The 72,089-nt window shown below is 35.7% G+C and overlaps 2 protein-coding genes across 5 annotated transcripts; one reads left to right on the top strand and one right to left on the bottom strand.

The window, feature by feature from the left end:
- Positions 1-23,484: 23,484 nt before the first annotated feature.
- LOC112769373 (uncharacterized) lies at positions 23,485-30,810 on the top strand. Of its 4 annotated transcripts, none has more exons than XM_029294997.2 (5): positions 23,490-24,037; positions 26,294-26,431; positions 28,920-29,899; positions 30,051-30,185; positions 30,350-30,810. In XM_029294997.2, exons 3-5 carry the CDS (start codon positions 29,750-29,752, stop codon positions 30,623-30,625), a joined length of 561 nt encoding a protein of 186 aa, XP_029150830.1. In that variant the 5' UTR covers positions 23,490-24,037; positions 26,294-26,431; positions 28,920-29,749; the 3' UTR covers positions 30,626-30,810. The 4 variants fall into 4 exon arrangements, with proteins under 4 accessions (XP_072080036.1, XP_029150830.1, XP_072080035.1 ...); XM_072223934.1 differs by having other exon boundaries at positions 30,326-30,810; XM_072223935.1 differs by lacking the exon at positions 26,294-26,431 and having other exon boundaries at positions 23,485-24,037.
- Positions 30,811-30,846: 36 nt separating this feature from the next.
- LOC112769371 (nicotinate N-methyltransferase 1) lies at positions 30,847-38,692 on the bottom strand. Its single transcript, XM_025813879.3, has 4 exons — positions 38,177-38,692; positions 37,444-37,780; positions 34,185-34,249; positions 30,847-31,328 (listed from the first exon to the last, which is right to left on the bottom strand). Exons 1-4 carry the CDS (start codon positions 38,546-38,548, stop codon positions 31,029-31,031), a joined length of 1,074 nt encoding a protein of 357 aa, XP_025669664.1. The 5' UTR covers positions 38,549-38,692; the 3' UTR covers positions 30,847-31,028.
- Between the last annotated feature and the right edge of the window lie 33,397 nt (positions 38,693-72,089).

The following is a 72,089-nucleotide window of genomic DNA, read 5'->3' as shown; positions in this document are numbered from 1 at the left end:
GTTTATAATAATAAAAGGAATATATATAAACGTATATTTATTCATTTTTTTATTATTATTATTATTATTATTATTATATATATATTCTCTTTTAAAATGTATATATATAAATAATAACAATAGTTTGAAACGTCATCTAGAGAACACACAAGAGTACTCGTATTCTTTTTCTTTTTTGTTATTTTATTTATTCATTTATCCAACTCCGCCTATGTTACACTTGTGGTACATAGCCGGCAAGCCCGGATAAAGGAGGAGGGTTGTGTTAGGTCTTCGGCAACCAACATAAAATTATAGCCGAACCTCCATGACATGAATCAAATACATTATTGCGCTAAAGCTAGGTCGTTGCCCGGAAGCAACGCGCCGTATGGCTCGAGTACGGTGTCAAAGCAAGAGCTGCTGCATCGGTGCCCGGATGTAGTGTTAAATGAGCAAGGGTTCTCGCGTTTTCGTGAACGGACGAGGGTAAATAAGCTAGTTCACAAAGTAAAAGGTAAAGGTCGAAGTGACAGAAAGTTGAGATTTGGGACATGGAACATAGGCACTCTAACAGGAAAATTCATGGAGGTGGTGGACACCATGACAAGGAGGAAGATTAACATTATGTGCCTACAAGAAACGAAATGGGTTGGTGCAAAGGCTAGGGAGTTGGATACTTCTGGTTTCAAACTTTGGTATACAGGAAAGGTGAAGAATAGGAATGGGGTTGGAATAATTGTGGATAAGCAGTGGAAGAATGACGTAGTGGATGTCAAGAGGGTGGGAGACCGGATCATCTCTATCAAACTTGTAGTGGAGGGAGGTGCTTTCCATGTGATTAGCGCCTATGCACCGCAGGTGGGTTCGGACGAACAACACAAGATAATGTTTTGGGAGGATCTAGAGAGTTTAGTTCAAGGCATACCTTTGGGAGATAAGATTTTCTTAGGAGGAGATTTAAATGGCCATGTTGGGAGAGAAGTAACTGGATATGGGAGTATTCACGGAGGCCATGGTTTCGGGGTGATCAATGCCGAGGGTAAAACTATTTTGGACTTTTCCTCAACCTTTGATCTTCTCATCGCAAATACATGTTTTAAAAAGAGAGACGAACATCTTATAACCTATAAGAGTGGCATGACAAGCTCTCAAATCGACTTCTTCTTGTTGAGGAGAGTCGACCGGAAATTTTGCATTAACTGTAAAATTATCCCGGGAGAGAGTTTGACAACACAACATAGGGTGCTCGTCATGGATTTTCACGTTGAGCAAAAGTTGAGGAAAAGACATCATACGAAGAACCCAAGGACGAGGTGGTGGCGGATGAAAGGTGAGAAACAAAGAAGCTTCCTAAGACGGGTAGGAGAAGAGGCAAAGTGGGATGGGAATGGAAGCGCGGAAGAGATGTGGAGGGGGATGGCAGAAGTTATTAGAAGAACAGCAAAAGAAAGTTTTGGTGAATCTAAAGGAATAGGACCAAGAGACAAGGAGTCCTGGTGGTGGAATGCGAGTATACAAGAAAAGATAAATATAAAAAGGGAATGCTTTAAAGAGTGGTCTTTATGCCGCAATGCAGATAATTGGGAAAAATATAAGGCGGCTAAGAAAGAGACAAAAGTGGCTGTAAGTGAAGCAAAAACAAGAGCATATGAGGGTCTCTACCAGTCTTTGGGCACGAAAGAAGGAGAAAAAGGTATATATAGAATCGCAAAGAGCCGGAAAAGAAGAACGAGAGATTTGGATCAGGTTAAGTGCATAAAGGATAAGGATGGAGAGGTGTTGGCTCAAGAGGAGAAGATTAATGAAAGGTGGAAGAGCTACTTCTACGAGTTATTTAATGAGGGACAGAAGACTCTTCCGAGCCTTGGTCGATTATGCACAAGGGAAGAAGATCAAAACTTTGACTATTATCGAAGGATTCGAGACTTCGAAGTAAAAGAGGCTCTAAAGCAGATGAAAAATGGCAGGGCAGTAGGACCTGATAATATCCCAATTGAGGTTTGGAAGGGTCTTGGAGAAAAAGGCATCAACTGGTTAACCAAGCTTTTTAATGAGATTTTAAGGTCAAAGAAGATGCCTGATGAGTGGAGAAAGAGCACCTTGGTACCTATCTACAAGAATAAGGGGGATATACAAAGTTGCGGAAACTATAGAGGGATTAAGCTTATGAGTCATACTATGAAGTTATAGGAAAGGGTGATAGAATGGAGGTTGAGAAAAGAGACACAAGTAACAAAGAACCAATTTGGATTTATGCCAGGAAGATCTACCACTGAAGCGATATACCTATTAAGAAGGATGATGGAGAGGTATCGTAGTAATAAAAGGGATCTACATATGGTGTTTATTGATTTAGAAAAAGCGTATGATAGGGTACCAAGGGAGGTCTTATGGAAGGTTTTAGAAAAGAGGAGAGTAAAGATAGCATATATTCGGGCAATAAAAGACATGTATGATGGGGCCACAACTAGTGTGAAGACTCAAGGTGGTGTGACAGAAGAATTCCCTATTGGTATAGGATTACACCAGGGATCATCCTTAAGTCCATACCTTTTCACATTAATCTTGGAAGTACTCACAGAGCACATCCAAGAGCCTGTGCCATGGTGCATGCTTTTTGCTGATGATATCGTCCTTATGGGGGAGTCAAGGATAGACCTAAATAAGAAGTTGGAGTTATGGAGAGAAGCTCTAGAAGTGTATGGTCTGCGCATAAGCCGTAGCAAGACGGAATATATGGAATGTAAGTTCAGTCTGAGAAGGGAAAACCCCAATATAGAGGTGAAGATTGGAGAAAACACCCTATGAAAAGTTAAAAGTTTTAAGTATCTTGGGTGCATCATACAGGATAATGGAGAGATTGAACAGGATGTAAATCATAGGATCCAAGCAGGTTGGTCAAAATGGCGGAGTGCATCTGGTTTTATATGCGACAAAAAAATACCTTTAAAACTTAAAGGTAAATTCTATTGCACCGCTATAAGACCGGCTATGCTGTATGGTACGGAGTGTTGGGCGGCTAAAGGGGAGCACGAACATAAGCTGAGTGTGGCAGAGATGAAGATGTTGAGATGGATGAGTGGTCATACGCGATTGGATAAAATAAGGAATGAAGATATAAGGGAGAGAGTTTGAGTAGCACCCATTGTGGAAAAGATGGTTGAATCGCGTCTCAGGTGGTTTGGACATGTGAGAAGAAGACCGATAGAACATCCAGTCAGGAGGGTGGATGAGATGGAAGATGGACAAAGGGCAAAAAGCAGAGGAAGACCTAAGAAGACCATCCATGAGGTGGTCAAACGAGACCTACATGTAAACGGTCTCTCTGTAGACATGATACATGACAGAGCACAATGGCGTCGTTTGATTCATGTAGCCGACCCCACTTAGTGGGACAAGGCTTTATTGTTGTTTGTATTTATTCATTTATCCATTTATTTAATTATTTTTATTTTGACTAAACAAAAATAAAGCAGCCCACCCAATATCTTATTATCTTGTAATACTTGTAAGGAAGAGGATACGTTAGTGTTTGACTACCTAAAAGCTTCTTTTTTAACTCTGTATCTTCCATTCTTCCAAATTTCATCTACTATGGTGGATTTTCTCCATCCACAAGGGTTCAACTATACCTAACTCTTCTAATATTTTAAGTAAGATTTCACTATTAACTTCATTTTTGTCTTTCTTTTTTTCATTGTTGATTTAGAGGAATCCTAACCCTATGCAAAAATTTCCTTGTGTTATCTATGAGTACTAGAATCTTATTCTGAAGAGCATTTTCTTTAATTCTTTTACATTCTTTGAATCAAATTATGATTTGATTGTTGAACCCTTATTCTTATGTTGCTATCTTTTTTCTATTTTCAAGTATGAAAAAGGAGACAGGAAAAAAAAAGAAAAATATTTCTATCAATTTTGCTTTCAAAAACAGGATAAAAGAGATAGTTTATTTTCTTGGCACAAACATGTTGAAATTTCATCCCCCTTTTCTTGGTAATATATATTATTATATCTACAAATATAACCTGATATTCCCTAATTAAAAATTGTGCGGCCCCAGAACCTGTTCACGATGTATTGAAGATCAAGGTCTTGAATTTTTTCAAATTTGCTTTCCGCTGGGTCAACTATCTTCTAATTCTCGAGGTCTTGCTGAAGGAGATGCTTTACCAGACTTCTTTGTGTATATATTTTTCAGCTTCTTTCTAATAGTAAGTGAGCTTGTTTTGACCCTTCACTAATATGATGTATTTTAATTTAACTAAACTTTTTCTAATGTAAGTAGAAACAATTGCAATCTTGTGGCCATATTAATTAGAAATAATTTAGCTTTTGCATCATTTTTGCCATTGGATTTTTAATGAAGAATGCAATTCGCGGATCCCTGGCAATGCTCTGAAGCAACGTTACACAAATGCAATAGAAAACAAAGGGATTTGCTTAGATTATATACACATTCTCCTTTCTTTTAGCAATGATCAATATAGTAAATAATGAATTTTCCATATATTTTATTTATGGATTTTTTTTATTTTTATTACCTTTATAGCTTGTTTGTTAATCGTTGACAACCTTGGCACCCAATACTTGAATCTTTTTAATCTGTATTTTTATGGCAACCTCAAGCCACCATCTGTCAACAAGTCCTCTTTCTTCATCTAAAGTGGCCATTTGTGATAAGTCTGTTGTCAAAAACGGTAAAGATTTTGCTCTTGAACCAGAGGCCTCAAAATAAAAAATATGGAAATCTTATGTGCTACTCCCTTTAACCATTGATGGTGTAGACTCAGCTTTCGTCGGCCCTATTATCTCTCCCAAAGTCGTAAACAAGATAAAAAATTCTTTTCCTGGTCACCCTCGAAGAAAACCTGTTACTTTTCAAGATTTCATTCCTATTGGATACTTCGACTCCAATGACAGGCTATTCAGAAATCCCCCAAAGACCAACATTGAAGGTTACCATGCTTGGTTAGGTAGGGTTGAAACTGAGAAGATGACCTTGTGAAAAGAGATTGAGATATATGACCTAATTCAGCTTAATAAAAACTCTTATACTGTTAATTCAGGACTAATGGGAGGTGCATTGTATTTCTGGGATAAGACTTCTCATACTTTTTACACCCCATACGGTATGATTACTCCTACTCTTCTAGATATAGCTGCAATAACTGGCCTACCTCCCTTGGGAGAGAAAATTTTAACTACTACCTAGTCAACCACTGGAGTTGAGTATGCCATTGATATCTCTTCCACCACCTACCAGAGCTTCATTCTTAATAACAAAGGTCAAGATAGAAAACCTGTTTCTGATAATGAGCATATAGCCTTCCTTCTCTATTGGTTGAGCGGCATTGTTTTCTATACCCGGAGTATTCAAGTTGAAGTCACTTATCTTCCATTGGCCATTATGTTAGCTGAAGGTAAGAGGCTGTGTTTAGCCAAATTGTTCCTGGCTCGACTATATCTCACTCTAGATTGGATCACGGTCCTTATGAGGGAGAAGAAGAGAATCACTAATGTTGATGGTCCCATTTGATTTTTTCAATTGCGGCTGTCTGCTATTTTTTATCACTCTAGATTCTGTGATTGCAGGACACCATCTGCTCAACTTAATTTTTGCTGATAAGTTAATGGCCTCACATGATAAGATGAAACACTTCTTCTGTGCTTTCTATTACTTGCCAGAGAAAGACCACAACATCAATCTGACTCCTTTTGCTAATTGTTAAACTGGTTCTGAATGGTTGACGCGATCTCTTACCCCAGCCAAGATTACACAAAAAAAAATTATCATTATTTGATCATAGTTCTTGACTCTCTAATTACTTTTTGCTGGATTCCCAGGTGAAGATGACCTAAGAACAGCGGTCTATATGCCAAATGCCGTTTCTAGGCAATTTGGGTTAGCTCAGGCCATTTCGTCTTCTTACCATCTTCAGGAGTCACAATCTTTGCACGTCAAAGCTACTTCACTAGAAGATCTGTTGCACGTTCAGAAAGATAATGCTTCGCAGAGAAATAAATTCCACATATTCCCTTTTAAACCTTGTCTATTGACCACATATTCATGCTTTCCTTGGTGAAAAACTTATTACTCTTCCATTAAAGTTATTTTCAGTACCTGTTGTCAAAAGATGATCACTGCTTTCGTAATGCAACAAGTGAGGAGAGCATCAATCGTCAAAAAAGATAATTAAAATTAAATCATTTGCCCATTTTAATTTCAAAACTTATGTTCCTCTCTGTGTTGTTGTTATTAATGTTATTTTCTTCATGTATAATGCCTTCTGAAAATGGCACATGTTTTGATTTTTTTTTTGTTACAGAGAAAAAATCCACTTCACTTGCTGCCAATCCTCCTTTAAGAAAGACTTCTGGTAGGCTTGTAGGAAAAAAGAAACCCAATTTTAATTACTCAAGTCGCCGGGTAAAGAGAATACTTGAACCAATTGCAGTGTCAACATCTTCAAATAATAATGACAAGGATGACATATCAAATACAATCGATGGCAACCTTGACGGATTGGAAGTCTCTCAGAAAAATGAAGAGAAAAACGAAAGCAACTCGTCTAGTGAAAAAGCAGTGAGTAAATCCTCTTCGGAAGATAATGATATCGATGCCCTTACCCTCAGTGGTTAACTTGCTTCTCAGGTATTTCTATATATTCTCACATCCTCCATATTAAAAATAACATTATCCGGAAGAACTTGAATGATGATGATGTCTCTCCTGCTAATTTTTAATCTCAATAATTACCTTTGTCCTCAATTCAATTCTTGCATTAGGTCACTGTGGCTCCTAACATTTCTTTGATTGTGCCTAGCACTAAAAATTTGATGGCTGCCATATCTGACAAGCCTACACCTAAAGCTAATGCTAATAAGGTATGACATCATTTAGCCTGATCATTAGTATTTCTTTCTTGTTTTTTTTATATGTTGAAACCTTCTTTTGTGTTTTTTGTTTAGCTTCAAAATTCTGAAATATCCCCGAGTGAGCGGTCAGAAAAATAAATACAAATCACTTCCATTCATGCTCAGACCCCTAATGTAGTGAATGATTTGTTGGATGACTTAGAAAGTCTGAATGAAGCATATGCATGTAGTATGGATACACAGAAGGCCATAGTTGAGTCTTGTTCGACCATCCCAAGTCACCTTCCAACAGAGCAACTCCATACTACACCTCCCACAACCAAGACTGCCGACAAATCCATCCTACTTCCATTGGCCCAACAACTCGGTGTCGTTCTATCCAAACCTGTTTTGACACTTGCCACCAATCCGCGCTTTAAGGCTCAGCTTTCTGATATTCTTCAAACTTTTTCAATTACACCACATCCTGAGACTATTGATCCTTTGTTGGCTCGTTTGCGAAAAGTTTATGAGAAACTTTATGCCAAATTTTCAGATTCTCAAGCAGCTATCTCATCATATCAACAATCAACTGAAGCTCTTTCTAAGTTGAAACAAGACACGTCCTCTTTTGAGATTTCCAAAACTACCCTGGCTACCCATATTGCAAAAGCTAAAAGTCGGGCTTGTAAGTTATCTGAGGAGATTTGATACTTGGAATAACAGCTGACTGTCAAGAGAGAAGCAAAAAATAGGTTGGATGCTGCTTTGATAAAAAATGAGGGTCAATTTACTAAAGCAAGCAGCATGCTTGACAATAGCAATGCATCTTTACAGTCACTTGAAGAGAAGATGCTTTCCTCACATAAAGCTGTAAAAGAAGCCAGGAACTTCCAAACCACTCACCAAATTGAAGTTACTCGCTTGAAGGAGATCTTTGAAGCTTAGTCTTGTATTTCTTATGTGAACCTCTGTCATTTTAATATGTTCCTGCAATCTTTACTTTTTAAACTTTTAGAGTTTTGTTTATTACTTCCTTTTGTATACACTCTATCCTTATTTTGGAGACTGGTCAACACTTGCTATTTTTTGGGAAGTTATTACATTACTTCACACTAAACCAATTATTAATATCACAGTTACCATTTTTGTATTTCATTTGGGATGACCTCCATATTTGTCCATGTCAGGTTGCACTGGTCCATGCCATCTTGTGTGCATTTGCCTCAAGTTCTGTCAAATTAAATCAAATATGCATTTATTGACATGCCTCTAGCTTCATATAGGTTTATTATTCACTAAACTTTTAATTCTATATGTTGGCATGTACTATACTGCACTCACAAAATGATAAGTTATTTTATGTATTGACTCTTATTTTAAATTAATGCTTTGGACACATATTTGTCTCATAATCTTAATGCTTTACACTATCAATGGGACTTGCAATCCAGAGAAATCACAAGGATATGTTAGCTTTTACAAACTAAATTGTAAATATTAGTTAGTTCTTTATTTTTTTCTTTGACACTTCAATTGGATATTTTCGTATCCTTAAATATGTGAAATGTTTATCTCATGTATGCCTGGCCTATATATTTTTAAATATTTGCCATTTATTGAAGAAATTCTTCTTCCTGATCCGATTTCAATAATCTTATAGGCATTTTTAGAATAAATCTTGTCAACTGCATAAGGTCCTTCCCAAGTTGGAGACCACTTACCATAAGTTTTTGACTTTTTTTCTATAGGCAAAATTATTTTCCATACTAAATCTCCAACTGCAAATGTCTTTGCTTTAACACGGCAGTTGTATGATTTTGACATAATCTCTTTTTGTCGAATCACCTTCTCTAAAGCTCTCAACCTTTCGTCATCTAGTTCATTGAGCTCATCATACAAAGAATTCCAATAATCTACTACTGGTATCTCATCTTGTCTAGCCACCCTTATACTTTGTAGATTAATATCAATTGGCAACACCGCATCATGACCGTAAAATAACTTATACAGGGTGATTCTAGTAGAACCTCTTCGAGAATTTCGGTAAGCCCAAAGAACTCGACTGAGAGTTTGGTGCCAATTTATTGACTTCCTTCCAATGTGTTTTTTAATTAATGCAATCAAAATTTTATTCGCTGCCTCCACTTGTCCATTGGCTTGGGCATAATACGATGTAGAAGAAAGTATTTTTATATCCCTAGACTTGCCATATTCAATTACCTTTTTCTTAATAAACATGGTTCCTTGATCAATGGTAATAGACTGAGGGATTCCAAATCTATGCACAATATGCTCCTCAATAAAATCAATTATTTCATTGTGAGTCACCTCCCTTAAAGGGATAGCCTCTACCCATTTAGAAAAATAATCAACACTAACCAAAATGAACTTATGACCTTTAGAAGAAGGTGGGTGAATTTGACCGATCAGATCTAAAGCCCAACCTCTAAACGACCATGGCTTAACTGTAACATGCAATTTTGATGCTGGAATATGTTGAAGGCTTCCATGTTTTTGGCATCCTTCACAGGACATAGCATAATTTATACAATCTCTGAATAGTTGGCCAATACAATCTTCTCCTATTTATCACCCATTTCATTTTTTCCTGACTGATGGGTACCACAAATTCCCTGGTACATTTCAGCAAGAGCCAAATACGCTTCTTTATCTCCCAAACATGTTAAGAGGTTTCCATCAACATATTTTTTAAACAAGATATTATTCATTAGAAGATAACTTTGAACTTTATATTTAAGTTTTCTATCGACACTGAGACTTGGATTTTCTAGATATTCCACAATTGGTACTCTCCAATCTTCTGGGTCTAGTTTTTCTAATGACAACACTTCTCTTTCTCTCAAAGGCATAAATATGTCCTTTATCCTTACCAATTTTTCCAGTGTTGGGGGCTTGATCTTATATCTTGAAGTAATTTGAGCTAATTCATTTGCTTCTTGATTTAACTCCCTTGGAACATACCTTAAAATGACATTGTCAAACTCGCTCAACAACTTTGTAGCTACATTGAAATACGTTCTTAAATTTTCACTAACACACCTATACTCAAGTGATACTTGACGGACCACAAGCTGTGAATCTCCAAAAATTTTCACATTTTTAACTCTACTTTCTAATAATAACTCTAGTCCCATTATTAACGCTTTATACTCTGCCTCATTGTTGGAACATGAATAATTCAATTCAAAGAGGAATTTACTTGGCTCGCCGCTTGGAGAAATAATCAAAATTCCTATACCAACACCACCCTTATGGCATGAACTGTCAAAATATAATTTTCAAGGGACTAAACCAACAAAACCCAGTAAACTCTCATCAATGTCAATACAAGGATGGTCAACCAGAAAATCAGCTAGAACCTGACCTTTAACGGCTCTTGCAGGAACAAAATGTTAAACAAATTCCGTTAAGGCCAACATCTATTTTCCTAGTCTACCATGTAATATTGGAGAAAACAACATATATTTAAGAACATCAAACTTAGGAATTACATAAACATTCCTAGGAATTAAATAGTACTTAAGTTTTAAATAAGAAAAATATAAAGCTAAACAAAGTTTCTCAATTGGAGAATAACGGCTCTCAACATCATTTAGCACACGACTTAGGTAATAAAATCACTCTTTCGTTGCCATTCTCATCTTCTTGAGCCAGCATTCTACCAATTGTTACTTCAGAAGCTGACACGTAATGTTTTAGAGGTGCTCCGTACCCTAGAGGTGTCATAATAGGAGGATTAGTCAAGTACTGCTTGATGTTGTCAAAAGCTTCTTGATGCTCTGTTTTTCATTGGAACTCTTCCTCTTTTTTCAACTTGATCAGAGGTGCAAAAACCTTAGTTTTTCCTGACAGATTGGAAATGAACCTTTTAAGGTAATTGACCTTCCCTAAAAATGCTTGCAGTTGTTTTTTGTTAGCTGGAGGAGGGGCCTCTAAGATAGCCTTTGCCTTATTTTTGTCAATTTCAATCCCTCTTTTCTGCACCAAGAAACCAAGAAAATTTCCTGCACTCACACCAAAAGCACATTTTAAGGGATTCATTTTCAATTTATGCTTTTTCATTCTTTCAAATGCTTTTTTAAAATTTTCTAGATGCTCTTTTTTAGCATTTGATTTGACAACCACATCGTCAACATAAATTTCCATAAATTTTCTAATAAAGTCATGAAATATTTTATTCATCACCCTTTGATAAGTTGCATCAGCATTTTTGAGCCCAAATGGCATCACAACCCATTCAAAAGTTCATAAAGCACCTGGACACCTAAATGCAGTTTTTGACACATCTTCCTCAACTATGTATATTTGATTATAACATGAATATCCATCCATAAAACTTAACATTTCATGACCAGCAATAGAATCTATCAACATATCAGCTATAGGCATTGGATATTCATCTTTTCGTGTTGCAGAATTTAGATCTCTAAAATCAATGCAAATCCTTAATTTTTCATTCTTTTTCATGACAGGAACAATATTAGAAATCCAGTTGACATACCTTGCTGTTCTTATAAACTTAGCCTTAAGAAGTCTTTCAATCTCTTCTTTAATCTTCTGCACGACTTCAGGAGCAAATCTCCTTGGTGGCTGCTTGATAGGTTTGATATTGGCTTTTAATGGCAATTGATGTTCTACTAATTCATGATTCAAGCCTGGCATCTCTGCATAATCCCATGCAAAATAGTCGCAATATTCCTTCAAAATCTCTACCATTTCTTTTTTGAAATCATCAGGCAACATCTTGCTCACAAATGTTGGTTTAGGACAATCACCATTACTAATATCTACTTCCTCCAAGGGATCCTGCACCTCAATCTTTTTTACAGTGTCAATGTTATTTTTTTCAAAACCTAAAGGACCATCATCATATATACAATCATAAGGTACACTGTCAATACACCCTTCTCTGTCTGCCATATAGGCTGACAGCCAAGCCAGTTGGCTTGTCAAACTCATCATCTAAGTTTCTCTTGAGGCCATATCCGCCCCGACCTTAGGGACCAAAATAAAATCATTCATATCTATTTTTCACATCCCAATACTTTTAGGATTAAATGCCTTGATGTCAACCGTAAGTGGCTTGACTCCAGGATTATACATCCTGAACTCCACATGCATCTCATCATAGTAACATGTACTATTATCAGCAGGAACTTCTTCCACTCCTCCATCTTCATTCCAGAAAATCAACTTTTGATGTAGAGTGGATGGAATAACACCCATTCCATGAATCCAATCACGTCCCAAAAGCAAGTTAAAACCAGCCTTAGAAGGAACAACAACAAATAGAGTTAGCCTATTGACATAACCAACCTCAATTGACAGCAGAACCACACCTCTAACAGAAGAAGTCCTTCCATTAAAATTTGTTACCCCAATGCTACTTTTAATCATATCTCTTTTAGTATTTTCAAGCCTTCCCATCATTCTTTCAGGCATGAGATTGACAGCAGCTTCCCCGTCGACCAAAATCTTATTGATTATCCTTCCATCAACACAAGCCTTGATATGCAGTGGACGCAAGTGTTCCTTGTCATTTTCAGTAGGCTTCTCAAACAATCCTCCACCACACATATTGTCATCTAGCAATAAGCATTCGCTTCCAGGAAAGACACCATAGCAATCACCTTCTAATGATTCCACTTCCCAGACTTGACTATACTCCTCAGGTAGTATTGACACCACAGCTATAGGTTGCTTAACACCAAATATTGCTTCTAAGCTGTCATCAAAACCAGTGTCAAAATTATCAGTAATTAAATCTTCATCATTTTCTCCCTTGTTTTCAACTATTACCTTCTTTCCAGTAAGATTTTTTTTTAAATTTTTATTGCATTTAGGGTCATTAGAAGAATTGCCTATTTCTGCAGACTTGGCCATGGTTGGCAAATGAGGTATCCCTTGTATGGGTCCAAAGGAACATACTCAGGTATCCCTTGTATGGTTTGCTCAAAAGTTGTAAAAGGAGAATACTTTAGAATATTTTGACAATTTAACCAAGGAGAATAATTAGGAACCTGCTGCATGTTAGGATTATAACAAGAATAAATTGGCTTTGAGGGAATAGGCACATTTTTTAGAATATATATACTACCTCCATCTTATGCATGATTCATGTTCCATAACTGAGATTCATAGGCTTAAAAGGTCAAGGCTTTACCCATTTGTTTTTTCCTCTTGAAAAAGTAGTAGGTTGATTCTGCATATTTCTCACATTCTGGACCCATTTATTATTTGAAATTTTGGTGGGAGGAACTCTTGTCTTTTGAGAAAATCCATCAGTTTTTTCATCAATCATGACTACAGTCTTCATCTTCTGGTTGACGGGTTGTATCCTAGTGTAGTTGACACACTTGTTCAAAGGAGCCTGCCTGTCCAACTTTTGTTTTCCCTCGACTATTTTCCAGTTTAGCTTGTTAGTTTCATTTTCTTTTTCAGCAATCTTCTTTCTCAACTCAGCCTTTTCCTTCTCTTCAACTTTGTACTTTTCAAATTCTTTTGCAGCTTCCTTGTCAAAAACAGCACTGCACTTTGGGCACATAGCGATGGTGCTGTCAGATTCTTTAATTCTCAACAAAAAATCTAACAGATCCTCACTAGGATGAGGATAAACTGGCTTCTTGTCTTGCTAAAAAATCCTCAGGCCTTTATTTTCATCTTGCGCACTAACCATTGTGGTGTCAATTTCTACCATGTTGACTGACAAATTGAATGGCTCAACATAATTTGAATCAGCAGTAAATGATTCGGCGTCTATCTTTATAGTAGTTTTATCCTCAAACTTCAACCTTCCTTCTTCAATGGCTTTTTATATCAAATCCCTGAAATAGATGCAATTATTAGTGGTGTGTGAAAATGCCTGATGAAACTTACAAAATTTCTTATTCTTTATTTCATCAGCTAAAGGCATCTTTTTTCCTTCTGGTAAAATAAGCTACTTATCTTTTAATAAAACCTCAAATATTTAATCTGCCTTGGAAATATCAAAAGAATAAGTCTTATTTTCAATTTTGGAATATGAATAAACTTTTTCTTTTCCTTTAACAGGCTTTAACAATTTGCATACATAAGGAGGACCCCCATGTAATTTGGCAATATAAACCTCCTTCTCATCTGAATTACTACTATCAGAAAAACAATCAACATATGCAACCTTTTTAGATCCTTTTTTAAAATATTCTTTTTCTTTCTTAATTTGCTCTATTTGTCTTACTCTCTCAGCTAATTGGGAAAGATCTAAAGTATGTTGATTAACAAGTTTCTTCTTAACTCCAAATTCTAACCCATTAGTAGCCATTTTTACAACTTCAGATTCTGGAATCGGAGTAAAACATTTATTTCTCATGTTTCTAAACCGTGCTAAATAAGTGTCAGTGGATTTTTCCTCTGCACGTCTGACAGAGAATAAATCCATAAGACTAGCTTTCAATTCACCTCGAAAAAATTGATCATGAAAATTTCTTTCTAACTGCTCCCAAGAATGAACAGAATTTGGTCTGAAGTTGGAGAACCATGTAAATGCATTTTTTGTCAAAGAAGAAGGAAAATATCTCATCTTGAGATATTCATTAGAAGCTGCTTCCCCAATTTCAACAGTATTCGTGCAATATACTTTACTGTAGACTCATTTTCTTCTCCAAAAAATTTTGTAAGGGATTTTGGAATTTTTCAACCTCTTGGAAGCTCTGCTTGTTGAACACATTCAGAAAAAGCAGACATAAAATATAGTCTATTTAAGCAACCAACATTAAATTCTAAACGGTTTAAAACTTGTTCGACATTTCTTGCTAGATTATAATGCCCCCCTAAGTTGTTTTGCCTAAGTCTTTCTAACATATCATCAGCATTTTGACCATGTCTAGGCATATGAACGTCATAATTAGGAATTGCTCTACCATTTTGGTTGACGATATCAAGCCCTAAACCATGGTTATTATTTTCTTCTAAATTTATCACAGTAGCAATTCTATTGATTTGCCTATTTAATTGCTCAATTCTAGTGTTTGTATTTTCTAAAAGAGAATTTAAAACTTTCACCATTTGATGAGTTAATATGTTTACTAGATCATGGTGGCTTTCATCCATCTGTTGTCTAATATTTGCTAAAGATCCAATGGTTTGACTAGATTGATTAATAGGCATTGCTTTTGACATATCAGGAAACACATGCCTGGAGTTTTCTACCCTAGTAACAGTGGGTGTAGTAGGATTATATGTGCTGTTATTTCCGGTGTTAATAGCATGTGAAAAATTTTGTTGTGACGTATATGAACCTGACACCCCAGAAATAGGTACATTTGACATGTCATATGCATTCTGGTAAAGAGGATTTTGAAAAGTTGAGTAGAGAGGCGCAAGCAATCTACCCCGGTGACAAGCCATAAGGCGGCGACCCCACGGTATTTATGTGAGTTGCATTTAACCCTGGATGGGCATGGCCAACGCCATCATGCCTCACTGACAGCAAGGCAAGCTCTGCGTTTGACATCACGGGAGAATTTCCGGACTCATTTTCTCTAGTCTCATCGCTGGAAGTAGAAGAAGATGCTGCAGATGTATTTGACATGTCAACTGACGTTGATTTCTTGGTTTTTGGAAACAAAATCTTCCCACTGAGTAACAATATGCAAATTAAAAACTTCTGATTTTTTTCTTTTAACAAACTACAATCTATTGACAATGTCCCACTGGGGGTGCCAATTTATTTTACTCAAATTTTTGTTAATATTTAAAAGAAAATGTGGGTAAATCAATGTCGCAATTGTATCGTCAATAAGAATTAAGAAGGATTGAGAGTAAGAAATAAACAAAGAAACGCAAGGTGTCGGAGGCAAAGTAAATTGCAGAAATTAAAACAAACGAGAAATTAAAGAGAAGAAGAAGAAAGAGACATAAACGTAAAAGAGAAGAACAAGCAAAAGTAGAGAAATTTTATTAATAAAAACTGGAAAGAAATAAATTACAAGTGTTTAAGTTTAGAGGAATTACTTAAGATTCCCAATTTTACTCTGTGATGCCAAGGGGTTGAGAGCGTTTTAGGTTTCTAAGTCTTTTTCAAGAAGAACTGAACTCCCTACAATGTGTTCCTAAAACTCTATTTATAGACTAACCTAATATCAGCTGACAGTTACCTTTTGTACACCACTTGCAAAAAATTTGAATTGCCCCGTAAATGTTCCCGCACTTTTTGCTTAATATCAATTTCAAAAATCAAATAAATAATCAAACTGTCAAATGACCTAATTTAATTAAAAAATATAAATATTATATATAGAGACATCACCATATATCTAATTATTTCTTTTTATAATTTTTTTATAAAAATTATATTTTGTCTAACACCATTATTCAGATTTACTCTACAAAACATGGTCTTAATCACACCAAAATATAACCAGATTTACTCTATACTTACAAAATTTACATTGAACCATGATTGAATAAAAGCTACAATAGAAGACGAGCATTCTTTAATCTATCTTCCTAAAGACGAAAAATCAAACACACTTTCTCTTTAGTTCTTCCTCCAAGTTTAAAGATGGATCATAAAGGAAGAAACCCATTCTCTTTCTGAGCTGACGATGAATCTATCAAGGTAATACATTTTGGCAGATAACTATTGTCACGAAAAGTGAAATGTCTCAAAGGCGAAGCAGAAAATTCAATCGAATACAATACTGTTCATTGTTGCGTGTATAACGATCCGCATTTTCAAAAAATCTAAACATAAATAAGTTATAATTTATTTTATTAATTGAAACTCCTTATTTTTAGAAACTAATTTACAAAGAATAATTAAATTGATTTTATGATTATTAAAATTTAACTTAATTATGATTTATTTCATTAATTTAAACTATTTCTTAAAAATAATTTAATTCAGTAAAATAAAAATTATTTTTATAATTATTATTATCATTTGAATTTGGATAAATTAAAGTTATTATATAATTTTTTATAATAAGATATTTTACTTAATTGATTTTATGACAACTAGAGTTTAAATTAATCAGGATTTTTATATAATTTTTATTATAATAAGATACTTCAAAAAAGGATAAAATTATTATTATTATTATTATTATTATTATTATTATTATTATTATTTTACCCGCTTTGATTAAAATGAAGTTTAGTTAATATTATTACTATTATCGAGTTTAAAATCTGTCGATATGAGTAAATATCGGTACTCTTCGGTGAACTTAGTTTTGCTAATGTTTCATTGTATATCTTTCATTATTATGTTACTAATGTCATTTATATTAGTAACTCATATATATATATATATATATTCCTTATTAACTTATTACTAGTTACCAATCCTAGTGATTGGATTTATATATATTAGTAAAAAGATGTGATAGAATATTTTGAATATTCTATATTTATATTTAATGATTATATATATATATATATATATATATATATATATATATATTATTAGTTGTGTTTTAATATATCCAGTTTTCGTAGCTATTCTTAAGATATTTATAATTTGAATTGCTAACTCAGCAACCTTAACACGTGACACCCAACCCCTCGTTAAACACATCATCACTTACCATTAATCATCATTACCAATCAGTCGTGCATGCTTCATTGTTTGGGGGGGGAGGAGGGAGGGGGGAGGGGGTGAACTCCATGAAACCGTGAATTTTGGCGTTCGATTTCTTGTGATCCGTAACTCTAATAAAAAATCTAATCTGATTAGAGTGTTTATATCTTCCTACTCTATTCACGTTGACGTCTCTTTTGTTCGGGAGAAGTCGCCAGAGGGAGCTACTAAACCTTCCATACTCGCAGTTGTAAGGAGCATCGCCGTCGAGTTGCCACAAGAAGAGTCAGACGAGATAGAGAGAGGATGCGATGGAGAAGAGAGGAAGGTGTGGTGGTTTCCTTCACCGCCGTTGCAGCTACCGAAGCCGTCAGGAGTTGCCGCCGTTACTGTTTGAGGCTGACCGGAAGAGTGGAGGTGATAGTGGCACTGCTGCGTGTGACAACAAATGGTTGCGTTGTCGCCGAAACTCTCTGCCGCTATTGCTGGACAAGAGAAATAAGGTTTTTAGACACGTTTGGTTTTATGAGTTTGACTATTTGAGGTAGGGACTCTTTTCTTAAACTTATTTTACTTTCAAGAATTGTTACAAGTCGATATTAATGCAAAAGATATTTTTTTATGATTTTTGTAAGCCTTAAGAATTGAAATGAGTTGTTTTGGATGAATGAAATTATTTGCTTGATTGAATTATTGATTTGGTTGGGTTGGTGTGCGGTCGTTGATAATAAATTGATTTGTAAAATTGATTTGGTTGAATATTATGAAAAGTGGTTTTCTTGGTTTTGTTGATTTATTGGAAATGATTTGAGATATGAAAATAATTTGATTTCAGAAGCGGTTTGATTTTAGAATTGCTGTGATTTTAAAATGTTTTAATACTGGAAATGGCTGAGAATAGGTTGATAGATGGTTTGGTTGGGACCCTTGAAAGTTGGCAGAAGTTCGAGTTTTAGAGGAAATGCTGTCGAAATTTCTATAAAAATTGGAGATTTGATTTGAAGTGTTATTTAAAAAACAGTTTGGATTCAAGAATTATATTATTTGATTTCAAATTATTAAGAAAAGAAATGAAGTATGTTTTGGAGTTTTATTTATTAAGAAAAAGTATTATGTTTTGAATTTGATTTATTTAAGGAAAGAATTATGTTTTGAGACTATTGAGAAATTTTGATAAAATGATTATGAATTGAGTTTGATTATGATTTTGAACATTATTAAAATGTGATTGGCAAGGACGGTGGTCTTATCCCGCTTGCGTGTTTAAGATTGAAATGCGAGTATGGTAGATGTTGTGAGGACGATGGTTTTGTCCTGTTCATGGATTTGGCAAGTTGAGGATGAGGGATTCCCTCTCTTGTCGTATGGATGTGTGGAAGGTGGAAAGACATTCTCTTTCGTATTATTTCCCTCCACATCTTTCTCTGGTTGTAAGGTGGAAAGATACACTCCTTCGATGTGAAAATGTACTCTCCTTCGTAATTCGTCTAGGAGAAGGTGGAAAGACACTCTCCTTCGTTTGTGTTCCTCCTAAGGATGCGCAACCTAAAGATAATGTCTGGGTTAGCTACCAGATGTGTTGGGTTCTGACACGTGAGTTCACAGCTAGTAGGACAGGCATGCATCATACTGCATTTATTTGCTTTGTCTGGGTGTGCTTAAATATTTTAGTTTGCCTATCTGATAATTTTTGTCTAATTGTTATTTGTTGTACTTGCTGTAATTGCTCTTTGATTGTGTTTGCCTTGCATTATTTGTGCCTGTGATTGATTCTGTTTTGGGATTGAATTTTGATGGTGATTTGTTTTGAATTTGGACTGGAGGCTGAGTTGATTTGATTTAGGCCGAAGGCCGTGATTGGTTGGATCAGTGGTAAGTTTTGGTTAAACTGATTTCTTAGTAAGCAGTGAAATGTGTGGAATGTTATTTTGCGTGAAATTTTTATAAGAAAAATATGAATTTTAAATTTGGATAATGAACGGTTGATTACTGCGGTTGTTTTTCTAACAATTCTTAAACCCTTTGCTGAAAGCCACTGACCTCAAATACGAAGATAATAGGTATTGGTAATGGTGGCAACACTGAAGAAGCTTGATTGAAGCAATACTCTGAAAAATATGGTTAGCCCAGAACTTTGAAGTTTTTGAAAATAAAGACACCTCAAGTTCAAAAATAGTGTGAACTGCTTCTAACGCCATGGAAGAACTCTCTCAAGCTGCCCTGAGATAGTTTCCCCTGGTTCTTCTCATCTCAATGTTTTCTCTTTCTTTTCTTTTAGATGTTACATGTTATATGTTTGGCATTTGTCACTTTTTTTTTTTGTTTTGTTGTCCTTTTGAGGATCCACGTCGTTATTAACCAGTTAATAAAAAATTCTTACCTTTGTGAAAAAAGAGAATAACAACTAATTTTGATTTTCATTCCTTGTCGTTCTAAGGAACAGTAGAATACCGATTGAATTGTATAGCTATTGAAATCCGGTGAAATAAGTTGTTTCCTTCATTTAAACAAATTTTTTTTATAAAACTCCTTCTTTCTACTCTTATATGATGAGTGTCATCCCTTCTTTTAGACTTTTTTCATGTAATTCTTTTTTTTTATTTAATAATTGATTGTCTAATTATATCTATTCTTTTAATGAATATTTGTTTTTTATTTATATATAAAAGTAGCGGTTCTTTAATGTAGTCGAATAACTGTTGTGCCCTCTCAAAAAATAGAAAGAACTTAAAAAAATTTATTATTTTCTAATTTTAAAAATAAAAAATATTTATATTATAGTAATTTGACTTTTATTTTAAATATTAAATTTTTTTTATATTATAATTTTAAATGAACTAATTAATTTAAAAAATTTTATTAAGTAGAATGATTTTACGATTTAAATAATTTTATTATAATTTTATTTTATTTTATTTTTCTTTTATTTATTGATTCATATATGGCTTTAATAATGTGTGATGTGTACCTTATATACCCTGCCAATTTTTTGCGAGTTGCAAGGGTGACAAAGGACGGACTCTATAGGTCATGGGTGACAATACCAAACATGACATTTATAGAGTTGGTCAGTTGGAAAAGAGAGATTGAGAGACTGAAAAACAAAAAAAAAATCTTACTATTGTGTTTAATTTAAAATATATATAGTTTGATTTAAGGTGTAGGACACGGATTCGATGAACCGCATCTCTGTGTTACTGAAACTCCTAAAAAGTGATTTTGCTCACTGGTAAGCTAGATTGAGTAAAATAAAATATTTTATTTTAATAGGGTTTTTTTGTTATAATTTTTAAGAGAGGAATGTTTTCATAATTTTCTTTATCTTTTATCTTTTTATTTTATTCACTTTAATTGTAGTCTCCAATTCCATGTTAACTCAGAACTTTCTTCGTCTCCATGCTCTCTAACTCCTATCCAATAGCGGATCTAAGGAGGCTTAAGGTGATTATGGTCCCCTATTTAAAAAAAAAAAAAAGTAGTATTATTAGTTTATTATTATTATTATATATATATATATTAATTATAGATTAAATATATTTTAATATATTACACACTAAAAAAATATATGTTAGTAATTTAATATGTATAAATTATAATGTGTATTATAACATATTAATAATAAATAAAAAATAAATTTAAAAAACAATAAAAATTTATAAATATATAAATAATTGAAATATATAGGTTTAGATTAATGTAAAAAATTAATAACTATAAAAAAAATTTATTTTAATTTTTTCTATGACAACAATAATAATTGAATAGACTTTTTAAATAATAAAAATTATTATAATAAAATAAAAAAATAAATTTTTAGTAGATTATATGATTGTATATATTGAAAAAGAGAATGCTTCAAAATTTATTCTAAATAGAAAATTGATAATTTTAGTTATATGAAATATCGCAAAACAAATTTAAAAATACTAAAACTTAAAAGTATATAATTAAATATTAATTTTTATATAATATAATTATTAATTTTAACTTATATACTATAAATTATATTTTATTAATTTTTTATTATATTATATTTTAATTTATTTTATATTTAATTTGGTCCTCTTATCAAATTTTTGGATACGCCACCGCTCCTACCAGCTCCTCCCACTGTCGTCTTCCATGCTGGACTTCTAGAAACTAATACTGAATCTCCCTCATCACCATTACCACCACAATATCCCTTCCCCTCTTCATTCCCTCGACAACTTCTCCGAAATTATTGCTTCTGGGGTTCAAATCCAAGGCTCCCCGTGAAGAGAAACAGCTCCACTCGGAAGTCATCAAGCTTGGCCTTCAATCTGATCGCCATGTGCACACCTCAATTATTGCTATGTATGCTAAAGTTGGTGAATTGGGTGATGCAAGAATGGTGTTTGATGAAAGTCCTCTAAGAGATTATGTTTCTTTTACGGTTGTATGTCTTGGAGGTGAAGGATTGTGCTGGTGAGGAGGGGTCGTGCGCATTGGCGACGAAGATAGTCGCAAAGAAGCCATCCTGCCCAGCAGCGTTACACTCGTGCCAATTTCGCTGTTGTTCCTTCCCCACTCTGGCCTGATGCCTCCTCCCCTTCTCCGGTGTTCATCGATCTCTGCCTCCTGTGCAAAATAATACATAAAAAAAATACCTTGTCCAAAAACTTTTAATCAGTTTTGAATTAATTTAAACATTTGATTTTTTAATTTTTTGATATAATACTACAAAATATTTCAAATTTAATAATAATAACCATCACAAAATTATTATTTATAAAGTTGTCCCATTAGCACAAAAATCGCATAAATCATTAAGTAGCCAATCACATAAAACTAAATTTATAAGGATATTTATCGTTGGATTAAAAAACATATAAAGTCCAAAAGTTTCTCATTAAAAACGCTGCAAGCCAAATAATTTTGGCGTTTCGGTGCCACAAGCCCACCAAATCCGTGCCCTAAAGTGTATATAAATTTAGGTACATACTATACTATTTATATATACTTGCCTAACTTATTAAAAAGAGATAAAAATTAATATTTAAATTAAAAAATATAAAAATAAATAATTTTTTAATATTTAAAACTTACCATAAAAAATAAATTCGACAATTTTATCATTAAAATTATAAGTACCACAGAATTTGTCATAAATTTAATTATATTTCACTATTTTCTTTTGTTTGTGGTAAACATGGATACAGAAAGAAAGAAATTTCCTAATTTGCTTTTGTAGCCAATAAAATAAAGATTAAATTACACAGTTAGTCTTTATACTTTTAGTGAAATTATAAATTAGTTTTTACACTTTAAAAATTTATAATTAAATTCCTAAGGAGAATTAAAATTTGTAATTTAGTTTCTGCTATTTAAAAAATATTTGATTTAACAGAATATTCTTAGCATATTTTTTATTTTAAACATGTGAACTGCATATATTTGACAATATGGAGCAATTTGCAATTTTAGTGAAAGTATGAGAATCAACAGTGTAATTTAACCATTTGAAAATGACCAGAAACCTTCTAGGCTATCCGAACCCACCCCACCCTTCTCCAGCTCTCTCACTCACACTTTCTCAATTTCCAAAACGACACCCCAATTCCAGCGCTCTCTATAACACCCCAATTTTTCATAGAATTATTCTCAAAAATTCTGTGATGATAAAATTCGATAAATATCAGAAAATCATCTCATCATAAAATAATAAAATAGATTTAGGCTTAATAAGTAAAAAAAATAAATATGCCATAAAAAATAAAAACGTAAAATTAAAAACAGTACCAAACAGACTCCACCCTTTCATAAACAAACTAATTTTTCCTTCCTCCATTATAAAGCCATGGTTTTCTTTTTTTCCTTTTACCATATCTTTAATTATTCATTTGAATTAATTAAAGAAGAGCTTAGATACATCATTATAGCACATGATGGCACCTTTCTTCTCTCCTTGAACCGAATCAATTTCTTGTTTTTCAACTGAACTGATTTTCTTGTAACCAAACCATTAAGCTTTAACCATAGTTACACCCCTTGGGTTAATACCTAATGATCACTAACAGAGCATGTGTTGCTCCCTCCTTATATCAATCAACGTATCATCTTCACACCACCTCACTCCATTCTTCTTCTAATTATCAGACCTTTACTCTTAGTTCTCTACACTTCAACGCAAAACAAAAAGAAAGAATGCAAGAGAGGGAGCTGGCCGAGAGAGAGTAACGGAGTGGGAAGTGAAGTTGCTTCACTTTGATGATCTTCTCTAAACGAGTTATCAAAAACAAGAAAGGGCAAGCGAAAAGAGGTACCAACCGAATCCAGAAGACAGAAGCACTATTCTTCATCATTCTGATTCTTCGAAGCCTCCTTGCTGGGTGAAAACCAGCAACTCTTTCCCTTCTTCTTCTTCAAATTCAAAGAAAGAAATTCTTCCCCTTGTTCTATTTCTGCCATTCTAAATTCAATTTCTGCTAGTACAGTTATAACCGTAAGTAAAGGAGAAGTGAGAACTCTTCTCTTGCTCAAGCCTGATTCAGCCATTTGTCCTTGGGAGGAGTGACCGAATCTTCACTTTCGTGTGTCTAGGGTTCCTAATTCAAGGAAGAAGCAGAAATAAAATTTTGAACTTCAAAAGAGGTAAGGGTTAGAATGTCTAGAAGGATATGTTTGTGACTGATTGATGGTGCTGTTGGTGAATTGTGGGTTTGATAATGTTACTTGAGGTTTTATGTTGCTATGTGCAGAATTTACTTGAAGGCTAAAGGCCATGTTTTATGATTGAATTAGTTGGTAGTATGAGCTGTTGTGCTTGAGATGGATTTGGTTATAACTAAATCCACTTGAATGATGATGAATGATGATTTATTATGTGATTGAATGATAAAAAATGCATGTGAAAATTCTATTTTTAACATGATGCAGAAAAATGAATGTTCACTTATGTATAAGCACTTGAAAACTTGGAAAATATTGACTCTGGATTGTTAGGGCCGTGCTAATCACTCTAGCAACTTTGGTTAGTCACAAGAAAGATGGAATTATGGTTTTAGAGGAATTTTAGGCTTAAATATAAGATTTGGTATTTGAGGTTGTTGGAATTACTTGATGCAGAATTTCTGCATATTTGGTAGTGACTTAAAATAAATTCTGGGAACAGTCCAGACCACCATTTTGGATGAAATTATTTTTCTGTGAAACCTCGGTGTGTCTTGAATGTTCCATAAAAATTTCAAGGAATTTGGTCAAGTGGTTTAAAAGATATTAATTTTTGAAAAAAGTAGCTACTGCAGAATTTTTTTGGTTTTCTGGTTCTGCAGTGTCAATTTCAAACCACCGGAACTTTTGTTTTACTTAATATTTTAAGTTGCTTCTAAAGGAATTTTAAAGATCTGTAAGCTTTTTAAATTAGTACAAATTTCATGTCCATATCTATTTTTTAGCGTTAGTTATGTCTCTTGGAATCTAGGCTGTTTGCAAGAATTTCAGAACCAATTTAAAGAAAAAGAGCAGCCCTTCCAATTGACATTTAATTAACCAAACAAGGTGATATGAACCTGAAACTTGTTGATTCTGAAACCTAGGGGTGTTGAGTGTAATCTCACCAAAATTTAGAAGCAACGGATTAGAATTGAAATTATTATGGATTTTATAAAAACACTGCTATTTGTTGTTTTTCTGAATCCTTATAAGTGCAGTAGCAGAATTTTAAAACTTTGTATAAAATTCAATTCTAATCTAAATGCAGTAAAACTAACTCAAATTAAAGATTAGGATCTCTAGAATGACCTTACCAAGAGAGATAGTCCGTGCATAAGTTCTTTAGAAAAATATGATTCTTACTTCTTTAGAAACTTAAGTTTGATACGAACGCATGGACATAAAGTTTGCACGAATCTAAGTCTGTTTGTTATATTAATTATTAGATATAAGACTGGTCGCCAAAATGGTACTAGGCTAAACAAGTCAGGAAATGAACCAGAATGTAAGTTATTCCTAAGAAAGTTTAAAGTTAAGCGGTGAAGTGGAGGTATGTTTAGTTACATGGTGATGCGGAGGTATGTTTAGTTAAACGGTGATGCGGAGGTATGTTTAGTTACATGGTGATGCGGAGGCACAATGAAAAGAAAGAAAATGAGAACTAAGGAATGAAAAGGGTAATTATTCATGAGAATTGTATGTTTGAATGGGCCTTTGTACCAAATTGCTAATGCGAGAGTGCTCGCCTAACTGATAGCCTAAGGTTGCTAATGCGGGAATGTTCGCCTAACTGATAGCACTGTTTTTTATTGTGATGCACATTGAAATGTTATTATGAAGAGGCCTAACTGACATGGGTAACCGTGATGCCAATGTATCCTAATTGACATGGGTTCGTCCATGATAATATTGATGTGTCTGACTGACACAGCAAGAAACCATATTCGGGGTTCACTCTTAGTAATGTCGGGTTGCGGGTAGACAACCGACGCATGAACTCATGGCCTGCGCTAGGAACAGACATGCATCATAAATTGTTTGTGCATTTGATTGTGATTGTTTACTGTTCATTCTTTCTGCTACATGCTATCTGCTTCTTGTTAATTTTCTATTCTCTGATTCTTATTTGTGTTTCAAAGTTGTATAATTACAATTTCTCCAAAACTTAGATTAAGATAGTAAAACTAGGAATAATAGCCATAGAGAATAGCATAAGGAGCGGCATTAACCCAAACGGAAGATGCCAAGATAGAGTTATGTCAGAGCCGCGGTACGGAAGTAGCCGAGAGACTTAGCGAGCGAGTTGTTATGATAGAGCCGAAACTCTAGGTTTCACGAGAGAGATGTGTTTTCACGATGTCACCTTACTGGGAACCATATAGGTTCTCACCCCTTCCTTTTCTTTTTCCCCCACAGATGGAAGATCCATACTTGGTTGCCGCAATCGGAGTCATATTTAGAGAAGCTCCGGAGGAGCATATGATTCCAAACCCTACAGGAGGTGCTCGAGACTAGTCCTGAGATGATGTTCCGCAGACTTGCGCTTCAGCAGTGGTATGATATAGGATAGACGGTCTTTGTTTTCTTATAATCTTCTTTCCCTCACTTTTGTAGCTTTTCTATATGAACCAGGTATCTAGGAAGTTGTCAGTTGTAAATACGTCTATATATATATGTCAAGTTTGTGTGAACTAACTTGCGATGTATATATGCATGAGAGTTTCTGTAATCTTGTTGCCAATTTAATGTTGCTGTTAGTTTGGTATTTATTTTATGTTGTATATCTCTGATGATGCTTTTAGTTGCTGCTAACAGGTTTATTAAGAAAAGCATATGATAAAAATAGCTAACATATACGATTTTGTTAGTACGAAAGGCTCATATGTAGATATTATCGAGTCTAGAGTTTTATAATATTACTAGGAAGTGACACCTAATGACTGGCAGTGTTCCGGACCTGAAAATTGGGTCGTTACACTCTCCGTCTCTCACCTCAGTTCACTATCGCCGCGCCGGATCCACCGTATTTGTGCTCACGAGTTGGGTCTCGCCTCCTTCCTCCATATCGCCTCTCTCATCTGGCGACTTTTTCTTCTCTTTCAATTCCAACACTGAACACTGATAAATAGAAGTGAACATTTTCAATCCCAAACATGCTCAAAGCGAACAATTCAATGTCTAAGAAGAAAATAGCAACAAATCAACATAAAAATAACAGCTCAATTTATCAGTAGATCTGGCGCAACGACGGAGGTGAGAGGCACGGCGATGGTGAGCTGAGGTGAGAGACAGAGAGCGCTGGGTTGGGGTGCTATTTTGGAAAGTGGGAAAGTGAGAGTAAGAGAATTGGGGAGGGTCGGGGTGAGTTTTGATAGCCTAGGGAGTTTTTGGTCATTTTCAAATGGGTGAATTACACGGTTGGTCTCCATACTTTCACTAAAATTGCAAATTAGTTCTTATTGTCAAACATGTACAGCTCACATGTTTAAAATAGAGAATATATTGAGAATATTCTGTTAAATCAAACGCTTTTTGAATGGTATAGATTAAATTGCAAATTTTAATTCTCTTTAAAAAGCCAATTATAAACTTTTAAAGTTTAAAGACTAATTTACAATTTCACTTAAAAGTATAGAAGCCGAGACCAACCGTGTAATTTACCCTTAAATAAAATCAGTAAATCACAACTATAAAAGCCCGTCCCCTTTCCCATTCTTCCCTGTATCGAAGACGAGGTCTCACTTCTGGCACTGCTTCCTCTCTCGCAAGTACCTCCCTCACCTGGTTCCCGTCACTCTTTGCACTGCCTCCTCCCTTGCCATTCGGAACCGCTTCATTCGCCGTCCTGCTTCTGCTTCTACAGATTTTCTTCTCTCCTTCTCGCGAATTTGCTGGTTTTGTTCTTTTTTTTTTAAAAAAAAAAATTGTTAAAATCATCTTGCATTCACCATTCCCTGTTCTTCCTTGTGCTAAATCGTGTGATTTTCTCCTTGATTGAATTGTTAACATCGTTGAGAATTGCATGAGGAAAACGTGTTTGATTTTGGAATGTGAAATGCCAAATCACAAAATTATTCAATATATTTGGTTTTAATCTGAAATGCTAAATGGACTCTCCCAATCATTTTGGAACGTTAGCGGAAATTGATGAATTTATTAAAACCAGTTTCAGTTTGTATGCAGCACACTCCTCCTTTTTTGGTATAAACTGAAATGACAATATAGGAATCTTAATTTGAATTTTCAAGCATTTTCTTTTCGAATTTGGACTGATTAATACAAGTCCAATCCTAGCGTAGTTATGATTAAAGTTGAATTAGGGCATTTGAGAAAAGAAATATTATTAAGGTTTCAGTCTTCGTCAAAATTTTAATCCCTGTATCCCCTGTTTTTTGGACTGTCTGGTAATCAAACACAATAATGAATTTTAGTCTTCCATTCTTAATTTCCAAACACAATACTGGCAACCTCAAAATAAGCACAACCTTGTAGATTTGTTTTATTTGATTTGTGTTTGTACTTTGTAGTGTCTAAAATAGTGTTTGTATTTAGTTTTTCCTATTGAACTATACTATAAATTAATGTATTGAGATCCTTCCTTAAAAAAATCTTCTATTTTTTAGCCTTTCCTATATGATATTGTCCATATCTATATGGCTATAATTTTGTTTATAAGAAATAAATATTTATATAAAAACATTGACAAATAACTTTTATGCAAATTTTCTTTCTCTAAGAATTTTTATTACATAAATTTTCTTTCTCTAAGACAAAATGTTAGAATATATCTTTCCCATGCTTGTGTATATATTACCAAAAAATTTTTTATTTTATTATCTTTATATTTGTTTAGAAACAAAAATACTCATTCTAGACTCTAGAGTAGTTAGAATCTTTGATTTACTATTTCATGCTTTTATGTGTTTAATTTACTCTTCTAATTTTATATAAAATCTAGCTTTTCTCTACTTAATTTATACACTGCCTTAAGGACGGACAGTACTACAATTAGGTAATAACTGAATACTTGAATGAATTGTAGAAAGTTATCACAAATCATGGATAGTGGCTCTAGCACGCATGAGCATGACCCTGTAAAGAGGCAAAAAGAGAACAATGAAGGAGAAGACAGAATTAGCGAGCTACCTGAGTGTATTATAAGTAGGATATTGTCTCTTCTCCCAACCGAAGAAGCAGTTCGAACAAGTGTGCTGTCAAAGGAATGGATAAACCATTGGAGATCAATCACTAGTTTGCATTTAGATGACATTGACATGGTTTATGGCAGAACCAAGCATATTGAACATGAATGCTTTGAAAGATTTATATATAGATCACTTCTGCTTACCAACTCTCCAAGATTGGACAACTTCTCCCTCTCTATCCATGGCCACCATGATGTCTAACCTTAATGATTGGATTTATGGCGCGTTGAATAAGTTTCCGAAAAAGCTCTGTATTAAGTCAGAGAGGAAACTCTCCTTTTCGTTTTCCACCGCTCATTCCCTCTTCACTTCTCAGAGTTTACAAGAATTAGAGATATATATGAGTTATTGTTCTGCTAATATCATAGTTCCCACAAGCCGTGTTCATTTGGGACAGCTCAAATTTCTGACTTTGCATGAAGTTGAATTTAGTTGCTCTGATAAGGATCCAGAGCTTAGCCTTCCGTTGCTTTGAAGGCTCAAGACAGTAAACTGCATTTGGTTAGGTGTGAGGTGTGTCACTTTCAATGTTCCTCTGCTTGAAACTATTGACATAACACAACACACTAACAGTTCTAGGCTAGAAGGGAATTGTGAGATCAAGTTTCGTGCTTTGCACTTGAAAGAATTTTGTTTACGCGACTATGTTTACCGTTCAAGGTATACCATGATAGATCCATCATCTGCTCAGAATGCTTCTGCTACTCTAATTTTGCCTCCATATGAGAGAAGAGTTTCTTCGACAATGCAATACGGTGCTCTTGTGCTTCTCAAGCAATTTAGTCAAGTTAGATACCTCAAATTTGGCGGGCTGGATGTAAGCTTCCTTTTTAGACCCTTCTGAACATCACATAGTGTTGAGTTTTCTTCATGTTATGATTTTCTTCATAAGTTTGTTATCAGCATATTAGTTCCTTCTTGTAACATAATACTATGTAAATTGGATTGGCTTCTTATTTGTGATGCAGGTTTTGGCACAACAAGTAGTGATTCTTCTACCTGAATTTGGAATGCTACGCCATCTTGAACTTGATTCAATTACTGGCGAATTTTTGTTAGCTTTACTTTTAAAGACTCCAATTCTCAACACACTAGTTGTCGAGGTTTGCAACTGTTAAACTCTGCCTCTAATGCAATTATGGAGAAAATAACATATTAAAGATGTTACCCTTGTACTTATGATTTAGAAACTTGTACATGGATTTTAATTTGTTATTTTGTTTGATGATATGTTGATTACTAGAGACTAAAATATGAATATTACAAGGCACTTTTGAAATCTGCTGATGTGCCTGATTGTTTGAGACATACTCTCCAAGTGGTGAAATTCAGAGATGTTTGTGGAGATGAGCATGAGTTGTGTTTTGCTAAATTATTTATGGAAAAGGGTTCAGTGCTGAAGAGGATGAGTTTCTCCCTTTCTCATTTGTTTGTCAAGTCAGAGGCCATTGAAGAACTTAAAGAGAAACTATCTGGACTCAAGAAATGTTTGACTTATACTATTGTTGAGGTTGTGAAGGAAGATTATTACAACTTCTGGTGATAATTCTTGGTTTAGATTTTAGGAAGTTCTATGAGCAAAGCCCACCAAATTGTTCTATAAGCATGGAATCATTTCTCCTATAAAATAGACTCTAGTTTTTATGTAAAGGGTGATGGTAAAAAATAATGTACCCACAAAAAATACCAAATTTTGTCCATCAAAATTAATCTTTTGGGTGTACTCAAGGTTTATATTTTTGTCTATTTACTCAAGATTTCACATTTGTTTTCTATAACCAAATTTTTCACCATATGTATCAAGTGGTTTGAAAAGTATTTCATACCGACATGGGTTACTGTATATAGGTCAATTTTACCAAAATAAGTAGTATCCGAATTCCATGGTAGAATGATTATCACTAACAAGCTCCCCATAAAAACCACTGCGAAACAATTAAGCTTTTTCATTTCTTAAACTCAAGCACGGTGTAGAAGTGGTCAACATGGAATGCCCTGAAACTGGGGAAGCCTACAGAAACTGCAAGCTGCCTGAACTGCTCTTCAGTCCTGTGCTTCCCTTTGGCTCTGTATATCGTCATGACAAATATGTCGCCTTCAAGCAATGCCCTTGTCCGGTGGCTGTCGTCGGAGTTCTCCGGCAGCACTGGCTCGCAGGCAATAAGCTTCCCTCCTTCTGGGAGTGAGTTGTAGCAGTTTTGCATTATCTTCTTGATCTCATCGTCTGTCCATGTTGTAAGCACCCACTGCACATTGCAAAATAAAACAAATTTTGATGTATAAATATAATAGAGATATGATCAATTTTTGTATTCGCTATTAGTGTATAAAAAAAATGATGCGAATATTTAATCATTCATTGCTAGCTACTTTGGTAAATTGTCCATATATATATTTGACAATTTTAAAATATTGTCTATATTTCTCTAACAGGCGGTTTGAAAATTCCTTAGTGAATTAAATTTCAGTGTTTACAATATTTAAATTAGTTTAGATGGAATTCAATTCAATTCTATTATTTTCTCTCAAAATCAATTTCAATCCAAATATATTCGATTTGAAATTTTATTTCATTAGATTTTATTTAAAACTTAAAATGTCTAAAATGTTATTATAATCTAATTATTTCTTCTTAATTTTTTTTCACTCACTTCCTGTTAATATCTCCCATATTTCAACACAATTTTCTCTTTTTTCACCACCTTCGTTCTCTTCTCTTCTTTTTCCTTCGACTCAATATAATATATACATCTGTTTTTGAAAGACTTACTATGTATATCTAAAAAAAATATTCACTATAGATTTTATGCGTTTAACTTAGATTAATAACACCAAGTGTTTGCCAATACCTTTAAATATTTTAAGTAAAGTTGTGTCAATTATGACACCAGCAAAAAGTAACATAATTTTGTTCTATTTTAATAACATGAATTAGTTGCTGTAATTTACCATTAATAACTAGCTTCTTTTTTTTTTGCTATGTTATTAGACCACTCAACAAGTTAGTTTTTGATAGTTTATGTGTATTTTTTGTTATTAATTTGTCATTGAAATCAACCATAAAGAACTATTTATTTTTTTAATTAATAATAATGTTTAAAATTTAATATTTTTAGATTAATTTAATTTTTACTTTTTTAAAAGAGATGAATAAATTCTAATTGAAAAAAATAGTAAAAAAATATAATTTTTTAAATTATTTTATATAATTTAATAAATAAATACATTTATTATTTAAATTTAATATTATATTAATAAAGGATAAAATTGTTTATTATAAAATTTTAATTCATTTCATAAACATTTCAAATATTGGAATTCAATTCAACTCTATAATTTTACTATTTCATTTTAAACATTAAAATTCAATTTAATTATATACCATTAAAAGTTTCCAAACATACTGTAAATAGTGTATTTTAAGTAACAGCCAAATAAAAAAAAATATTATATACATACAAAAATTTAAGTACTAAATTAGCTATTATATATTTCTGTGTACATATATATGTTGTATAATTTATCTTCAATGTATATTTTATATTTCATTATATATTTTATACGAATAACTCATTAATAACTAATTTTTTTTTTACACTTAGCATAATTGAAAGATAATATTTCAAATTGAACTCTCGTTATATTATATTATGTGTGTCACCAAAAAAAAAATATTATGTGTGCAACAACTTCTCAAATAAGATATGTTTACAACTTTGCATGATTCACTTATGTAATTTGGTTCGTAGTGAAGAAAAAGTCAGAAATTAAAGGTGGTTCTATTGAGGCCAGTATATGGACATATATTCCATGGAAGGAAAAACCAGAAAGGTAATTCTGCTGAGTTCAATTTATTTTGAGATTACACCAAATGAAAGTGAAATGTCTACTCGTCCATGAGGAGGAAATTTTTTATTTTAAGTGATGTCAACGTTTTTAGGTTAATTGTATTTTTAATTTACTTGGGGACAAATCTTTTTAAATAAAATTGACAAATAAGTTTTACATTGTTTAAAATATCAGACATTAATTTATAATAAAATAAGAAAGACATAATGGTCTCTAGTATTTTTCTATATATGAAAAATTAATCCCTAATTCAGTAAAAAATAGTTTTGATAAAGATATTAAAGTGTCTAAAATTTTAAAAGATAAGAGATTTTTTTTTTCTTTCTTTAAGAATTAACTTGTCAAATATTTTAAAAGATTAGAAATTAATTTGTCAACTTCTTTAATTTTAATTGAGAACTAGTTTATCCGAAATAAAAAATAATAAAGAACATTCTAAGTGTTTACTTATTTTTAAAATCGATTCTATGAAATTCTACCCTTTCATTGAATAAAAAAGAAAAAAAAGAAAAAACCTATAATCTACTCAACCAAAGGCAACGGGAAATACTGAGTTGTATGATGAATACAAAAAGTTATAATTTGTTTGTTTTAGAATGTGATTACATGGTGTTTCTAACGACTTCTTTGAATTGGTTTCATGGTTTGCATTCACGGGATATCCGTCCATCAAAACAAGACAAATTACCCCATAACAAGCTGTAGCACTGTATATGTTAGCCTAATCTACTAATCTAGATAAGATTATCTATTTTATTTTATTGCATTTTAGTTTCTTGATTTGTTAAAAGTAGAGAGAACAAAGCAAGCAAAGATATCTTTCAATCAAAAATTATATTCCTTCTCCTTCATGTTCGTTAATGCCTAAGATACAATAAAAATCGAAGATTCTATTGAAGTAATTTTCTTTTATCAATTTATCAAAACATGTTCCGAAAAATAATCGCCAACAAAAAAATAATAAATAAATTTTTGAGAATTTATATTTTTGATATATTAATTTTTTAAAAAATATATTAATAAAATTGTTTAAGATGTCAAATGTGAATAAATTAATTTAAATTTAAATTTTTTATTTAATTATAAAGACTAATTTAAAAATAATATATTTATATTTATTATTTTAAAAAATTTTATTAATATTTTTTTTAGATTAATCTATTTAAAATATATTAAAATAATATTGTTCCAATATATATATATATATAAGCAAAGATCTGACTAGAAGAAAATGGCATAATGGGATGACGCACCTTCATGAAGATCGCATCACCTTGAGGAATGGATTTGAACATGTCACCGCCCACATGGGTTACACCTAGAAATCACAATAATTAATTAGTTATGATACACACAGGTTCAGAATGAATCAACCACTGTCAACAAAACAAAATGTCATATCATGTAGTCGTGACTCGTGAGTCGTGACTGATTCTAGTGGCGAAGTTTTATGTTACAGCGGGACCATCGCTCCAAAACTCTATTTAAATCAAAGTACAAAACTCCTTATAGTTGATTTAGTTAAGGGTAGTGCTGGAATAATAAAAATTTTGAACAACATGAACAAAATTTTCTATTAATTCATATTATTTATACATTATTTAAAAATTTGGTTGGTTAATTACCTATACTTTTCTTTTAGTTAACGTACTAAAATTAGAATTTTTTTTTTCTTTGGAGCTTGTGGGTTCAATAATTTTCAAATATATAATTTTATATTCTCATTCTCTTTTTTAGTTTTTTTTTTAAACAATATAATTTTATCTCCTCTTTCTCTTATCTTAGTTTTCATAATCTTTTAAGAAATTATTTTTTAAAATACCTGTTGTGTTAATTTATTAATGTAAATTTTAAAATAATATAAAATAATATTGAATATTCTATTTTTTCTAACCTTTGCAATTAATTTATCACTTTAATATTATTTTGTAAATTTTATCTTATAATATATAAAAAAACATGATGAATTTGATTAATAACTATCATACTTCTAAAGAAAAAACTGTTTATTAGAAAATTAAAAATTGAGTTTAAATGTATTTATTAAACGAAAAAGACTAACAGATATTCTTAACAAAACTTTAATATAATTTGCTATTATTATATATTTTGCGTACTTTTGGCCTCATCAAAGAATTTCCTCAAGCTTTACCATTGATAGTCACTAAGATAGTTACATCGATCGGATCCATTCGGTACTACTTTAAATATCAGATCAATACAACTATACTATCTAATGCTTTAATAAAAAAATTTCTCATAATTTAATTTTCTGTACCACAAACCATAGGTGTTGAATCTCAACAAGTCTATAAGATCATTTTACAAATTAAACATTCCATAGGGCTGATTCTTATTCAACTGAAAAAAAAAATTAAAACGTAACCCGTTCATGTAACAATAAATACGTAACAAATGTTATTTAATTTTGTATAGCACAAGTCAATACAAAAACGTAACCCTTTCATGTAACAATAAATTTTTGTAAATTATCTTGAGGGACAGGTAGATAATAGTTTTTGTGAACAATTTAAACAATGAATTCTAAAATTGACTAAATAAAATAAAAATAAAAAAGTACAGATAACTAATAAAATTTTTGAACAATATGTAAACAATGTAAATTAATAAAATTAAAAGAGTAAATTTAATTAGTAGCATTAAATTAGAGTGTAGTGTATTTTTATTTGATTGGTGGTTGTTCATATTGTTTAAAATTTTTATTGTTCCCCTAGCACTTCCTAATAAAAATACACTACACCTTCAAATTATCCTTTAAATCTTTTAGAATTTTCATTTTCTACCTATATTTTTTATTAACTACACAATGTTCTGAAAACCGGTTCGAACCGGCCGGTCGGACCGGTCGAACCGTGAACCGGTGGCTGTAGCGGTTCGGGCAATAGTAAAAACCGCAGTATTTAAAAACCGAACTTGAACCGACGAATCGGCCAGTTACCGGTCGGTCGAACCGAACCGGGACCCGGCCGGTTTTTTAACATTGCAGCAAAACGCCGCCGTTTTGTGCTGCTGAGGGAACCCTAATTCTTGAGTTTTCTTTCTCCTTCGCAAGTTCGCAGCCTCCAGCCCTCCACTTCCTCGTTCCTCCAGCCTTCCAAGGAACAGAACACCACCCAGTCACCGCACTCACCGCACTCACCGCAGTCACCGGACTCACCACCCAGTTGTCAACTCCAGACTCCAGGAGGCCCTCAACGCACTCACCGCCGTCGCACTCACGCCCTCAACTCCAGCCTTCAGCACGGTCACGCCCTCACCGCCGTCGCACTCACGCCCTCAGCCACTTCGCATGTCACCTCCGTCGAGCTCTGCCTCTGAGAAAGCAGTAGAGAAGCGTTGAAGCGTTGAAGCGTTGTCCTTCAAGCTCTGAGAGAAAGCAACAGATTTCCTCATTTCCAGGTAATTTTTAATTAGGTTATCAACATGATTTTGTGATGCAATCCGATTCTGATAAAACTGTGCTCTGATGAACTGAAGTCTGAGTCTCTACTCTCTAAAAACTGGAACTGTTATGAGTTCATTTTGTGATTTCATTGATTCTGATGAACTGAACTGATGAACTGAACTCTGGGTCTCTACTCTCTGAAACTGTTTTGAATTTATTTTTTGATTTCATTGATTCTGATGAACTGTGCTCTGATGAACTGAACTCTGAGTAAACTGTTATGAATCTATTTTTTGATTTCATTAATTCTGATGAACTGTGCTCTGATGAACTGAACTCTGAGTAAACTGTTATGAATTTATTTTTTGATTTCATTATTTCTGATGAACTGTGCTATGATGAACTGAACTCTGAGTCTCTACTCTCTGAAACTGTTATGAAATAATTTTGGGATTTCATTGATTCTGATGAACTGAACTCTGATGAACTGAATTCTGATTTTGTGAACAAAGAATTTTATTGAACCTGAGATGTTGTACTTGTTTGTATACTCTGATTTTGGATTTTGGATGTTGTTTGTTCATTTATTGTGAAATTGAGAGTTGAGATTATTGGGTTGGATTTTGATGATTGATGACAAACTTGGATCATTTTGATGATGCTATGTTGGGTTTGATTGGTTGTTTGAGGACTTTTGAACTTTGAATTTGTATTTGAATGAGATTATAACATTTGGTTTATGTAGTACTTTTAATTTGAATGATATTTTAAAGTTTAGATTAGATTATAATTATATTTTCATGTGCTTATTTACATTTTAATTATTATTTTATTATAAAACGATTTTTACGGTTCAACCACGGTCAAACTGATTGAACTTATAAACTAATGAAGATGACCGGTTCGGTTTTCAGAACCTTGCTTAAACATGCTTATTTCATGTAACGAAATATCATTTGAATAAGAGTGTTTTAAGTTAATTTTAACAGATTTAAAAGTTTGACTAATATGAACAATTGATAAAATACCAATGTGACAATAAACTCTATAAATTATTAGTCACTATTATTTTTCTTAAAATACATGTACGCATATATGTTATGTACCTGGAATTTGTGATGCTTTGGCCACCACTTGAGGCAGGTCAAAGTTGATGCCTTCCTTGACATTGGGGTGTTTCTGGAGGATCATCCGGAGGCAGTCGCCGCCGCTGCCACCAACATCCACAAGCCTCTGGACCCCGCGGAAGCCGTCGTAGGCCTGAAGCATGGCCCTCATGAAAGGCACTGAGACCCCAGACATGGCCTTGACCATCAGCTCATTCATATCCCCTTGTTTGAGGTAGTAACTGTATGCTGCCTCCCCGTTGGCCCTCTCGAAGGGCTCCTTTGAAGGATCAACCACTGCCTCGTGCACCAACGGCCATGCTCTCATCAACGCATCCTGTAAAAAATAAAACAATTTTTTTACTAACCATGTTATACATTAGAAATCAACTCTTAATATAAAATATATATTAAAATATAAAATATAAAATATTTATTAAAAATAAATAAAATAATATATATAACTAATTTTTAACGTGTATAAAATATTTTTATTTTTTTTATGTTAAATTAATCAAATCTTTTTGTATAAATATAAAATATATATCTTTGTTTGACTGACTTTTTTAATATTCATGTAATAGTTAAAAAATTAATTACTTCCTTGGTTCATTCGATATATATGCATTTCTTTCATTTTCAAATTTATTGGCAATTGTAGCTAACAACAAGAATAATAAGGGAAAAAATGTGATTTATAATTATAATTACTTATCATTATTTTATGAATGACCTGGTGGTGCTGCAGTACATACGGCGCAAAAGATAACCCTTCCGAATCCGTCACAAGCGTTTTGCCTACATCGGTTAGCGAGTACTTCCTCTCTCCACCGGCGCCGGAAGGCGCATGCTCATTGAAGACGCCGTAGCTGGCTAGCATGCGGAGCACGCGCTGGAGGTTTTCGGAGTCGCCGTTGCCGGCGGGGAGGACTCGCTTCAGGATCTCGATGGCGGAAAGGGGATTGTTGGCGCCGCCCTGCCAGATGGCGTCGGCGACGTTGAGGCGTACGACGGCGTTCAGCGACATCGGAACGCTTATCATGTTTGCGAGCTCAAGAATCGTGAGCCTCGCTTGTTTCCGGTTCTCGCTGGACTCATCCTCCATCACTCTTGCTTTTTCTCTCTCCCTTTTTTTTTTCGTTTGTTTTTCTTTTTGGGTAGTTGAAATCTTCCTGCATAGTGGGGTATATAGAACTATAGAAGCATAAAAGTATTAGTGTAAGGTGTATGTCCACTGACCCTATTAACCAAATTAATTTTTATGTATGTATACATATATATGTTATTTCATATGACCATATTACATTTATATTAAAATTAATTATTAATATAAAATACATATTAAAATATAAAATATATATTTAAAATAAATTAAATAATACATATATTTATATATAAATATATAAACTAATTTTAGTAATGAATTTTAATGTATAAATAATATTTTTATATTTTATATATTTTTAATATATATTTTATATTTAAAAAAATAAACTAAATTTTTAATATTTTATTATTAATCATGAAATATACACAAATTTTTAAATTAAATATATTTATAACAAATTAAAATATTAAAAATAAGTAAAATTTTTATATTATTATTACTGATATATTCCATTATAATGATTATTAAAGAGTATTTTAGTCAAATATATTAAAATACATGTTATTTAACTCTTATAAAAGAAGTGAATGCACATTTTAGAAATAAAAAAGAAAAAAATGTCGCTTTGAAAGTGTTAATTTTTTAGTTTAACATATTTTATATAAATAATTTATTTAATTTTTTGTATACATTTAAAATTTTTTATATGGTAAAATATTATTTTGGTCTTTAATATTTGAGTCAATTTATAGTTTGGTCTTTAATGTTTTAAATATTCTATTTTAGTTTAAAATATTTCAAACGGATTGAATATTGTCCTATTTTTAAATATGCTAATTATTTATGTCAAATTTAATTATAGAACAATATTAAATCTATTTTTTAGATTAAAATATAATGTTTTAAATGTTACAAATTAAATAAAGATTTGTCCCAAATTTTAGAGAATAAAATAGTATTCTATCCTTTGTAAATTACACGAGTTTGTACATTTATGTGCTAATAAAAGAAACGAAAAGATTGGTATATTTATTTTATGTCAATAACCTTTTAGATTTGTCTATGATCTTCCCATATTGCTCTATTTTTTTTTTCGAGTAAAATATTAATTTGATGCCTACCTTTTTTTTAAAATGACAATGTGATTTCTGACAAAAAAAAAAAAAATAATAGTCATTTCAAAAAATTCGAACACTAATAAAATTGATCATACAAAAATTAAACTAAATTTTTACCCATAAAAAATTAATTTTATTTATAAAAAATATTCATTCGTTAAATTTTAAGTTGATTCTATTAATTTTTTTTAATTTTTAAATTATCTTTTTTACTTAATCCCAGCCCTTTTAACCTAAGTCTTTTCAGAACCAAAATCAACCTCTTTCACCCTTACCTTCCTCATTCTTCCACACTCACCTGACTTAAACTCTCACCTAATCACCTCGTTCATCCTCTTTACTTTCCAGTCAACACTCTCGCGCTGCTTAGCCTCGCTCACTCAATTATAGCGGCAAGCTCATCTTCGAGTGACACTATCTTTGGTCACCTCTATCTCTTAGATCGTCGCTGCCAGCCTCTTCACGGCCAGCTTCATCGCCGCCAAGCTCTTCGCCACCAGCTTCGTCGCTGCCAGATCTACTCCTTTTCGCCAACATCGTCGTCTCGGCTTGACCACTGAGTTTCTTGATTGCTATTCTACGCCGCCGATAGCTCCTTCACCTTGCCAACTTCGTCGCCGCCAAATCTGCATCTTCTTGCCAACCGTTGTCTCATCTTAATAATTGCACTTTTTTATTGCTATTCTGCATCCCTGATAGCTCCTTCTCACCGTCATTCTCATTATTGCTAGAAAGAGGAAGAACACCACCCCGATTCTGAGTATACAAGTCAAATTTTCACTACGATAACCCTATAGCCATCAATAACAACAATGCCTCCATAATTATAACTATAACTACAACAGTTCTGAACCTCTTTATTGTTGAATTTAAAGGGTAAGAGGATGTTCCAAAGAGCAAAGCAAGAGATTGTTTCTTTTTGTTGAGTTAGAAAATAGGTTGTTGCTTTTTGAGCTTATTTTAGGTGGTGTAATTAGTGGCACTTTGATGATTTTGAAAGATATTTAATTTTTTATTGGAGTTATTAGTACCATAATCTGGCTTGATTATTTGATTATTGTTAAAATTGATTTTGAAAGCTTATCGCCATTTCTTTGGGATGAATTCAACTCCAGATTTGGCTACCAGAGGGTGCGGCTGCTGGAAGTCAGGTTACAACAGTGTCAAAAATAACACTTTTCCAATCTTTCGTATGCTTTGTCATTCTTCTATGGTTCTTCAATTAATAAGATTTGATTTGCAAATTTCATAGATGTTATTATGCGGCTCTTTTTTTTAAGTAATGGAGCATCCGTTTGTGTTATGTTCAGTTATGGGATAATTGTGTATTTTTTATGGATATGGAGAAGAATTTTTTTTAAATTACAAATTACAAATCAGAGGCACATATTTGGCTTGGCAAAGAAAGCTTAGAGTCCGATTTGTAGAACAAAGAATTCAAATTTAGGGAGGCTCAAATCGGAACCTCCAATTTTTGTTGGGCTCTTTTTTATTTATTTTAAATGTAAGAAAATTGGTGGGTCAATTTTGTGGATAAAAAAATTAAAAAATTTAGAAAGCCCAAATTAGTGGATCAGAATTGTAAATTAAAAAATGTAAAAATTCGAAAATGCAATTCTAAAGGTTCGACTTACTTTCTTCTTCTCTTTTGTTGTTTTTTGTTTTTAGTTTGTTCTTCTTCAATTTTGTTAATATGAACCAGTAAAGAAAGAGTAACATTATTTTTAAAAAAATGGAAGATAGAGTTATGTTAAAATTATACTATCATGTTCAGATTTTATTACAAACACTTGAAGGAGTGAGATTTATATGTAAAAATTTGTGTGATATTATTTTTCTTTTTACATTGTTATTTGTAGAACTAAAATGTGTTATTTGTGAAATGATAGATCCACATATGTCAAAGAGGTATAGAGTATTTTGTATCGACATCCTGTATAATGTTTGGTGGGTAACGAAGTATGTTACCTGTGAGACGAGCATGCAAGAGATATTTTCAATCTATTGTGAAACTCGATCACAAGTGTCGTTTATTGAGTTGTACATTGAGTTTGAACAACCCGAAATCAATCGAAACATCGAATGAAAATATTACAATAGTGATAATGGCGATGAGTTCGAAAATAACTATGAAGTTATTGATCCAAATGGAAATGATGATGAAGCTGATGATACATTGGAGGCAGATGTCCACTATAAGAAAAACGCTAAGTACCATCGGATTTAGCATTACAGAGTAGCGACAAATTTACCGTAGAATTTATCAGCGGTAACAACGTCAAATTTATAAGGTTAAGTAATTACCGACGAATTTTGGTTTCTGACAGTAAATTTGCTGGTAATATTTGGAGGAAAACAAAAATAAATTGGTGCATCCATTATGGTCGGATTTACTGTCACAAAAATCCAACGGTAAACCCACTTGTTGAAACGTTACGTTTTGGTGACTTGCAATAGTTTACCGTCAAATTTTTAAATGATATATTTTTATGCATTTAATTTTCAAAAGCTTCTGTGGTAAAAAGTGAGAAATTCTATGAAAGTAAATCCAATGCACTTTCTCTTTGCTGAATCTGTAACCATTAAAGATCTCATATTTGCCTTTTCATCTTTTCCTTCCATATCACTTATGTTTTTTTTATTCTTTAATTCGTTAATATTATTGATTTTTTATTTTTCGTTCGTTTTTTTGTATGTTAATTGGTAGGTGGAAAACGGTAAGGCATTACTAGAGGTTGAGGTGAGTTTCATTATTTTGCAATTTTTTGTTTTACCCAAAATTTAAAAACCTTCTACTGAGAACCTGCGAGGACGAAGTTCTCACCCCCTACAAACTTCTATTTTCAGGATGGACGAGGAAGCTCATAAAGTTTTTGCTAAGTTCTTAAAGATGCTATTTCTGTTTGTATACATATATTATAGATTTCCCTCCCCTATATTATTATATTCTTGTAAGAGGGATAGGAGTCGTAACTGTCTGTATGTATATAATAATTTATAAGTTGCTTGAGTAAGAAGTTTTGTATATATGTATATGCTTGTTTGTTTTCAAGAAAAAGTATTTTTTCCTATTTTTCAAAGAAGACAGCGATACGGTTTCGAGTCAAAGGCTCCTATTTTATTATTAAGTATATGAAGTCGTCATAATACATCTCACTATTAGAGTGGTGCAGTCGGAAGCATTACATTCTGATAGTAAGGGTGTTACATTATAGTATCAGAGCAGTCTTTCCTGTAGAGCTTGAGGAATGGACTGACTATGCTTCAGTTGCATACTCTGAGTGTCTATCATGTTGTAGGTCTTGTCTCGATGACGAGAGTTAGAGCTTTATGCATATGACAGTCTATTGATTAATGACGTTAGTCTATCATTGCATACCTCATGGTATTAAGTTTGGCCAGCTTAACACTAATGGTTTATGTATATGAGAGCATTAACGAGTTATCATAGACAAAATATGAGTAATAGGTAACGAATGTCACGGGATTTGGAAAACGTTAGAAGTTGTGTCTCGAGGTTGCTCGGTTACTGATATTGAGCATTTATCGTATGGTTTGGAATCAATCAAAACAAGAATCAATTCGTTGGTAGCATAGTCCAAACCAACAACAAATTCTCAACATCAAATAATAAATGTCACAATACAAAATAACTGAGAGTATTTAGCTCCTGAGTCGTCTTTCCTAGGAGTTGCAATGAAATGTACAATTATTGATTATGAGAGAGAGAGCATGGGGGATTGGGAATGAAAGCAAGAGCAAGCAAGAAATGTAAATAGCAAAAAATTGAATGGAAAGCAAGGAAGGCGAGAAATGTAAATAACAAGGAAGTAAACGATCATGCAAGAAATTAAAGGAAAGCAATTAAAGGACTCTTGGTAAGAATTGGGGAGTTTAGGATTCCTATCCTAGTTATGGACCACAAGCATGGCAATTGTGTGGAATCAATCCAAATCAATCAATCCTCCTTGAGAATTAGTCAAAAAGCCATAATTAATCTCAATCCATAAGTCCTAGTCAACTCACTAATTACTTAGTGAAAGACTAGCGTCAATGAAAACCAAACCAATTAACTAATCTCACACAATGCAGAATGGACATCCACAATTCAATTCCACCCAAACATCCAATTTCTCAACTAAGAGTGTGAAAACTAAATATGCAAGAAATTAAACATCAAAGCAAATAAAAATCAAAGCAATAAAAGTCAAAGCAATTAAATGCAAGGAAAGGAAACTTAAAATGCAAGAAACCTCTTGGCAAGTAATTGAAGGCTAAGGCTACCTATCCTAGTCATTAACCACAAACATATGATGATTATGAAGAGTTAATCCTACTTAGTCAACCATACATCGAAGATAAGTCAAATAGGCATAGTTAATTCCAATCCCTAAGTCCTATGTCAACACTAAGGGGTCACATAGAGTCAAGGGAGACCAAATCAACTAACTCACTCTAATATATCAAACAAGAATGGACATCAATGACTCAAGGATCACCAAAGACAACAATTTCAAGCCAAAAGTAGAGAAAAACTAAGTAAAAACTAAGGCAAGCATTTTATCAAACACTTGGTGTGCATGAGAATAAAATAATATTAAATTGTAATAAAATAAATTCTAAAACTACCAAAGCAAGAAAGTGAAAATAACAACTAAAGAAAGCAATAAATGACAAGGAAACATAAATTTGTATTAATTAGAATTAAAATAACAAAAGTGTCATAAAACATAAAAGTGACAAAATAAATGAAATAACAAGAGAAATGAAGAAGAGTAAAGAAGCAATAACAATAAATGACAAGAAAAAGTAAATAGAAACAAGAATTAAACATAGAAATTACAAGAAAATAAACTAAGAAACCCTAATTCTAGAGAGAGGGGGGAGCTTCTCTCTCTAGAAACTAAGAGAAAATATAATAAAAACTAAACCTAATTGCCCCCCTTCATTCCTCTTCACTTTGGCCTTAAATAGCTTCAAAAACTGAGTTGGAATGGGTTTTGGGGGCCCAGAAATTGCCCTCAGCGGTTTCCAATTAATGAGCTCACGTACAGGGACCTGTGCAGAAGTGCGTCCGCACACTTGCTGTTTTCTAACCTGTGCGTACGCACAAGTTGTGTGCATCCGCACAGGTAGACTTATGTTCACTATAGCAAATTATATATCAAATCGAAGCCCCGGACGTTAGCTTTCCAATGCCACTAAAACCGCCTCATTTGGACCTTTGTAGCTCAAGTTATGACCAATTTAGTACTGAGAGGTCAGGATGGACAGCTTTTCAAATCTCATTTATTCATGGTTTCTTCCCTTTTGCATGCTCTTCTCCTCACTTATCCAACCCATGCTTGCCTTGGAAATCCGAAATCACTTAACAAATACATCAAGACACCAAATGGAATTAAAGTGAATAAAATTAACTAGAACTAAGCACAAAAGAGCATGTTTTCACATTTAAGCACAATTTAGGGAGAAAACTCAAAAGCATGCTATTTGGATGAATAAATGTGGATTTATGTGATGAAATCCACTCAATTCAAACCAAAATATACTAACAAATATGGACTCATTAGTTATGTATCTGTTCTTTCATGGATTGCCTTGAAGTTCTTAATTGAGATTTATTTATTGTGACGTAATTTGAATTTTTTTCCTAACGCTATTCTTTTGTTCATATGCGTTCTCGTTGATCTTAATTGCATATGTCTGCTAACATTTCTTGGATATCTGCCTTTTGTTGTTTAAAATTCTCTTTTCGACTCATGTATTCTTTAAGGTAAGAGGACTGAGCTATGGACTGTCCAACTTAAGGACGTTAAAGAAAAGTGCTAGGTGGGAGGCAACCCACCATGGTATGATCTTCCTTTTTTATTAGTTCTATTTTATTTATGTCAGTGTCAATTTCTAATTCTGCATGTTTACCTTCATTTTGCTTTTTCTAAAAAAAAAGAAAAAAAAAGAAAAAAGAAAAAAGTGTATATGACGCGCACGCGCCATGTGGAGGTTCGCTCTCTATTAAAATGAACAGAGAGTTACGCTGGAACTGTGCGGGAGGGGTGCCTGGCACACAATCCATCCCATGCGTACGTATGATCCACGCGTACGCGTCACTTGCAATTTTGTCAATCCATGCGTGTACGTCAGCGACGCGTACGCGTGGTATGAAAATCGGCGTAAATGGGTGAATTAAACAGAGAGTTATGTGGGTATGATGCTGGAACCGTGCGTCTGGCACGACGAGCGGTCACGCGTATGCGTGACCGACGCTTACGCATCACTTGAACTTCTGCTCAACCACGCGTACGCGTGGGTGACGCGTGTGCGTCATAAGCGCCGCATCACTTAACTCAGTGCACCGCCTAGACCCCTTTTCTCTTATTCTTCTCTTCCCTCTCTAATCCTAATTATTCTTCTTTCCTCTTCATTCTTCTTCTTTCTTTCTTCCTTCTAACTTATTTTTTCTTCCCTTCTCTCACCACCTTCGGCGAACACCAACTCCGGCAGCTATAATTTTCGTTCTTTTTCTTCTTCTCATCCTACCCCTCCTCTCTCACTCTTACTCCCATTTAAATCCCTATTTTCATTTTCTTCTTAAGGTTTCTTTTCTTTCTCTCTTCTACTCTTTCACTCTTCTTTTATTTCTTGCACTTAATTATTTTATTTATTTTTAATTCTATATTAGCTTTGTTATTTGTAATTTCTTTTTTATTCTTGCATCTTGCATTTTTATGTTGGTGTTGGAATTTTATTTGGGTGATTATTTTCCTATTTCTTAGCTTGTGGGTATTATGAGGTGTGATTTGACAATTGATATTTTATTTTGCCTCTCATATACACATGGATTGATTACCTTACTTCCTATTTTTAATTCGCACCCCAAGTGTTTGTGGAAAAGATCTCATGATATTTTGATTTAATTTCTATTTTATTCTTGCACTTTAATGCCTTTTTTCACAACCCTTGCAATCCATGTGTATTGAGTTTATTATTCATTAATTGTCATCATAAAAGTGCTCATAATTTTGTTACATGTGACTATTAGTATTGATATTGATGCTTGAGCTACTCTTCTCATACTTGTTACTTGCATGCTTTTATCCCTCTTGCATCTAGTTGTTATGATATGCCTTCATGATTTTACTTGATGTCTTACTTGCATGTTATAGCTACCATGTATTTAAGACATTTTCTTTCCCTTTGGCATTTATTATTACTTAGACTCTCTTACTTCTGGTGTTTAGCTCTCTATATTTGACATTTCTTCTCTTTCTTCCTTTCTCAAGATGGCCACCAAGAAAGGAAAAGAGAAGGCTACTGACAAGACACTGGCGAACAAGGGAACTAAAAGAGCACTAGCTAAGGCGCAACCCTCCACAAGGGTCAAGCTACGTACTAAGCGTGTGAAGAGGACATTCCGAGTTGATGAAGCGGAGAAGGCATTTTCCGCACGGGACTCCGCACGGTTCACTAACCGTTACTGTGAGCGGATGTTCCCCGTCTTAGCAGAGAGAAACTACAATAATGAGCACCTCCTCATTCTTCCAGCGCATTTCATTGACTTTGGTGCCCCGCATTGAAAGGAGAAAGTGGGGATTCTTAAGAAGGCAGCTGCGAGAAGCTAATCTCTCTTGGGTAGTTGAATTCTACTCCAACTATCACTCGCCTACATTGCAGTCTGTCTATATTCGCCAAAGGCAAGTCCCTGTCTCCGAAGGTGCCATTCAGAGAGTACTTGATCTCTTACCTAGCATGGAGGGGTTGGATGCCTATCAAGAGGCCCAGCTTGAGCGCCAGACATACCAGTTTGACTGGGACAGCGTCCTTAGAGTCATCGCCCAACCTAACAGTAACTGGATCTATGGCCAACACCGGACTCGACCCAAGGGCATCTCCCCCCAAGCACTCACCTTGGAGGCTCACGTGTGGGCACAGATCATGTCCCACTATATCTTTCGAACACTTATGAGTCCACTTTCACTCCTGACATGGCTGTTCTCGTCTGGTGCATTCTCACAGAGCGACCTCTCAACTTACCACGACTCATCCGACAGGCTATGGGCTGAGTGCAGATCGCGGGCAACGTACCTTTTCCTGCATTGGTTACAGACTTGGTTTCTGCAGTAGAAGTCTCCTATCGGGCTGGGGATACGAAGGCCATGATTCCTAGGGATGATGAGTTTGTCCCGAATGGGAAGTATATCAGACCTCCAATACCTTCCGCGAGTCGGAATGAAGGCCCGTCCTTCGACACCCCTTCATCTTCCGCTCCACCATCATCCACCCCACAGGCACCACCCACCAATCAGTTGCTACTTGAGATCCTTGAGAAGTTAGACCAGCAAGGCTAGTGGATAGAGCAAATAGAGCACTGCAACAAGCGCCGATACAACTACTTGAAGGAGCTCGTTATTAGTACTCAACCACCTCCGAAAGAGACCGATACCCTAGACTCCACTTCACATGACAGCATGGAGAGCCATGACGAGTCGGACAGTGGAAGTCATGCTCCCAACCCCACTTTGCTCATCACTGATGGCATGGAGGACCGTGCCAAGCCTTAAGTGTGGGGAGGTCGGTAACTGACTTCCGAAGGTAACATCTCTCTTTCAACAGCAATATTTTATTTTTCTTTTGTTAGATAGAATAACTTGCATGAGTAGTAGTTGCTTGCATTTAGGTACTACTTGGTTGACATGATAAATTCTTTTTCAAGACACTATTTTATAGTATTTCACTAATTTGAATTAAAATTTTTGTTAAACTTGTTTGAAGATATTTAATTTGGAACATGGTTTTAGAGCTCGAACATACAAAACCAGTGAGTTTTGAACCTATTTGATTGGTTGCATTTTATCAACCAATGTTTTATTTTGGTGTGTGTTGTTCTCTCTAAAATTGTGATCTATATCTTGCTTAATTTTATATTTCCATGGTTTGATATATGCATACACTTATATGATTGAGGCCCTGTTTCACTTAACTCACATATCCATATGGCCTTACCCTATCATTTCCCTTTGCAACCCCATGTTGAGCCTATTTTACCCCATTTATTCTTTATATAAGCACATCACTAACTCTAAGAGAAAAATAATAAATGTCCCTAATTTGAATCCTTGATTAGCTTAGACTAGTGAGGTGTACATGAATTAAGTATGGGGAAACTAAATTGGGGAATACATGTTTAGGAAATTGGGTATTTTATATATGGAAATATGAAAACAGTCTTAGCACTTGTTCATGCACCTAGCACATTAATCATATGCATTAACTCACACACACACACACACACACAAACACACATATATATATATATATATATATATAATGAGAAAAAAAAAAGAAAAGAAAAAGAGCAAATAAAGAAAGAGGGGACAAAATGCCCCAAGGCTAATAAGTGAACTAATGCATATGACTTGTACTTAAAAGATATCAAGGTGCATGAATTTGTGGAAAAAATTGTTAATGGATGGATAGGCTTTACATCGTGATAACATGGAATGTATTGAGTTAGGTGAAAAGTTTAGGTTAATCAAGGATTCAGATTTTAATCCACTTAACTAAATACATTCCTACCTTGGCCCTAACCCCATTACAACCCTTGAAAAGCCCTCTTGATATGTGTACTTGTGCATTAGATTGTGTTGATTGGTTGAAGATAAGCAAGCCTTGGAAAGCAAGATTAGTAGAGAACCGAGAGAATCAACCCTTAAACACTTGAGTGATTAGAGTGTATACACTTCCAGTGAGGATTCGATGCTCGATTATGTGTTCCCAGCTTTCATGAGCTTTCTTCTTGCAAGTTTACTTGTACTTTATTTTTTGAATTTGAATTAGTAGAATTTGGTTTATGTTTGTCTTGGAGAATTTGTTTATTTTTAACCAAGTAGGTAGAAGCATTTAGCATATAGTTGCATCCCTATAGTTACATTGGGTTGCATAAGTCTCACCTTTTTCCCCTTTACTCTTTTGGTTTCCTTGAGCTTAGCATGATGACATGCTAATGTTTAAGTGTGGGGAGATTGATAAACCACTATTTTATGGTTTATCTTGTACTAATTGGAGTGGATTTTATCAATCATTCATTCACTTATTCATGTAAATTGCATGTTTTTTATTTCCTTCCTAATTTTGTATTATGATTGAAAACTTGCTTCCTAAGCCTTAAAAATGTTAATTTTTAATTCTTCTCTGTTACCATTCGATGCCGTGATGTGTTTGTTAAGTGTTTTCAGGTTTACAGGGCACGAATGGCTCAAAGGATGAGGATGAAGCATGTTAAAGTGGAAGGAAAACAAGTGTTCACACCCTGGGCCAAGCTATTCGACCCGAGATGTTCAGTGACAAAGCGATCGACCTCTTCAGGTTAGGCTATCCGACCTCTTCTCAAAGAAGTCAGCCAAATCAACAGGAAAGCCCAATAAAGGGCCCAAATAGAGGAACACGACCCAAATCCAAAGGCCGTCCGAGCCTATAGAGATAAGGGCGGTTTCCTTGAAGATAAACTGACCTCAACTCAAAGATAAAGATAAGATAAGATAACTAACTTATCTTATCTGGAAAGGTCACTCTACAACCACTATAAATACACTGGAGCACCCAGGTATAACTCATACTCTGATTCTACAATAAACCTGCTTAATACCCGTGCTAACTTAAGCATCGGAGTCTCTTGCAGGTACCCCCCACCCTCCGGTGACCAAGGATCAGAAGTGCAGCCAATCCAACAAGTCGGACACAACAGCTCCGACCGTCACCAGCCAGCCAGACACGTCATCTCCGACCAGTACAGAAGATCTCATCCAAGATCGACTTACAGTTTCAGATAACCCTTGGAACATTGGCGCCGTTGCCGGGGAACCTGGAAATCATCCCATCGCCATGGCGGACGATCATGACAACGACCACGATTCAGATCTAGAGGACAGAACGCCGCACAAAAATGCGGACGCTACACCAAAAGATACCCCAGAATCTAACGGAGACAAAAACTCATCAAATCCAGGAGTAATAGAAGCACTTCAAAGTCGTTTAAAGTAACTTGAAAAAGAAAGCCAGCATCAACGAGAAGTTGGCAAGGATCTACAAAGAGAGGTAAGGCGACGTCGAGAGCTAGAAGATAAAATCCTACAACTCGAAGCCGTTCAAAGCAAAGGCTACCCGGACCACCTCTGAGGACAATTCACGCAAAGATCAAGATCCATTCACTAGGGACATCATGAAAACTAAAATTCCTAAGGACTTCAAACTCCCGGATATGACTCTGTATGATGGCACTACAGATCCTAACCATCACCTCAGCAACTTCAGAAGCAGAATGTACCTCATCGACGCCTCGGACGCTGTTCGCTGCAAAGCTTTTCCAATGACCCTCATGAAGACAGCAATTAGATGGTTCGACAACTTACCTCCTAAGTCCATCTCAAGCTTTGACGACCTAGCCAAAAAATTCCTGGCCAGATTCTCCATCCAAAAGACAAGCCCAAGCACGCCCCTAGTCTACTAGGAATCAGGCAAGGAGATCGGGAAAGTCTTCGCAACTACATGGAGAGATTCAACAAAATATGCCTAGACATACAAAGCTTGCCAACAGAGGCCGCCATCATGGGCCTCATCAATGGCCTATGAGAGGGACCTTTCAGCCAATCTATATCGAAGAAATATCCCACATCTCTGGATGAGGTGCAGGAGCGAGCAGAAAAATACATCAACATAGAAGAAAACTTTCAGTTGGGAGAAACCTCAAAATCCGGATTCTCCTACCGAGACAAAGATAAAGAATCTAAAAAGAAGGAAGATCGACAAGGGGAGAAAATTAAAAAATATCATAATTACACCCCTCTTAGGGTATCCCTGGTAGATGTCTACAAAGAAGTCTGCCATATGGAAAAGATACCCCCAGCTCGACCACTCAAAGGCAAAAGAGGAGGAGAAAATCGGAATGAATACTGTGAATATCGCCGAGTCCGAGGGCATTCCACCAACGAATGCTTCGACTTAAAAAACATCATAGAAAAATTAGTAAGAGAAGGAAAACTAGATCGGTTTCTGGCCACCCGAGATGATGATCAAAGAAAGAGAAGAAGGGATGAAGATGTCGGACGAATCGAGCGATCACCTCGTACGCCAGAAAGACATGTCCATATGATACACGGAGGATTTTCAGGAGGAGGAATCTCCAAATCATCCCGTAAAAGATATCTCAAAGAAGTATATCATGTTGAAGGAAAGGAGGAAGCTCCCAACATCCCTACAATCACATTCACCAAAGAAGATGCATCCGGTATCATCTCAGGACACGACGACCCCATGGTCATCACCATCATACTGGCAAACGCCAATCTCCACCGCACATTAATAGACCAAGGGAGCTCCACCGACATCTTATTCAAAACTGCCTTCGACAAGCTCGGCTTAGAAGAAAAGGAGCTTAGAGCATACCCTAACAGCCTGTTCGGACTGGGAGATACCCCAGTACAACCGCTGGGATATGTGTCACTACATACAACTTTCGGAAAAGGGAACCAATCCAGAACACTCAAGATAGACTACATCGTGATTGACGTAAGTTCAGCCTACAATGCCCTCATAGGTCGGACAACACTAAATCAACCCGGCGCAATAGTCTCAACTCCACATCTATGCATGAAATTCCTAACTACAAAAGGGATAGCTACAATAAAAGCAGATCAAAAGATGGCACGCCGCTGTTATAACGAAAGTCTAAACCTTAGAGGCAGAGGAGAAGAGTTCCATACAATTGAGCTTGGTGGAGTTCAGAGACAAGAAGAACTCCGTCCTTAGCCCGAAGGAGAAATAGAGAAAGTTCAGATCGGAGATACCTCGGACAAAACAACTAATATTGGCACGATCCTGAAGGGAGATGCAAAAGAATTACTAGTACAGTTCTTACGAGATAATGTCGATCTTTTCGCATGGAAAGCCGCAGACATGCCAGGCATAGACCCCAAGCTAATGAGTCACAAGTTAGCGGTCTATCTAGGATCTCGGCCGGTACAGCAGAGACGAAGAAAACTCGGGCCAGAACGATCCCAAGTTGTGGAAGATCAGGTACAAGCACTACTGGAGGCAGGATTCATAAGAGAAGTCAAGTACCCACTATGGCTAGCTAACGTCGTCTTGGTGAAAAAATCAAATGGGAAATGGCGAATGTGCACCGATTACACCGATCTCAACAAAGCCTGCCCAAAAGATCCTTACCCACTCCCAAGTATCGACGCTCTGGTAGATGCTTCATCCGGATATAGATACCTCTCATTTATGGATGCATATTCCGGATACAACCAAATCCCCATGTATCCACCAGATCAAGAAAAGACATCGTTTTTAATGCCAAAAGCAAATTACTGTTACATTGTAATGCCTTTCAGTCTCAAGAATGCGGGAGCTACGTATCAAAGGCTAATGAACAAAGTCTTTTCAGATCATATCGGAAAAATCATGGAAGTCTACGTGGACGACATGTTAATAAAGACACAAAGTGAAGAGACATTATTGTCTGACCTGGCCCAAGTGTTCGACACTATAAGGAAGCATGACATGCGCCTCAATCCCGCAAAATGCACTTTTGCAGTAGAAGCAGGCAAGTTCTTGGGTTTTATGCTCACACAAAGAGGAATTGAGGTAAATCCGGATAAATGCCAGGCCATACTCAACATGAAGAGCCCAACTTGTGTCAAAGAAGTACAACAACTCAACGGGAGGTTGGCAGCCTTATCCAGGTTCCTAGCGGGATTAACGATAAGATCCCTTCCTTTCTTTGCCACTCTAAGGAAAGGAAAGAACTTTGAATGGACAATGGAATGCGAGCAAGCCTTCTAGGATTTCAAAAGTTTCCTGGGACGACCACCTATCCTAACTCGACCACGAAAGGAAGAACCACTCGTATTGTACCTTGCGGTAGGAAGTCGGGCAGTAGCCTCAGCACTAGTTCGAGAGGACGACAAAGGGCAACAACCTGTATACTTCATTAGTAAAGTGCTGCAGGGATCCGAGCTGAACTACCAAAAAATAGAAAAGTTTGCCTATGCTCTCATACTGACATCTCAACGACTTCGCCCGTACTTCCATGCTCACATCATTAAGGTTCGAACCGACCAGCCCATAAAAAGGATATTGCAGAAAATAGATTTAGCAGGCAGAATTTTACAATGGGCAGTCGAGTTATCCGAGTTCGACCTCCAATATGAAGCTCGGACAGCCATCAAATCGCAGTACTTGGCCGACTTCATTGCAGAATTCACAGATACCCTGGAAACCCCCACAGAATGGAATCTCTACGTGGACGGGTCCTTGAATAAGACTGGAAGCGGCGCAGGTGTGATAATAGAAAGTAACCAAGGAACCCAAGTTGAGCTTTCCCTCAAATTTGGGTTTCCGGCCTCAAACAACCAGGCAGAATATGAAGCGTTACTAGCTAGTTTGAAGCTGGCTAAGGAGGTTGGAGCTCAAAAACTCAACATCTTCAGCGATTCGTAAGTAGTCACCTCACAAATAACAGGGAGCTACCAAGCCAAAGATCCCACCATGAAAAAGTATTTGGATAAAACCAAGGATTAGCTCGGATAACTCGGGGAATATAAGATCTGCCACATATCCCGCGAACAAAATGCCCGAGCTGACACACTCTCAAAACTAGCCAGCACCAAACCAGGGGGCAACAATAGAAGCCTCATCCAGGAAATGCTACAGAATCCATCAATCTCGGAAGAGGAAAAAGTCCTAGCCATAACAAGTCAGGATCAAGGATGGATGACCCCCATAATTAATTACCTCAAAACAGAAACACTCCCCACAAATGAGAAGGAGGTAAAGAGGTTAAAACGGGAGGTTCAGTACTATACAATCATAAACAACACCCTATATAAAAGAGGGATTTCGATACCACTACTAAAATGTGTGCCGACCTCCAACACAAGGGAAGTTTTAGAGGAAGTACACAGTGGCATTTGTGGAAATCATCTCGGGGCACAAGCTCTCACCAAAAAGGTACTTCGGGCGGGATTTTACTGGCCAACTCTACAAAAAGAAGCTACAGAATTTGTAAAGACATGTCTCCCATGCCAGAAACATGCCAACTTTCACATCGCCCCGCCAGAAGAGCTCATTAGCGTAACTTTGCCCTGGCCATTTGCAAAATGGGGACTCGATCTTCTCGGATCCTTTCCCCAGGGATCAGGACAAGTCAAATTCCTCATAGTCGGAGTAGACTATTTCACAAAGTGGATTGAGGCAGAGCCCCTAGCCAACGCCACTGCCCAAAGAAGCCGGAAATTCCTATATAGGAACATTGCCACGAGGTTCGGGGTTCCATACTCCATCACCACAGACAATGGCACTCAATTCACAGATGCAGGCTTCAGAAAGTTAGTAGCCGACCTAAACATAAAACACCAGTTCACCTCCGTTGAACATCCCCAAGCCAATGGACAAGCCGAAGCGGCCAACAAAGTCATATTGGCTGGGTTGAAACGGAGACTGCAAAAAGCAAAGGGAGCCTGAGCTGAAGAACTTCCATAAGTCCTATAGGCATATCGAACAACGCCACATTCCACCACAAACGAATCACCATTTCGACTAGCATACGGAGTGGAGGCAATGATCCCAGTAGAGGTCGAGGAAAGGTCGCCTAGAGTAGTCCACTACAATGAAGAAGCCAACTCTCAACTTCAAAGAGAAGAGCTTGACCTACTTCCGGAAATCCAAGAAAGAGGATTACAAAAGAACTTAGAAGAGATCGACCTGACGAAGTCGGTCTCCTACAAAAAAACAAGTTATAAAAAGTAATCCCGGAAAGAGACCCGCCAAAGGTCCAAGAAAGAGGATTACAAAAATAACTGGAGAGCGGATCAACGTAAAGAAATCGGTTATGGAGTGCTAGAAATAAATACAAGTAAAAGCGAGAAAATCGAAATACAAGTTGGACTCACATATCCACAACCTCAAAGGATCCAAGCTACAAGCAATAAGTACAAAGCAATCCAAAGAGGCCGAGCAGCAAGGCTCTAACACTCTCAAAACCCAGAAAGGTGTTAAGACAAGTGCAAACAAGCATAATATAAAATAACAAGCTTTAGGGTCAGGCCCAAAAAACTTGAAAGCTACTTGTTGTTTTTTCAAAATCAAAAGTTGCTAAACAAGCAACCAAAAGGAGTATCAACAGTCAGCATAATATTCAAGACTACAAAATAAAGAGTTTAAAAAGCCCACAAGTCGGGCTATCTACATAAACATCCAAGAAAAATCAGCTGAGATCGGGATCCTTCTCGGTAGTATCAGTGTGGGGTGAAGGAGGGCGAGCTTGGAGAAGCACTGCATTCACCGTACCGTCGTCCCTATTCAGAATTTGACAATCAGGATCTAATTCTGGACGAGCAATCCCAGTAGGAGGAACCATAGAGGTCGACACTTTAGTAGCAGGCGCAGAGGGAGGTACAACATCATCATCATCTTGGTCGTCGGGGACAATCTTGCCATCCCTCACAATGTTGTCCAAGCTAAAAAGAGTAAGATCAACCTCAGGAGCGAGAACTTGAACCTGCTCCTTCAAATTAGCATAAGCAGCATTTACGCTGCCGACAAGGTGACCTTGGAGCTCGGAATAGTCAACTCGGGCAGACTCCAACTCCTCCCTCAGACGTATCACCTCCCGATAAGATGTGACATAACTATCTTTATGCGTTAGCGCAATGTCCTCGACTAATCTCACAGAAGCCGCCAGGGCAAGAGAGCTAGCCTTTTCGTTCTCCAGATCCTTCTTCAGTTTAGCTACTTTCACCTCAAGCTCCTCTTTCAAGCCCTTCATCCGGTCGAATTCCTGTTTTGCCTCCTCCATGAAGGCTTTGGTGGCATGAAGAGGAAGATTTTGAGCCGTTCGGTACAAGGCAGCTCCCATATGTGCCATTTTTACACTACTCCGAGTTATAAAGTCCAAATGACAAAGAAGTGATACATCATCCATAGGGAGGACACCGTATGGACCGATCTGCTGATCTACGAACTCGACCGCGTCAAAATCAGGGGCATCAAGGTTGAAAGGCTCAATTGTTTTTTGTTTCTTGTTGGGAGGAGCACCAGAAGTAGCAGCGGAAGACTGCGGAGGCTCGGCCAGGTGAACCCTAGGAGTGGGAATTATCCTCCTCGGGCCAGGAGAACTCGGCACGGGCAGCTTCACAGGAACTTGGGAAGATCCTTCTCCCGCCACCTTGGCTGAGATATTTTGAGCAGCTGCAGCCTTCTTTGCTTTCTTGTAGGCCTTCATGGAATTGTTATTTTTTGACATCTCTGAAAATACAGAATTGACCACAGCAATGGGTTACAGTCACAAAAAGAAGAAGCAAAACTAAAAGGCAAGTATAGAAACAAGTCAGATAGTACCCAAAGCAGTTCGAATCAAAGATGGATCACTCAAAAATCTTTTCGTATCAAGATGGGGTGGTTCCCCCCATAAATCTTCAAGAACAATTACAAAAGCCCGCTCAACCTTGTCAAGCATCTCCCAGGTATAGCGAGACACTCTCACATTCTTTTGCCACTCTAGAGGAAAGGCAGGCTCATCATTTTCATCAAGAAAAAAGGGGCGGGCCCCCTCAACAGCACGGACTCGGAAGAAATAATTCTTAAAATCTTTAAAAGACTCATCGTACATGGCAAAAACTTTATGCCCCTGGGCCGACCTGAAAGAAACCCAGGAAGCTTTCTTTTTGGAAGACCCTCTAATGAGAGGAACTTTTGCGTGGTCTAGAAATTTACGGATAAATCCTCGTTGCAAGTATAGTTTCTAAACCTTTAAAAGTCCTTTCATACAAACGTTTTGGTTGTCACAAGTAACAAACCCCTTAAAATTGATAACCGAGTATTTAAACCTCGGGTCGACTTCTCAATGAATTGCAGGGAGGTGTTTTTATTATTGGTTATGAAAAAGTGTGTTTTGGGGTTTTGGATTAAGGTAAAAAGTTAGTTGAATGACAAGTAAAATAAAATAATAATAACTGTAAAATAAACTCTTGGCAAAGTATGAGAACTAGAAGTCCTGTCCTAGTTATCCTTATCGATTGTGATGAGAGTTGGATTTTTCTCCCACTTTGTTAACCTCTAACTATGAAGGTAAGTTAAGTGGACGAATTAATTCGAATCCTCAAGTCCCAATCTTTTCTTGGGAAAATTTAGAGTTATTGGATCTCGAAGTAATTCTTGAAGAATTCCAATTTTCAATCAACAATGAGTTTGATAACTCAAGAGTTACCAATGACTCAACCAAAGCCAAAAGGGAAAAATCCAAATTATTTATATAAATAAAAGAAAGCAATCATAAGTCTGAAATACCTCAAAATATATTAAATAGAAAATTAATCTAAACATAGAGAGTCATAAATAAAATTGAGAAAAGAAATAAAAGAACATTGAACCTGGGATTGAGAGTCACTCCTAAAACTAAGAGAAGTCCTAAATCCTAATCCTAAGAGAGAGGAGAGAACCTCTCTCTCTAAAAACTACATCTACTCCTAAAATTGTGAATGTGAAAGCCTCCTTATGAATGGATGCATTCCTTCTAGTTTATAGCCTCTAATCTGTATTTTCTGGGCCGAGAACTGGGTCAGAAACAGCCCAGAATTCGCTGGAGAAGAATTCAAACACGCTGATTTCTGTCACTGCGACGCGGCCGCGTGGAGCACGCGGTCGCGTCACCTAGCGTCAGGGCAAATATAGCATATTATAAATCAAATCGAAGCCCCGGACGTTAGCTTTCCAACGCAATTAAAATCGCATCATTTGGATCTCTGTAGCTAAAGTTATAGCCGTTTGAGTGTGAAGAGGTCAGGCTGGACAGCTTAGCAATTTCTCCAACTTCTTGTATTCCTTCCACTTTTGCATGCTTCCTTTCCATCCTCTGAGCCATTCCTGCCCTGTGATCTCTGAAATCACTTAACACACATATCAAGCAATCTAATGGTAATAAGAGAGGATTAATATTATCAAATATAAGGCCAAAGAAGCATGTTTTCGATTAAAGCATATAATTAGGAAGGCAAATGTAAAACCATGCAAATAGTATGAATAAGTGGGTAAAGAATTGATAAAATCCACTCAATTGAGCACAAGATAAACCATAAAATAGTGGTTTATCAACCTCCCCACACTTAAACAATAGCATGTCCTCATGCTAAGCTCAAGAGAAGCTATAAAGAATGAAGAGAAATGATAGAATGTATGAAATGCAACCTATAAAGAATGAATGCAACTATAAAGAATGAATGCAACTACATGCAAAATGTTTCTACCTACTTAGTTAAAAGTAAATAAATCTTCCAAGAAGAAATAGGAACTGGATTTCACTAATTCAAATCATAAAAATGAAGTACAAATAGACTTGCAAGAAGAAAATAGCTTATGAAAGCAGGGAACAAGGAATTGAGCATCGAACCCTCACTGGAAGTGTATGCACTATAATCACTCAAGTGTTTTAGGTTCGATTCTCTCAATTCTCCACTAACCTTGCTTTCTAAGGCTTGCTCTTCATCTAACAATCAACATAAATTTAATGCACAGATACACAAATCAAGAGGTCTTTTAAGTGTTGTAATGGGATTAGGGTCAAGGTAGGATTGTATTTGGTCAAGTGGACTAAAATCTGAATCCTTAATTAACTTAAATTTTTTACCTAACTTAGACAATCCATGTAATCATAATACCACATCTAACTATCCATTAACCATGTTTTCCACATATTCATGCATTCTAATTTCAAGTACAGTACATATGCATTGCTTTCACCACTTACTTTGGGGCATTTTGTCCCCTTTTACTTATTTGCTCATTTTCTCTTCTTTTTCTCTTTTTCTTCTTTTTTTTTCTTAATATATATATATATATATATATATATATATATATATATATATATTTTCTCAATGCATATGATTAATTTATTGAATGCATGAACATATTCTCAACATTTTTTCACATTTTCATAAAGATATATAACACCCAATTCTCAAACCAAATGTTTTGAAATTCAACTTTCCCCATACTTAATTGATGAGCACTCTCACTAGTCTAAGCTAACTAATTATTCAAATTAAGGACATTATTGTTTTCCGCTTAGAGTTAATGATGTGCTAAAGTAAGGAACAAAGGGGTATAATAGGCTCAACATTGGTTTGCAAAGAATAATGAAAAGGTAAGGCCATATGGGTATGTAAGCTCAGTGAAACAAGGGCCTCAATCATGTAAGTGTATGCATACATCAAACCATGGAAATATAGAATCAAGCAAGACAAAGATCACAATTTTAGAGAGAAAAACACACATAAAAAATAAATTATTGGTTAATAAAATGCAACCAATCAATTAGGCTTAAAAATCTCACGGGTTTCGTGTGTTCGAGCTCTAGACCATGTTCCAATATAATATTTCTTCAAACAAGTGTAACAAAAAATTTTATTAGTGAAATGTTCTTAAAACGGTTTCTTGAAAAAGAAAATATTACTTCAACCAAGTGGTAAAATATGCAAAAAAATCAAACAAACATGCAAATGCAACAACTAATCTACAAAGAAAATTTAAACATTGGTGTTGAGACAAGAAAGTACTAACCCATGGAGATCGGTATCAACCTCCCCACACTTAAAGATTGCACCGTCCTCGGTGCATGCTGAGAATTGCAGGTGGATGGGTTGTTTCAACTGTTGCTTTTCTCGAAGGATTGTGCAGATGGACTTGTCTGTCTCCCCATATAAACGTCTTCCGCTTCCCTTCGGGGTGGCCATCTGATGATTGGATTTTTGACGGTTTAGAATTTCACAAATGAAATCTCGTTGAAGTATAGTCTCTAAACCAACAATAATCCTTTCATGCAAAAATTTGTTTGTCACAAGTACAAACCCCTAAAATCTATAAACCGAAGTATTTAAACCTCGAGTCATCTCTCAAATGACTTGCAGGGTAGTGTTCTTATTATTGGTTATGGACTTGTTTATTTTGGGGTTTTGGATGAGGAATGTGAATAGTAAATGGTAGGAAAACTTTATTCACAAAATGGTCTTGGCAAGGTTTGGTTGTCAAGGGTCTTCATCATTATCACTAGCCACAAGTATGGTAGTTGCAAGGATTACTCCCACTTAGTCATCCTTAAATCGATTAACAAAGGAAAGTCAAGTGAGTTATATCAATCCTAGTTTATAAGTCCTAGCTTTCCACTAATTGGATTAATGAAGGCTAGAGTTAATGGCTATCAACTATCAATCAATTGGACACTAGTGACTCAAGAAATCCTAAGTTACCTTCTCAAGCCAAGAACATAAAATTCTAGTCTAACATTCTTCCAAGCATTTAATCAAACACTTGGAAGGCACAAAAGAAAATTATAGTCAATCACAACAAGAATGAATTCTAACTACAATTGAATGTAAAGAATTAACAACAACAATTAAGGAAATCACAATTATCATGAATTACCTCAAATTGCATTATTGAAAGAAAATAAAGAGAACAAGAGTATCTCAATTACAAAACCTAGAAACAAAATAAGAGAAATTACAACAAGAGAATAGGGATAGATAGAAGAACCAAAGTGTAGCAATCATCAATTGAAGGTAGAAGTAGAAGGAGACTTGAATTAAACCTAGAACTATGAGATCCTAATCAAACCCTAATTCCTAATCCTAATTCTAGAGAGAAGAGAGAGCTTCTCTCTCTAACTCTAACTACTTCTAAAACTAAACTATGACTAATGATTAAAGTATATCGATTCCTCTTCAATTCTTGGCTTAAATAGCATCAGAAATGAGTTGGATTGGGCCCACAAGGCTTCTAAAATTGCTGGCCACGTGTTGCATTAAGTGAATCATGTGCCACCAACGACGCGTCCGCGTACCGCGCGCGTGCGCGCCCCTATGCGCGATGCAACTATGGCAAATCTTATATCGTTTCGAAGCCCCGGATGTTAGCTTTCCAACCCAACTGGAACCGCATCATTTGGATCTTTGTAGCTCAAGTTATGGTCAATTAAGTGCGAAGAGGTCAGGCTTGACAGCTTTTTGGTTCCATCATTTCTTCATGAGTTCTCAAACTTTACATGCTTTTTCTTCATTCCCTTAATCCAATCTTTGCCTCCTAAATCTGAAATCACTTAACAAACATATCAAGGCATCTAATAGAATCAAGGTGAATTAAATTTAGCTATTTTAAGTCCTAAAAAGCATGTTTTCACTCTTAAGCACAATTAAGGGAGAAGTTATAAAACCATGCTATTTCATTGAATAAATGTGGGTAAAAGTTGATAAAATCCCCAAAAATCAATACAAGATAAACCCTACAAATGGGGTTTATCACCATCCTGAAAGAAAAAGGGAAGAAAGGTAACCCAGTAATAGAGATAAGAAAATAAATGAAGTATGGGTGGGTTAATGCCAAATGAAAAGGGTCTCATTTACATGGAAGCTTCAACATGTATGTGAGAAAACAATAGAAGCCATGGCATACCAGTGGTATAAAATTTGCAACAATAGGGAAGAGAGTGGGTAATGAAAGACAATGTAAGTTCATGTCAATGCAAAAGGAATATCAGTATTATAAAAAGTAGCATTGATTTAAATAATATTACCCAATCTGAATAAAAGAAGTCATGAAGCACCAGGATAATTCAAGAGAAGATGTAACAGTTGAATAGGAAAATTTTAACACCAATGGTAAAACAATAAATTTAGAAAAGAAAAATAAACATATGCACAAAATTAAAATGCAATGAATGAAATACGCAAATAAAATAAGTAAAATAAAATAAAAGATAAGAAGAATGAGAAGGGAAAGAAGGGAAGAAGAAGTAAGTAAGAAAGGAGGGAGGAAAAATTAGGATTGGGGGAGAAAAGATAAGATATTTGGCAAATTAGGATAAGCTGTGCGGCGCAAGCGACGCGGTCGCGTAGGGCACGCGGTCGCGTGGTGCGCAATAAGGTCAGGCGACGCGGACGCGTGGGGCACACGGACGCGTGGCCTGATTTGTGCGATTGGCGCGAGTGCAGCCTCGCGCTCGCACAACTCTCTGTTCAAAACTTAGTTTTGCCAAAATCCAGGGTGACGTGGTCGCGTGGTTCACGCGATCGCGTGAGTTGCCATCATGGGGATATGATGCGGACGCGTGAGCCATGCGTCCGCATGGTAAGGCTTGTGTGATCAGCACCAGTCCAGCACCACTCTCGCACAACTTTCGGTCGTGCACCCTTTCTTACGTCGATTTCCAGGTCACGTGGCCGCGTGGGAGCCATTTTTCCTATATGACGCGGACGCGTTAGCGACGCTGCCGCGTCGCGTGCGTGCTTCTCTTTTTTTTTTTTTTTAAATGCAATATGCAGAATGCAATGCTTAATGTGAATGCTATGAAAACTTCCAGGTTCAATGAAAATTAAAATAAAATAAAAACAAACAACATGAAATAAAATTGAAAAAGAAATGATCATACCATGGTGGGTTGTCCCACCTAGCACTTTTAGTTAGAGTCCTTAAGTTGGACATTTGGTGAGCTCCCTGTTATGGTGGCTTATGCTTGTATTCATCCAGGAATCTCCACCAATGTTTGTGATTCCAATGGCCTCCGGGGTCCCAAATCTTGCTTTTGCACCCGTCTTCAAGTTGATTATCATGATTCTATCTGGGTGGTTCAGCTTTAGAATTCTCACTGAAGCGTCCAAACAACTTCCTAGACCCATTCAATTGAGCTTTACACCAACCTTTGCATTTAAACTTTAAGCTTCCAACCATAATGAACCTTGCAGGATAGTTCTTACCACTGGCCATCTTCCTCTTACTCTTAATGTTACAAAGAGCTCTAAGTTGACCATCCATCTCCAGTAGCCCATATTCAAGTGGAATTAGAAAGCTAAGGGATATGAATTTTACCCACTTGAATGTTGTGAAGGATGATGGCAACTTAGGGGGAGGTATTTTTAATGAAATTGCAAGTTCCACTCCCTTGTGCTTTTCTCTGATAATTACCACCTCTTTGCAAGCTTCTTCAATTTCAACCTCTTCCTCTTGGTAGCTTTCTTCCAATTCAATCTTCTCTTCATTGCTTTCCAAGGGCATGGGAGGTTGTGCTTCTTCTTCTTGAATCTCCATCTCTTGATCAACCTCTCCAAGTCTTTAACTGTGATATGCCTTGGAGGTTGTACACCCTCCTCAGCATCAATTTCAAACGTCTTAAAAGGGAGTTCTATGACTGGACTTTCCCATGGAAGTTCTGCATCTCCTAAGTCTTCAACCACTTCTTCTTCTTCAATAATTCCGGCTTCCTCCACTTGTTCCAGTACAAAGTCATGTTCCGTACTGTTCACTGGAGTTTTTAGTATCTCCTTCATGCTACGTTCTTCATTAGATTGTCCACATGAAGCTATGGGGGTTCCTTGAGTGTTTGAACGTCGGGAAGCTAATTGATTTATCGCTTGCTCCAATTGACGAATGGTTGCATGAAATCGATCCACTGTTTCCTTGAACCGATCCTTTGCCTCTTGATGCGCTCGACTGTCATAAGTAGGATCATAGTGCTCTTGGATTGATGGATATGGAGATGGTGAGTATTGAAGTGGTGGTTCTTGAGAGTAATTGGGTTGGAATTGGGGTGGTTCTATATATGGTTCATATGGCTCATAAGGTGGTTGGTATGGTGGTTGAGGGTTAGGATCATATGAAGGTGAATGGTGGTAGTTGGCTTGTGAGTGTGGTAGTTCAAAGTTGTGTTGAGGAAAGGGTTCATAGGCATATGGTGGTGGCTGTTGATAGTCCATTGGAGGTGGTTGTCGCCAAGAAGGTTGATCAAATCCTTGTGGCTCCTCCCATCTTTGATTGTTCCAACCTTGATGCCTGTTCTCATTGTAATTTCCTCTTCCTGCACTATAATTGTAACCAGACTCATAGCCAAAGGGGTGAGAGTTCATAGTAGCAAATAAAAATTAAAAACAAAAATAAAAATAATTTAAACTAAAAGGTTATTGAAATTTAAATTTTTGAATTTGAAAATTAAATTTTGAAATTTGAATTTTGAAATTTGAAATTTGAAATTTGAAATTTGAAATTTGAATTTTGAAAATTGAAATTTGAATTTTGAAATTTTGAAATTTGAAAATTTTTAAATTTTGAAATTTGAATTTTGAAAAAGTCAACAATATAAGATAAGAAATTGAAAAAGATTTAAATTTTGAAAAGGTTTGATTTTTAAAATTTAAAATTTAAAATTTTAATTTGGATTTTGAATTTTGGAATTTAAATATTAAAATTTGAGATTTGATTTTTGAAATAAGATAAGATAAGATTTTGAAAAAGATATGACTTTTGAAAAAGATTTGAATTTTGAAATTTAAAACTAAGATAAGATAAGATAAAAATTTTAAAATCAAAATCTGAATTTTTTTTAATGGAAATTTCGAAAATTCAATAAAAATAAAGAGAAAAGATATTTTTGAATTAAATGAGGAAAGAGAAAAACAATAAAATGACACCAAACTTAAAATTTTTAGATCAAAACGAAGAAAACGACTAAGAACAACTTGAAGGTCAAGATGAACACGAAGAACAAATTTTTTTTGAAAAATTTTTAATAACTAAATAAAAACCAATAACCTCTTAATTTATGAAAAAGCAAAAATAAAAACAAATAAACAAGCAAAAATAAAATATTTACAATAACTAATAATAAGGCACACATTTGCAATTCCCCGGCAACGGCGCCATTTTGATGAGAGGAACTTTTGCGTGGTCTAGAAATTTGCAGATAAATCCTCGTTGCAAGTATAGTTTCTAAACCTTCAAAAGTTCTTTCATACAAACGTTTTGGTTGTCACAAGTAACAAACCCCTTAAAATTGATAACCGAGTATTTAAACCTCGGGTCGTCTTCTCAAGGAATTGCAGGGAGGTGTTCTTATTATTGGTTATGAAAAAGTGTGTTTTGGGGTTTTGGATTAAGGTAAAAAGTTAGTTGAATGACAAGTAAAATAAAATAATAATAATTGTAAAATAAACTCTTGGCAAAGTATGAGAACTGGAAGTCCTGTCCTAGTTATCCTTATCGATTGTGATGAGAGTTGGATTTTTCTCCCACTTTGTTAACCTCTAACTATGAAGGTAAGTTAAGTGGACGAATTAATTCGAATCCTCAAGTCCCAGTCTTTCCTTGGGAAAATTTAGAGTTATTGGATCTCGAAGTAATTCTTGAAGAATTCCAATTTTCAATCAACAATGAGTTTGATAACTCAAGAATTACCAATGACTCAACCGAAGCCAAAAGGGAAAAATCCAAATTATTTATATAAATAAAAGAAAGCAATCATAAGTTTGAAATACCTCAAAATATATTAAATAGAAAATCAATCTAAACATAGAGAGTCATAAACAAAATTGAGAAAAGAAATAAAAGAACATTGAACCTGGGATTGAGAGTCACTCCTAAAACTAAGAGAAGTCCTAAATCCTAATCCTAAGAGAGAGGAGAGAACCTCTCTCTCTAAAAACTACATCTACTCCTAAAATTGTGAATGTGAAAGCCTCCTTATGAATGGATATATTCCTTCTACTTTATAGCCTCTAATATGTATTTTCTGGGCCGAGAACTGGGTCAGAAATAGCCCAGAATTCGCTGGAGAAGAATTCAAACACGCTGATTTCCGTCACTGCGACGCGGCCGCAGGAGCACGCCATCGCGTCGTCTAGCGTCAGGGCAACTATAGCATATTATATATCAAATTGAAGCCCCAGACGTTAGCTTTCCAACGCAACTGGAACCACGTCGTTTGGACATCTATAGCTAAAGTTATAGCCGTTTGAGTGTGAAGAGGTCAGGCTGGACAGCTTAGCAATTTCTCCAACTTCTTGTATTCCTTCCACTTTTGCATGCTTCCTTTCCATCCTCTGAGCCATTCCTATCCTGTGATCTCTGAAATTACTTAACACACATATCAAGGCATCTAATGGTAATAAGAGAGGATTAATATTAGCAAATATAAGGCCAAAGAAGCATGTTTTCGATTAAAGCACATAATTAGGAAGGCAAATGTAAAACCATGCAAATAGTATGAATAAGTGGGTAAAGAATTGATAAAATCCACTCAATTGAGCACAAGACAAACCATAAAATAGTGGTTTATCACCCTTCGGGCTTGGCAGAAACAAAAAGATAGAGGAAAAGAGTCTGAGAAGGTGTTATGCCTAACTCTTGGCAAAGCAGCTAAAAAATCTTGATAAAATCCCAGGAATTCGGATGAAGCTGGGATGGGGCAATATTACACGACCACAACAAGTTGGTCTCGAAAGCAGTAAAAGGAAAGGTAATGTCCAACTGGCTGAAGAAATATTCATAGGCGTAGAAAAAGAGACGCTCCCCCTCGACAGAAGTAGGAAAGCAAACCCTCTCGTCAGAGTCGGGCGCCACAAGCTCATAATCTCTCTCTCGGGCACCACCACCACAAACCCTATGACGTTTCCTCAGCTCTACACAAAACTCAGCATGCACAACAGAGACACACATTAAGACAAGGGAGTCCAGCCAATCGGACATCCCCTCGGGAACTTTAGAAGACATCTCTATAATGTTATGACTAGAAGACATGAGGCCAACTAATACTACAATAAGAAAAGAAGATTGGATTACTAAAAAACATCTCGGACGAGGGGCAAAACAACTCGACTAATATGATACAGAAGAATAAATAGAAAAGGAAAACCCCAAGACTCAAACCAAAGCCTTGGGGCATCCTTTGGAGGCAGTAACAAAGCAAGATTTCAGGAAAAATCTACAGCTTACATCCCGACATTTCTCAAAACGAGAAAAGAAGATCTCAAATAACAAAACGTTTCGAAAAAGGAAAACACGAAGTCATCAAAAGCTACTATCTTCCTACAGTCTATCAGCAAAAGAGCATCGCCAACATCAAACATGCCAAGCGGAAATCGTCAAAGATGCAACCTTTTTGTGATTCAAACAAAATCATCATTCCAAAGCTTCAAAATCAAAAGCACAAACAGAAACGGAACAACATGCAAGCATCAAACAAGAGGAAAAGCGAAAAGGTTCATGCGAAAGGCGAAGAAACTCCCAGAACACACATTACAACAGCAATCAGGCACAACAAAAACAGAAAGATCCAAACTTTCTCCAAACAAAACCAAAACTTTCTCAAAATCAGACATGAAAAAGTGACACGAAAAAGATAAAGGAAGAAAAACCAACCTGAGCGAAGAAGCCTCAAAGGGGATTGAAGACGGAGAGACGGAATCGCCCAGAAAAACTACCAAATGATGCCGCAACCCAAGAAATACAAAAGGCGAAAACAGAAAAGCGAGAGAGTAAAAGAGAAGTTACAAAGAAAAATGAAGAAGAGAAACCGTTTTCTGTGAGCAAATTTCAAAATAAAAGCCAAGGGAACGAGGCAATTAAAACCAATTAATGAAGGTATTAAACCCTCGCACGTTTCCAAGAACAGAACTCTACTACAAAGGCGCGCGCTTTCAGAGGAAAACGTCCCACATTAAAAAATTCTACAAAAAGAAAGAAGTCGACAAATGCTCGAGTTCGGCTTCACTAGAGAAGGATCGAAGTCTAAGACTCGACCTAGAAAGAGCAAGCTCAAGCAGGGGCACTGTTCACACCCTGGGCCGAGCTATTCGACCCGAGATGTTCAGTGACAAAGCGACCGACCTCTTCAGGTCAGGCTATCCGACCTCTTCTCAAAGAAGTCGGCCAAATCGATAGGAAAGCCTAATAAAGGGCCCAAATAGAGGAACACGACCCAAATCCAAAGGCCGTCCGAGCCTATAGAGATAAGGGCGGTTCCCTTGAAGATAAGCTGACCTCAACTCAAAGATAAAGATAAGATAAGATAACTAACTTATCTTATCTAGAAAGGTCACTCTACAACCACTATAAATACACTGGAGCACCCTGGTATAACTTATACTCTAATTCTACAATAAACCTGCTTAATACCCGTGCTAACTTAAGCATCAGAGTCTCTTGCAGGTACCCCTCACCCTCCGGTGACTAAGGATCAGAAGTACAGCCAGTCCAACAAGTCGGACACAACAGCTCCGGCCGCCACCAGCCAGCCGGACACGTCATCTCCGACCAGTACAGAAGATCTCATCCGAGATCGGCCTACAGTTTCAGGTAACCCTCGGAACAACAAGAAACTAAGGAGTTGAGAAGCGAGGTGCAACGCGCACGCATCGTTGACGCGTGCGTGTGATTTGGAGCGTTTTACATCGATGCGTACGCGTGACTGACGCGTACGCGTGATAGAGCGTCACGTGCTGCACTTATCAGAACTCGCTGGGGGCAATTTTTTTGCTGATTTGGACCCAGTTTCAAGCCCGAAAACATAGACTAGAGGCAGGGGTAGAGCTGAGACTGAACACACTTTCACTTTCACTTTAGTTTTAGTTTTATTTTTGAATTCTAGAGAGAAAAATTACTACTTCTCCTAGGGTTCTGAGCATTCTTAGTTTTTTTTGCTTTAGATTGGGTATTGAGAGAGCTGCTACTACCTTCTATTGAAGTCATCATCTCTATAATTTGCTTTTTTCAATAACTCAATTACTCTTTTTCCTTTAATTGCTTTGTGTTCATATTTGGATATTCTCATTTTTGAATTCTATTAATGCAGTGAAGTATTTTTATATTTAATTCTATTGCTTGTTTAATCCCTTTTAATTAATTGTCAGTGCCAATTTTAATTTTTATTAATTTATTTTAATTACCATGTGTTTTATTTACTCCTTTTACATGTCCATGAAAATGACATTTATGTCAATGGAGTAAATATTCCAACTTGGCTTTAGAGTTGATTAATTGGAAATCCTTGAGTTGGAATACTCAAGCATTAATTTGGTAATTGGGAATTGCTCGCTAACTTAGTTTTCACTAACTCTAGTCCTTCCCCAAGAAGTGACTAGAACTTGTGAATCAGAGTTAGTGTTACCCACTTGACTTTCATTCATTAGTTAGAGGATAACTAAGTGGAGGCAATAAACTCTTACTATTATACTTGGGAAAATCAACAAGGATAGGAACTCCAATTTTCACTTCTAGCCAAGACCTTTTTATTAAATACATAACACCTCTTGTTATTATTCATTGCTTGAATTTCTGTTTATTTATTTTCCCGTTCTCAACATAAAAAAATATTCAGAAAAATTCTGACCATTAATTTACATCATTGTGTCAACCCTTTGGGAAACGACCCGAGATTCTACTCCTGGTTATTTATTCTTAATTGTGGCACAATACTATATTGATAGTGGAAATTACTTTGGTTAAGACTATGCCTACAACGTTATTTTAGAAAATAATATTTAGAAATTCTTAACCGGCATTTTTCCTCCCATCAATTTTTGGCGCCATTGTCGGGGAGTTACATATGTGTGCTAAATTATTGGTTGGTGTAAATATTTTTTTTATTTACATAATTGCATTTTTTATTTTATTTGTGTGTTTTCTATTTATTAGTAGTAGCTATTATTTATTTTTCTTAATAAATTTTATTACCATGAGCTCTATGTTTCTTTCATTGAATGATGCGTTTATTACCGGACCCGAGCATAGCCGCATTTGATCCTGAAATTGAAAAAACTCTTTCACGTATTAGGCGGGCTCAGCATCGGTTAGCCTCCGAGGGCAGTGAAGGGGTTGCACCCAATTCACCAGTCTTATCAGAGGTTGAGTCTGAAGCGTCATTTGAGGAAGAAACTAACTCCTCTCCTGCTAATACTATTGACACCTCTTCTATTGATTTAAGTGCAGATACTATGGCAGCTCCTAGAAGAATTACTCTTAAGGAAGCAGGAGCTCCGGATTTTACCCTGCAGCCATATCAAGCGCGTCATCCGAACTTGATTGCTGACTTTGAAATGAAGACCGCTTTGATCAATCTACTTCCTAAGTTCCATGGTTTACCTACTCAAGAGCCTATCAAGCACCTCAGAGATTTTCAGACAGCCTGCTCAACTACTAGGCGACATGGTGCGGATCAGACTGCTGTGTGGTTATATGCTTTCCCATTTTCTCTTGAGGAAAAGGCAAAGGAGTGGTTCTACACTCAACTGGAAGCTGTTGTTACTAACTGGGATTTACTTCAAAAGGAATTCTTGGACAAGTACTTTCCAGCGGAGGTCACGGATAGATTAAGGAAGGAAATTTCTTACATCATTCAAGGTGAATCAGAAACTCTCTATGAGTACTGGGAACGCTTCAGGAATATCCTTGACTCGTGTCCCCATCACATGATTGACCAGTTGGCGTTGATTAGCTACTTTAGCCAAGGCATGAAGCCTGGGGACAAGACCCTCTTGGATGCTGCGAGTAATGGCTCTCTGACGAAGTACAAGACGGCGACAGAAGCATGGCAACTGATCACCAATCTAGATGAGTCTACCCGAAATGCAGGGCAAAGGAATAATCATCCCAAGACCATTGCGGAGGTTTCTTCCAGCAGTGAAACTGTTGCTCTCACCAAGACTTTGGGAGAGATGACCAATATACTCAAGCAGCTCCAGCTCAATCAACAACAACCTCCACCTCCTCCACAGCAACATTGTCAACAGTTAGTCCCTCAAAGAGTGTGTGGAATATGTGCTTGCTATTCTCACTACACTGATGAATGTCCATAAATCTGAGAGGATAACACCTTGGCGGCTACCAATGCCTATTACAACCGTCCGAATCAAGGATACTATCAATAAGGCGGTAATTATAATCAAGGTGGTAACTACAATTAAGGTTGGCAAGACAACCCCAACCAAGGATGGAAAGACAATTCCAACCAAGGATGGAGAGACAACCGTAACCAAGGAGGCAGAGACAATGGTGGAAATCAAAGGTAGAATAATAGCAATCAACAAAACCGGTATCAACAAAATCCTCCATACCGAGCACCTCACCAAAGGCAAGCCCAAGCACCTCAACCCAACCAACCACAAGCCCCTCAAATTACTTACCATCCTCCTTCTTCCAACCAAGATGAAACACTCCGTTCTATCCTTCAAGGACAAAAAGAGCTTCAAAATTCACTTACCTCTAGCCTCACCGGTCTTACCTCCACTCTACAAGCTCTTATAACCCATATGGACCCACCATCTACTCCCAACAATCAACCTTCAAGCTCTAATGCACTTCCCTCTCAACCTTTACCCAACCCCAAGAGTGGAATCAATGCAATCACTTTGAGGTCTAGCACTACATTGCAAGAGAGAAATCCCGAGGAGCCAAGCTAAATAGAAGATGTTCAAGTTGAAGATGTTGTTGAGGTAGAAGATGTTGAAGAAGAGGATGAAGTACAAGATGCGGTTGAAGAAGAAGTGGCTCAACCAAGGAATGGAGTATCTAAGGAAGATGATGCTGTGAGAAAAGCCATTCCCATTCTTTTC

The sequence above is a fragment of the Arachis hypogaea genome, chromosome 18 (assembly GCF_003086295.3).
Source record: "Arachis hypogaea cultivar Tifrunner chromosome 18, arahy.Tifrunner.gnm2.J5K5, whole genome shotgun sequence".
NCBI lineage: Eukaryota > Viridiplantae > Streptophyta > Magnoliopsida > Fabales > Fabaceae > Arachis > Arachis hypogaea.
Note: the sequence above shows the minus strand (reverse complement) of the source record. Positions and strands in the feature narration are given on the sequence as shown.

What these genes read in the sequence shown, in the direction of transcription:
- LOC112769373 (XM_029294992.2), top strand. Translation starts at nt 29,750, where the DNA reads ATGATAGATCCATCATCTGCTCAGAATGCTTCTGCTACTCTAATTTTG. An exon ending in TCAAATTTGGCGGGCTGGAT is followed by an intron (nt 29,900 to 30,050) that starts GTAAGCTTCCTT and finishes TTTGTGATGCAG; the next exon opens with GTTTTGGCACAACAAGTAGT. An exon ending in TCAACACACTAGTTGTCGAG is followed by an intron (nt 30,186 to 30,325) that starts GTTTGCAACTGT and finishes GTTGATTACTAG; the next exon opens with AGACTAAAATATGAATATTA.
- LOC112769371 (XM_025813879.3), bottom strand. Translation starts at nt 38,548, where the DNA reads ATGGAGGATGAGTCCAGCGAGAACCGGAAACAAGCGAGGCTCACGATT. An exon ending in ATGTACTGCAGCACCACCAG is followed by an intron (nt 37,781 to 38,176) that starts GTCATTCATAAA and finishes TATTTTTTACAG; the next exon opens with GATGCGTTGATGAGAGCATG. An exon ending in GTGATGCGATCTTCATGAAG is followed by an intron (nt 31,329 to 34,184) that starts GTGCGTCATCCC and finishes TGCAATGTGCAG; the next exon opens with TGGGTGCTTACAACATGGAC.